Source organism: Plecotus auritus (genome assembly GCF_963455305.1).
Source record: "Plecotus auritus genome assembly, chromosome: 8".
Taxonomy (NCBI): Eukaryota; Metazoa; Chordata; class Mammalia; order Chiroptera; family Vespertilionidae; genus Plecotus; species Plecotus auritus.
This window is the reverse complement of record NC_137782.1, coordinates 51204359-51276447: the sequence shown is the minus strand read 5'-3', so window position 1 is coordinate 51276447 and position 72089 is coordinate 51204359.

Below are 72089 nucleotides of genomic sequence, written 5' to 3'. Positions count from 1 at the left end.
TTTTGATAGTAAAATAAATTTGGTTTCACTTAAATTTATTAAACCAGTACTTTGCAAATTTGATGTTTTATGGGATGTTGCAACTGATACTATGGATTTAAAAACAAATGATATATTTATTTTAGCAAATTTTACTTTTATATTTGTACTAGAACAGGCTCTTTACTATTCTAATTAACCACAGTTTAAATTTCTAATTTTAGTTTGGGTAGGCATTCTTATTAGTGCATCTTAAAATACACTAATTACTGTCTGAAATAAAATTGAAAAGTAATACTGTAAGTAAATAATTGCATTAATTACACGAATTTCAATGCACAGATAGAATATGTTCTAATGGAGAGAACTAGTTGATATAATGCTGTTAATTTGGTGGGGGAGGGGTGCTATGAAATAAGTAGAAATTGACAAATAAGTTGGTCTAAATTCAAACTTTAATTACTGTACCAGGAAGCCCAGGCAGCCACTCCAAAAATTATTTTGCCCCTTAAATAAAATCATTGCAGTCAATGGCATTTTTTGCCTTTGAGCATTCAAAACTTTGTAATAGGAACGTTATTTGAATTTTTAAATTCATTGCTATTTCTTTTTCTAATTTAATTTTTCAATTACAGTTTATATTCAATATTTTGTATTCGTTTCAGGGATACAGCATAATGGTTAGATAGTCATATACTGTACAAAGTGATCGCCCCAATATTACTATTTTCTATCCCTCTATACCTACCTCATAAAGGCTTTAGATTAGCTTCTGGAAATGAAGTCCATTAGGATTCTGAAAATGTACTAAACTTAGAGGCCTCATCTTTTCTTTCATTAGCAGCTCTGGGTCTGTTGGCATAGCACCATGATATGATAATTACCACTATGTTCAGGTCAGGAGTGAAATTCTAAGTTCGTTTCTCTCTCTCTCTCTCTCTCTCTCTCTCTCTCTCTCTCTCTCTCTGCCTCCCCATCCATCCATCCATTTTTTCTATATCATCTACCTACTTATCTATCTACTATCTAATTTTAATATTGAATAAATAATAATAATAGCCATGTTTCAGAACACCAAGTACACAGGAGGAAAAAATGTTTTGGACTCTGTCCCTACTGGCAAAATTGAATAAATCACTGTGCATGCCTTAGTTTTCCACATTCATCTGAAGGAAGCTGATGTTTGCTCGGTGCCAATCTCGTAGGAAGATCAGGCAGTTCTTCTGATAGCATCTGCAAAATGTTCTGAACACCTCAGCACAGGATGTTCCACAAATACAATGTATTATTATAATCATCATCTCTATCACTTCTGCACCAAGTAGAGCATACTATTTGTCATCCATCTCACACTGATGCTGTATGGATTAATGAGATAATATCTGTAAGGTACTTAGAGTTTCCTGGAATCAGGAGATTATGTAAGTACAAGGGATTCTGATGATTATTAGTCCAATACATTAGGTTGCCCCTCACTGTCTCTTTTCATCAAGAGTCGATGTAAATGATTTATCAAGTCCACACTGAGAGAAACAGCACTATAACATTAAGTTGCTTTGGAAATTGGAATGTATGTGCATGTGTATATGCATGTCCATGTGTATATGCATGTCCATGATAGTATGGTGTGTGTGTGTGTGTGTGTGTGTGTGTGTGAGAGAGAGAGAGAGAGAGAGAGAGAGAGAGAGAGAGAGAGAGAGAGAGAGAGACATCTTATTTGAATCCAGTCTCTTAAGCAAACACGTTTCCTTTCTGAACTAATATGGTAACATCTAACATAAAGAGATCTTGGTTTATGAAACTGAATGTTTTGAACCACATACTCCATTAGAAAGAAAAGAATAATGAAGTGAAATATAAAGTCATTTTAGTAGGCTACTAAAGACTTACCTGCTTTCAGTCATTGTTTTACTAAACCTACAGACATATGAGTAATAAAACCTGAATCAATGTTTCATAAACCTTATGAATATTTCCCTTTCCCCTTAAATAACATTTTCTCCTTTTAAGGAATTTAATATTCCTCAAGTTAAAAACTGAATTTTGAATCAGAAATCAGGTTTGGGAGGTATGAGAATCTATCAGAAAAAAATAAATTATGCATAATGAAAAATTAGAATTCAGTGCCATTAGGGCTGTGTTTTGAGAGATAAATGGAAGGTTCTATGTAACAGACAAGAGGGATCCATCACAACTTTTTGTACCAGTGCACTGTGCTATCAACCTTTCTTTCTGTCTTTCTGTATTTTAATCCTTTGGCTCTCTCCATCCATCCATCGCTCCATATTTCAATCTATCCATCCACCCCTCTATTTTTCCCTCTATCATTCATTCATCGATCATATCCCATAGAAGTTAATAATTTAAACTAAGTATCTGCTGTCAGGGTCTATCTTCTGAGTGTTTGATCTGCTGACTTTCCACCTCCCCTGGATGTTTTAAGGGCATTACAAACTGAACAAGTCTGAAAATTCACATATGCTCTTTCCACACCACATAGTTCAGTATGCCTTGGCCCGAATCTGCTCTCCTCTGGGGTTCTATTTGTCAATAAATGCACTTGAGTTCCCAACAGAAACCCAAGACACCCCTCCTCTCTATCATCTCCCAGTTACAATTATTAATCACGTCCTATTGTATATATTTCATTTCTTTCCATTAATCTTAACAATTGCTCTTACTTAAAGAATAATATAACTTCTCTTACATCTTTTTGTTTTCTCTCTCTCCAGAGAGTCATCTAATTATTCCAAACAGGTGATCATTCCCCCAACAGACCTACAGGGTGTTTGAAATGAATTTGGAATACTATATTTAATGGTTATAATCATCTCACTGGTCCACCAAAAGCAAGTAATTAAATGTACATGTGAATTATTTTTTCCTGATAATTTTTAAAGGCGAACAAAATACAAGGCTCATTTTATTTATTTCAATTTCATTTTTAAGCAAAAGGAAAGGCCTCATGAAGTTCACATAAGCTAACAATTTCATATTAGTCGTTCCCTGTATGTCATTAGGTCTAAAGAGAAATGTCTTAATCCACAATGTATTTGTATCAATGGAATAATGATCTATAAGGAATCACTTTACCAATCATCTTCTGCTGCTGAGAAAGCCCATTTTATGTAGATGGAAATGCATTTCAATGCTGACACTCCTCCATCCTTGGCCCCCTTTCCCATGCTATCTACCATATTTGTCATGGAGAAATGGTTGGATTTGAAAGAGCCCCATTCAAACAGGACTGCCATCCATTTTGATTTGAATGAAATAGGGAAAGCAAACACTTATTTTGATGAGAAACAGGATACTTTCTGGGAATTACAGCTTCTCAGCCCATCATTTCCCTGAATTTCTCTGAAGAAAAATCCATCAGTGTCCATCTGGGATGTCTTGATGTCACCAGTGAGAATCTAAACTAATGTAACTTCCCTAATGTATTTCCTCATCAGCTCCATGTGGGTGAGGGTATGGTGGCACTGGGCTTGGTCCCACCCCAAGTTTTCTAAGAGTGTGTTTCCTCAAGGGTACACTAACTCTGCATGTATCAGTGGGGATGCTGCTGCATGCAAGATCATATTTTGGGGATATGAACAACCCTAGAGAAAGGGTGGCAGGTTCTCTAGGAAGATATTAGCTTGGGGATCAGTATAGATTCTGCTTGCTCACAATCCGTTGGTCATCTAGATGTTCCATCTAAGAAACTAACACAGAAAAACTGACACAGATAAGACTGCCAGAGCCACCAGCCAGCACACTATATTCCACACCAGCATTAAGGGCAGGTTTTGATGGACTAAAAACAAAATACAAAGCTCATTTTATTGAGCTCTTTTCACTCCTGCCATTATTTCTCTTCTTCCTACCCCAGTCAAACCCATTTCATCTTCTTAGTTTTCATTTTTAAAATATGGTTATGACATGAGTTGTTTCAAGCAGAAATAACAGGGATTTGAACAAGGAAAACTGACAAAAAGTACCCTGGGACAAGTTGGCCTGAAATATAAATTGTTTTTATGGGCATACACCAGTTTTCTTTCCAGTCTTGAGCTGTCATGTTGTATTATTTTCACCGTAGTTGCTGAGGAGGTCTGCTGAAAAGCAAGCAACTAAGAATGAATGAAGCAGAGAACGAGAGTGGCAGGTAAGTCCCTGGACAGCTCAGAGCCAGCCACATACAGGAAAGAACTTCCCAGTTCCCCTCCAAACCCACATACCACACCCACACAGACACAGACACACAGATAGACACACAAACACACACACACTATACTTGCTCAAAATTCTCATTTCCTTTCCTTGAATATCCAAAATGATTGAAAAAAATTCAGGAAGTTTCCTCAAGTTCTCAGCTGTGAGCAAAGAGAGAAATCAAAATCTTTTCTCTACAGTTTTAGCGTCTGAGTTAAAAGAGATGGATGCTTTTCAGCTCTCTGCCTAAGTATCACCAACTCGCCTCTTCCCCATTTTTACTCTCAACCTATCGGTCATCATTAATGCGCTTTACCTTTGACTGCTGGGCAGAGTGGTGGCAAACCTACCCCATTAATCAAGCAACATATGGAGAATTAAGGCTCATGAAACTGGAAAACTGGGATCTTTTCTTTCTATCCCCTGAGATCTGTGTGCATTACCCAGAGGCTAAGCTCATTGAGAGATGATCATGTACTAATCTGCTTTACAAATGGTGGCTCTTCTGATGTGCACACACGTCTGTGTGTGTGTGTGTGTGTGTGTGTGTGTGTGTGTGTACTTTGGTGTGTTTAAACAGCTGAGCTGAGTATTGACTTTGTACTTTCCAAAGTACTTTTCCAAACATACCTTAAATATAAGCTTTGTTAAATATACCTGTGTCTTCGAATGCCAGTGGTTAGTGAACACTCTTCATCCACTCATGTGTTTTTGAAGTTAAGTGCCTCAACTGCAATAGCCTTTTCATATTTATGGAGACACACAATGTGATAAATGCTGAATGGGGCTGATGGGAGTAAATGTGCAAGGATGGCTTAATTTTGTTTAATTGTGAGGAAGCAGGAGTGGGAAGTGTGCCTCTTTAGCTGGGAGCAGCCTTCATGCAGGTATCTATATATATAAAAGCCTAAGCAACTGTTCAACTGTTCAACTGGTAGCTATGACATGCACTGACCACCAGGGGGCAGGCGCTCAACACACAGGCATGGAAACATGGAACAGACTGATGACTCTCAGAGGGACAGGGGGAAGGGGGAGGGCAGGAAGAGATTAACCAAAAATCTTATATGCATGTGCACTGGTGGGGTCCCTTGGCCTGGCCTGTGGGAATCTGGCTGAAACCAGCAGTCTGACATCCCCCGAGGGGTTCCGGATTGCCAGAGGGTGCAGGCCAGGCTGAGGGACCCCACCAGTGCATGAATCCGTGCACCAGGCCTCTAGTTAGTCTATAAAGACAGTTGACCTACTTCTTCAGAGAAACTGAACCAATAGGATGTGTGTATATTTAGAGAAAGAGACCTATTTTAAGAAATTGGCTTACATGATTACAGACTCTGGCAAGTCCGAAATCTATAGGGTAGGCTGGTGGGCTGAAGATCCAGAAAAAAGCCAATGTCACAATTTAGGTTCAAAGTCCTTCGGCTACAGAATTCCCTCCTGCTTGGGGGAATCAGTCTTTTGTTCTAGTCAGACATTCAACTGATTGGGTACTATCCATTCACATTAGGGAGGACAGTCTGCTTTAAACAAGGTCCACTGGTTTAAATATTAATCTCATTCCAACAGCTTGCCAGAAAAATCCATGTTTGACCATATATCTGGGCACTAGGATGGAGCCAAGGTGACTCATACAATTAACCATCAGATTTAGTCTGAGCAGACTGATTGAGAGGGGCAGTGGGATCCACCAAAGTCAGGTGTCCCTCTTTCTTTTTAAATGCACACCTGTATGGTTTTTATGTGCATATATCCACCTGTGTAACCACACCTACGTCAGGACATTCTGAGTATTCATTTCCTCCTAAAGCTCTTATGCCCCTTTCCAGTTGAGCCTTCCCACCCCAAACCTTCTAAATCCCAACTCTAAGCATTAGTTTTGTCTATTCATGAATTTTATAGAAATAAAATTGTTCAGCCTTTACTTATTTATCTCCACTTTCTTTCATATAACATGTTTTGGATTTATCCACAGGGTTTTCATAACTTAGATCTTTTAATATCACAAAACATCAGAATATGAGAATTGCTTCATCCTGGTTCCTATGAGTTCCTCTTTCATTGCTTATTTTGTTTCTGATGATCCACTAATTCTCTTCCCTTCCTGTGCTTTCTTTTTGGTCCCACACTTTTGCATTCTATATCTTATTTCCTTATTGCTAATTGCAGAAAAATCTTACATTTTATGGTCTGCAATTGCTTGAGTCATGCTGTAAGTGTGGAGTCCTCATTGGCTGTTGCATGTAGTTGAAAAACTGAAGTACCTCCCCCCACCCTCACCCAGCTTTTAATCACCAGCTCTCAGTACCTAGGAATGTCCTCTTTTTTGGTGCCCCCTTGTCCTGAGGTCTCTCTGTTGTACAGAACAAGAGTGGGTGGAATTATATAGGTTGCCACTGTGTTTGCCTAGGGGAAATGACTTCCAGGTTGATCGCTACCTAAAAAGCATCTCCACTCTGTGCAGAAGTCATTTTAAAAAACATCATCTTCTCTGAGTGCACTAAAATCCAACATTCTTTCCATCAGTTTTTGCCTCTGACTTTGCTGTCTGGCCCATTCGGGGGGTAACACATGCTTGGCTGATTTGGTTATCCTTTGGCTAAGCTACAACTGTGCTGGAGAAGTAGCATTGTAACTAGGTCACTGGGTCGTGAGCTGATACTTTGCTGTTCATACCAAGGTTGGTCAGTTTCTGAGCTCACACCAGCACACCTCTGTGCAGAACGCAATTGTGCGCTGACTCTGTTCCCTGGGGAACTCCCTCATGGGCTTTGTGAGTATTCTGAAAAGTGCTCTGGCCTTTGGAATCATCCTGAATTCTAGAACTGTGTTTTATCCACAGGGCTTGACAAGAATGCCTCAAGGCTCATGAACTCATATCTCATTGTGTATCACTGCTTTGGTAACTAGACAAGGAGCAAAATAAAAATAAAAATCCTGCAGAAGTCTCAGAATGATAATCAAAACTCATGTTTATTCAGATGCTGAAAGCCTGCATGGGCCATTTTATCCAGTATTTCCTTGACTTTCTATTTCTATACACAGGCTCTCCTTTATGTTATTGGAATTTACCCTGGGCTGAACTGTCAAGATCAATTCAGCAGAAAGACCAGCATTATATCTTTAGAATCAGGAAGGAACACTTTTTAAGCTTTAAAGATAAAGAATTTAATGTGCTAACAGAAAGCAAAGGTGATGACATTTGTGATACAAACATGGTGTAAACACAACTTCCCATCCCCACCTCCTGAAATAAAGTGGCTTGGATTCCAGAGAAACTGATAGCATATTTGTGGTGTAAACATCATAACTGTTCAAAAGCCTTTCAAGAAGTGCAGAGTGTGATCCCCAACTGTGGGAAATTCTGCTCTCTAAACATAATCTCTGCTTCTTTTTGTTCTCCCTTCCCTCCCTCTTTCCCCACTTCACTCTGCCTCTTACATTCTCTCTCTCTTCAATACGTACTTGGGTAGACCTACTGTGCACCAAGTATCCTTCTAGCCTTTGACAAGAATCATAGTAGATAAGATAAGGACCCAGCCTCACAGAACCTTTTATCCTCCTCTTCCTTCTCCTCTTCCTTCTCCTCCTCCTTCTGATTGATTTCATGCCACAACATTGGGCTAAAACTAGAATAATTTCATCACAAGAAAGCAACGCCACTCACTTTCAGCTGGCAGCCCCAGGAAAGCCTTGTGAGAGGAAGCACGCTGCTCCACAGGCCTCCCTGAGCCTGGGCTGGGAGCTATGGACAAAGGGTTATGGGAGGCCCCTTGTATACAACTAACTGTGTTTGTTAGTGACAGAGAACAAAGTCACTGGTTCTGCACCTCTGCCAGGTCCCCATCTGTCATCAAGACCCTTGTTAGCTGTTGATTAGGCTTCCTGGATGTCAGCGATTGTGTTGCTAAAGTGCTAGCCTTGTCTCATCCCAGGGTGGCCATTGTTGCTACAGAGCATATCAACATAAAAGAGTAGTTGAGCAACAGTTATGAGAAAGCAAAGCTGCTTGGCTCACTCATGGACCTCTTTTGTGGTTTTTAATTATTTGATATTCTCATTTGCTTCCTGGAGATTTGGAAACACCAAGTCAATCTCACCTCATTTTAGTGAATCTGAACTGCAATCCTCCCTGCTCCTTGAGGACTTGGCTGAGCTGAGTTTCCATGATGCTCCCAGCATAACAGTCTGAGACTTGAAACTAGTGGAATATTACATTCACTGTGAACATTTCAATTTGTAAAATGATAAAAATAAACACTTGACTTGGACTTATATATTATTTACACCAAATCTCACTTCTGTTGTCTTGCTAATATGTGGCCCAGGTGTTGTACATGTGCTTGCCCAGTAATTGTCACATTAATTAAAATTGGAATATTATCACACACTCCAAGTTGGATCCTTCTGTCATTCTTGCTTCCTCATTCAGTTTAACATTAAAAAGTTCACAAATGAGTGAAATCTTTCTCACTGGAAAAAAAGAAAAGGAATCTGGTGAAGCCATATATATATATATATATATATATATATATATATATATATATATTTACTAAGTAAGGTTCTATAGACTTAGGGCCTGCCACGTTTAGGACACACAAAGTTCCCTATGCGGTTTCTGTCAGATACTATTAATATATTTGGAAAGATCTTACTTTCTTAGCACTTCCAGGAATATTTAAGATACAGAACACTTTTACTAGTAATATTAATAAGTGTGAGTCATTAAATACAGCTATGTTAGTGGTTTATGTAGGAGTTGTTAAAACTCCATGCCTCTTCTCCTCTGCCTCTAGATTTCTGATTCTGGGGGTGTCACTGCCTCATTCACAAGAGGTGAAGATACGGTGAAATTTTCCACTTGGGAATCCTCATTGCTGAAGAACATTTGTGTGATGTTTACCCTCTAACCATTATGGAGAAAGCAACTGGAGCTTGATGTCCTGCCATTCCAGGACCCTAGGACAGCCCAGTACCTGCTGATCATCTCTAGATTGTGTCTATGAACTATCCAAGAAAAAATATACCAGAGTTAAACAGACAAGGAAGACTTTATTCAAAACTCTTGCAATAGGGGAAGATTGAACTTAACTCACTCTCTGTAACCAGACAAATGGGAGGACTTTTAAGTGCTGCAGTGAACTGATGCAAAAGTCCAGGAGGACATTAGTGGGGAGGCTGGTCAATGTGACCAGACTCTCCCTGTTGGCTAATTCACATGTACTGCAGTTAGGCTTCCCCCTTCCATGGAGAATGGAGCATAGGGGCTCTATCTTTCCTAAAACCTACCTTTCAAAGGTATCTCACCCAGGTCCTTGAGGAAGATATTCCTGCGTTTCAAAACTGGCAAGCAGGCTGGAGAAGATTTATCTGCCATTTCAAAGGAACAGAGACATGATTGCAATTACAAGTTTTCTAAAACAAATGCTCTGAGATAGGGAGGGCAGGGTCTTAGAGTGAGGAAGAAACCCATCTGAAGTTTAGTGAAGCCAGTGGGAAAGGTAAGCTGATCTTGGTAAAGGCTCATCCACTTTCTTGGAGCTCTTGGTCTCCTTCATGAAATACTTGTTGGTTGTGTGAGGAAGGAATATAACTCCAGTTTCTCCTTTCACATTCTCCTCTCTGCTCACAACTTCCTGCTTTCTTACTCAGTGCACCTTCAATTTTCCTGGGACCTTCTTCACACCCCTCTCTAAAGATATATTTATTTATGAGCTCATAACCCACTTCCCTTCTAAAAGAGTGGAAAGAAGATCAATCTCATTACCTCTAGACTTTATAGTCTGAAGTTAGCTTCTGGGTTCCTAGAGGACAAAGACCATGTCGGGGATTGAGTTCTAAATTAAACACATCAATGAATCAGTAAGCATTGCTTTGCCCCCAGCAAAGAAGAGCTCATTCTGTGATTCAACAATTAAGGCAATAGACAATGAAAACCAAAGAAAACATGGATCTTTGTGCCAGTTAAGACTATAGCCCAGCGGTTCTCAACCTGTGGGTCGCAACCCCTTTGGGGGTCGAATGACCCTTTCACAGGGGTCGGCTAAGACACCCTGCATATCAGATATTTACATTATGATTCATAACAGTAGCAAAATTACAGTTATGAAGTAGCAATGAAAATAATTTTATGGTTGGGGGTCACCACAACATGAGGAACTGTATTAAAGGGTCATGGCATTAGGAAGGTTGAGAACCACTGCTATAGACAATGGAGTCTGATTCTCTATTCACTGTGTGCATATGTTAAATGGCAAGTATAATTTATTCAACATTTCAGACCTCCCCCCAAAAAAAAGCAAGGAAGCAAGTATGGTATCTACAGGAAACAATGAGAGAGGCAGCCTGCAAAAGTGAGAAAACACTGGGTGATTTCAAGTCTGAGCAAACCAAGAGTGTCAATTGTGTTAATAAAGACAAGCCAAGTTCAAATATACATAAACCAAACTGAGAAGAATGTGTAAATAACCTGATAGCAAAGGACTCTGAAATGGCTAGAATTGAAGACTGCAGAAATAAAGTTCTGTTTGACTCTCCAGAGCAAGCATGTCAAACTCAAAGGCTAACATGGGCCAAAAAAACAAAGTTTAAGTTTATGTGATCCGCAAAAAAAAATAAAAGCTTCAATTTTCATAGAAACGTAAGTTTATTTATTTTTATTTTTTAAAATATATTTTATTGATTTTTTTACAGAGAGGAAGTGAGAGGAATAGAGAGTTAGAAACATTGATGAGAGAGAAACATCCATCAGCTGCCTCCTGCACACCCTCTATTGGGGATGTGCACACAACCAAGGTACATGCCCTTGACTGGAATCAAACCTGGGACCCTTCAGTCTGCAGGCCAACACTCTATCCACTGAGCTAAACTGGTTAGGGCGCAAGTTTATTTATATAGAGACATGTTGAATACAAGGCTGAAATAAATGAGTAATCATTAACATAAAATAATAGAACATTTTAATAAAAATTAATATTTTTCTTGAACATTAACTTACCAGACACTGAATAACTGCACAAATTAATAAGTGTAATGCAAATAAACCTATCTTTCTTGTTCTCTGAAAGTGAAATATTTCCTGTTGCACACACCGAACAAGTCAGTCCAAGACTAATGATGTGGCAATCAGCTGCTAAAATATTCTCTGCTAGTATTAGTGGAGAGAAATGGTGTGCCCGTGCGTAAGGAGCATAAGAGAAATGAATGCAACACAAGTATTGTAATCAGTCATTAGCAAGCATTGTAGTTCGTTATTAATAATTATGTATAACAGGATGTTGTAAAAATTAAGTTATGAAATTTTTGTTAAAACATTTTTTACATACCATTATATTGGCTGGGCCACAAATATATTCGTTGTGGGCCACATGTGGCCCATGGGCTACGAGTTTGATATGCTTGCTTTAGACCTGTGACTTTCATCACAGAGGAAGACAGAAGTCAGCATCATGTTGCTGCTCTAAGGAGCAGTCACTTGTTTAATTGTGAGGTGAATAAAAGGAAAAACAATTGATTGAAGCTCATGAAGAAAGTAGTAATAGAAGATTTGGATAGTACTCAAGAGAGAAAGAGAGCAGAAAAGAATTGCTTGCAGCACACAGCTCTGTTGACCTTATTTAGTAGGAGTCCTGAGTTCCCAGGTAGGAGTTCAATGGCTGGGTTAATGGGGCGGGGGGGGGGGGGGGGGGGGGGGGGGGAGGTGCCCGAAGCCAATTCCAGCATCTCAGCAGGGCTGAATCATCTAGGAATGGCTAAAGGCATTTCCCCAAATGTGAAAAGGATACATAAATTGCTTGCTTGCTGCCAGACAGTTGAGAGCATCTCAATCTATATGCTATTGCCACCTGTTGGCCAAACACCTGAACAGCCAAGGGCAATTCCCCAATCTGACAATGGATTCTGTATCTAACCCTACCCTTTGATGTGTATATCTCCACCTTGCCTTAGGACACATTGTGTTAATAAATAGCAAGGGGTCCTGAGACAAGGAGAACTTAGTTCCTTTAGCTAAGTCTTCTCTGACTCCCTAAAATGCCTTTCAAAATTATGTTTCATCTCTGGACTCTTGATTAATTTATGCACAGCATCTTTTCCAGATTGCTGAACCCTTCTAGATGCCGGATCAAGACCACTGGCATTAGGGGGGAACACATTGATTTATAGTGTAGGTGTTTTGCAAAAATAGAGTAACTGTTGACCACTTGTCTTAGTCAGTTGTGGCTGATTTAACAAAATACCATAGACTGGGTGGTTTAATTTATTTTTATTTTACTAATATAATGTTCTGGAAGCTGGGAAGTGTGAAATCAGGGTTCCAGTATGGTTTATTGGTGAGGGCCCTCTTCCAGATTTGTAGGTGGCTACCATCTTGATGTGTCCTCATATGGTGCTGAGAGAGATCATTTCTTTAGTGTTTCTTCTTCCTAGGATGCTTATCCCATTCATGAGGGCTCAACCCTCATGACCTAATCACCTTCCAAAGATTCAGCCTCCAAATACTATCATATTATGGATTAGGGCTTTAACATATGAATTTGGGGGTTGGAACAAACATTCAGCCCATAGCACCTCTAATAAACACAATGGGCTAATCTATTGAATTGAGTATATATTTCAACATCAAGGCCCAGAGATTTCTACTTTTAGATATCTTACTCTCAGTAATAATAGAAATAGTTACTATTTAATGCATGCTTTCTTCTTGCCCATTATGAATGGGAAAAGGGTTTGGGTAGCTCAGTTCAGCTCATCACACCTGTTCAGACATGAATAACTAAGGAACTAAAAGATTCACACCTTTGAGGGCATCATATGATTAGATACCCAACTGATCTTCTCATATTATCAATAATGGAATGGGGACCAAGAAAGGTTAAGAGATTCTTGTAAAGTCAATTAGCAAGTGCTTCTGGGTTAGAACCCAGGATTTCATTTCATTTATATATTTTTATTGATTTCAGAGAGAAAGGGAATGGGAAAGGGAAAGAGAGAAACATCAATGATGAGAATCATCAATTGGCTGCGTCCTGCATGCCCCCTACTGGGGACCAAGCCCATAACCTGGGCATGTGTCCTGAATGGGAATTAAACCATGACCTCCTGGTTCATAGGCCAATACTCAACCACTCAGCGTCACCAGTCAAGCAGAACCCAGAACTTTGATGCTGATTTCCAATGTAGGTTTGTTTGTTTTTGTTTATTCCATAGCTAGCTAGCTAGCTAGATATCCCCACCTATATTAATTTGCTATATTCAGGAAGTTTAGATTTTTCTATTTTGATGACAATCTATGTTTACATGATTATAACTGTGGTATGTGTAAGGGCTAGACTATAAGAATTTTATACTGGTGGAAACATTATTGCTATAAACACATACTTTACTTTAAATCTTGCTGGTTTAAAACATTACTTCCTGAATACTCTATGATTTCGTCTGACAACCTGGATGAATTTCAAACTGGACTTGGAGGTGTATAGATATGAACATTTCTTATTTTTCTGCAAGAGATTGATTGATGGCTCCTAAAAATAAAATACTAGGAGAGAAAATGTCAGAAGCCATCTAGAGTAGTCCCCTGCTTTCAAGCACTTACATTTAGACCAATTGCAATCCAAAGTTGTTTTCTTTTTTAATCCCTGTATAATGGAGACCCCACACTTTCTTCTGTGTTGGTTCTCCCAAGCATGTCCTCTGACACCTCATGTAAATCTCCCCTTCTGGATGTAAACTCATTTTTGTGGCTGTATCTTACCGTTTCTATTGCTGCAGCTTTTTACTTTCCCTCTATATTTGATTTCAGTGGTGGATAAAAGTAATCATCTGAATTCCCCTTAGACCTTATACTGTGTCCAGAGGCCTCAGGCAAACTGTATCTTTTGCAGACAGCTTCTAAACCCTACAGAAATGAAGGGAGAGTGACAGAGGGCTGATAGAGGCTGACTCTCCCTACTTCCTCCAGACCCAGAGCAGGAAAAGGAAAAGCCTCTTTAGCAGGGAAAGGAGAGAGAACAAAAAGGCAGAAAGGGCAAAAAAAGAAGAAACTGAGGGGGTCAAGACCCAGAGAAGCTGGCCCTCCCACAGTAAGACCAACATTTTTTCCCCAGCCACATAGTGAAACTTCATCAGCCCCTCACTGCCTACCCGCTTCATACCTGAATAAGTGATGTTACCACTGAACATCCTTTCCCAAAAGTGGGAAGAGGAGGAGATATGCAATTGTAGGCAGCCATCCACTGCCTCTTTTCACTGTCAGTATGTCTGGGCAATGCATATTTCATGTGTGATTGAAGAGGATAAAGGAAAGCGCAGAGAGTATGAGAACTGTGTCCCATGCATCATGTGCAGCGACAACAAGCTGAGTACGTGAGGAGAGCTATCCTATCTAATAAAAGAGAAACATGCAAATTGACCATACCTCTGCTATGCTCACCAGCCACGCCCACCAGCCAATCAGGAGCGAGTATGCAAATTACCCCAACCAAGATGGTGGTTAATTTGCATATCCAGGCACAGAGCGAAGACTGAAGACAGCGTAGAAGGAAGCCAAGCGCTGCAGAAGGGAGCAAAGCTGTGGAGAAGCAAGTGGGTGGCGGAGAAGGGAGGGAAGCAGGCGGGGTGGCGGAGAAGGCCGCAGGAAGCTCTATTCTTGCAGGAATAAGCCCGAGGAAGCCCTATTCTTGCAGGAATCTTCCTGCAACGGGCCTCTAGTAGGGATATAATTTATAAAATAGGGGTCCAAATGAGAAGAGCTTTGATATGGGATTATGATTGAGGTGCATTTATAAATGTAGAGATTTAATTTTTTTTGGTAGCCTTACCTAGTTTTGATCATTTAAAAAGGGGTCATTAATGCTCTTACATTGAATTGATAGAAAATTTTCATGTATTTTGAGTATCTTAATACAATGATCTACACTGTTTTTGACAAGCTAAGAAATATTCATGTCAGCCCCACATGGAAGTGTGATTATAGTATTTGCTTTTCAAATATTCACATGTTCTTTTCTTTCTTTCCTTTTTCCTTCTGCCCATGTTATTGCCTTGATAGAAGGGAAGCTGAGGGTTAAGAATGAATGACCATTTTTTTCAGCATTTAATAGTTTAAAATCATGTATAACTAATGAAATATTTAATCCAGAATACTCTCCCCAAAGTTGTAATTTTATACCCCAAAACGTGTGTTTTTTTGTAATAAAGGTAAAAGAGGCTGAAGTAAGGAACCCCTAGTGTGTTAAATTTTTATTAATTGCAGACAAGTCAAAATTACAACTCCTATGTCTCTTGCACTTGGGAGAATTTAAGACCTCTATACCTACATTTTTAAAAGGTTAGGGAGAACTGTACACAGCTGACATTTCAGTGTATGATCAAAGTGTTCCTCAATCTTAACTATATGCTTTAAATGTGTCAGACACACCATCACCTGCTCACCATAGCATATAAACGTCCCCACATGCCACATGACATTACCTGACCAAGTGAGTTCATTGTTCAGTGTGTCCTACATTCTGCCCATTGAGCCATTCTACTTGGCATTATGTCTGCTGAGGAGGATGTACCTCACACTGGTAACAGATTGTGTCGACACTTATCTTTCAAATGCCCCCATCATTTTTAGATATTTTCAGTGAATGTTATTTCTCTCTTGTTGGTAGCTGAAAAAGAGAGCAAAAATTCAAATTTTTGTGACATTTTGTGTCATATTGTACCTGATCTGATTCTGTATTTTGAAATTCTGAGAATTCACTGTAATGTTCAAATTACTAACATTGTGTTTTCATTCCAAAATCAAGATGTCAAAATCAACAAGGGGTTTCTGAAAGACAGAAAAGAATGCTATTGGGAAAGATCACAAAGTCATGTGTGTTTTTAAAACTCTACTTAGCCTGCCCATTGTTGATAAATGCACTAGTATTTCCCTTTGAATTTAACATCTCAAAACAATCTGATGAGCTGAGACGGCTTGAGATTAGATACTCAGTGAGCCAACAGATGTACTGAGTGTTTTTAAATATATTGATTTCTTTCCTTTGCTGAAATGATGATTTTTCAAAGAAAATACATTTTCATGAGAAAATTTAGGCTCACCTGTCTTGAGTATTTCTTGCTTTTCAGGATGGGGTCATTTTGCTTACATTGTGTATGAATTGTTGAACACTATTTCAATAGTTTCTCTTTTATTTGATTGTAAATCAAATGATACCTTTCTTCCATGTGACAGACAGCAGCACAATGAAGGCACCATGAAGGAAAACTCACTGTTTGCTGGAAAGAATTGCTAAAGGATTGAGTGGAAATCAAGAGCCCAGAGAAGCACCTCAAAGCTGGTCAGTGTGCATGTGTCATGGGCAGGCACTACAAGGCTGTAAAAGGCCTTGCTTCTGTTTTTCTTCTTCCTCCATCCTCATGTGGAAACCTAATGTTCAATTAGAAAGATGTTCAATTGAAGAAAATGGAAATTTAATTCAACACATATTTAAGAGGCTGCCTTGTGAAAGCACAGTTACAATCACTATGAGGCAAAAGAAAGTTTACTGAGCTGTAGTCATTATCTACAGAACTTAAACAGAAACTGAGAGGCAGACAGGGGTGTTTGCAAGGTGCTGCTGCTGCCTTGAGCATGGGGGCACCCAGGATGCTGGGCCTCATCTCTTTAAGGAAGATGCTACTGAGCCAGTGCTGCTGTCTGAGACAAGTACTGAGAACATAACTTAGGGAAAATCTAGAAATGAGCTGACTGTGGCTCTAGGACAGAGAAGCATTGCTAGAAACCAGCTGGCAGGACAGTGAGCTATCTTAAAGATGTGTGTCCCCCCCCCCCCTTCTTTCTCCAGCCTTCCAGTCCCCCTCGGGCCACCTTTTGGGACTCACCCTCAGAGAACAAATAGGTTTTGCAGAGTCTCAACCCCAGAATCAAAAAGCAAAATTCAGAAGGTAACGTTCTGAGCTGAGAGATGATAGTTTAATAACAAACATGGCTGACAAAATAGTGAATAAGGATAAAACCACACAAATCCCAGTCTGCCCACTTCTCAGAAATCCAGATTCCAACTCCTGGAGTGCTATATAAACGGGATTTATATAAGGGCTTTCCTGGCTCTGGAATAGGTGAGTGCCCTCATTCATTCATTTACTCTTTCATTAACTTGTTCCTTCTTTCTAAATAGTTATTGCACCCTTGCTGCATGTTATACACCATAGCTAGTTGCCTTGTCCTCAAGACTTCATGACACAAATATTCCATTTAGTTAACCTAGAACAGCCAAAAAGTTAGAAGAAGAGGGCAAAGAAAATAACAAGGTAGGCCAAGGATATGAGTTTCAATGAGGAAAAGCTTTTTTAATAGTTTCAAATGCTAAAGAGAGCTATAAATAGATGAGTTAAATGAGTACAATGGTGATTGCTCAAATTAAATGTTTGTTTCTAGTTAGAGAGAACACTACTGTTATCAAGGTTATAAACTTTGGAAGCATTATTAGTTGATAGTTTCTCACATAAGAAGGAAGTAACTTTTTAAGCAGATATAGTCTGCTTAAGAAATAAAGTTATTTGGAGAAGAAATCAGGAAATTCTAATGGGAAGTCTACATGAAACACACTGTACATTGGTGAAGAAATAAATGTTAAGTAGTATGTAAATACAGTTGAAAGATGAATGCCTCCCATTTGCTGCTAATTTAGTCCTGGGACTCCTACAAGGCATTACTTTGCTTACATGGTGCTTTGTTTCCTGTGTTTTGTTTGACTTATTGTTAATTTTTGATTGATTTTTTTTACAATTGTCTTAATTAAAACATCTTTTATTTACCCCTTAGGATAGAAGCAGAGTGTAATTTGTAAAAACAAATCATTAAGCATGTGCACCATTGTGGAGACTGGGATCATGGTGAGAAGCCGGATGGATTCTACTGATGTGGAAAGAATGGCCTGGAGGAGCCCTGAGGGTGATTCAGTCTGAGCATGGGCTCTGGGGAAAGCCTCTCATTGAAGGAGGCCCTGGAGGATAGCTTTTATTTTAGATGAAATAGACTCACACATTTGGCTTCTCCACAGTTGATGGGGAAAGTTCTATTCGAGGGGCCTTTGTGCAGTGACCACTCTATTAGCCATCTTGGGTGCAAATCCATCTTCATGAAGTGCATCCAAAAGAATGTGTCTTTACTTAGCAAAAAAGGCATCCAAATAAGCTCTTCTCAGACTGACCCAAATCAGGGTTACTGCTGATTTGGGTGAAATTGATCACCTGTATAGTGGACTTGATACCATTCACATCCTGAAATGTTACAGACTTTTCTGTATCTGATTTCCAATATAGAGGCGGCATAATAAAGCGAAGCAAGTCATAATGCTTTATCTTAAAGAGGAGTTTAAGATAAAGCTTTCTTATTTTCCTCTGTTGACCTGAAAGCTAGGCATTTTTTTTTTCAGTGAATTACTACATTATTATTATTTTATTTTGGTGGGGTTCTACATTTTTATTTTTTAAAAATATATTTTATTGATTTTTTACAGAGAGGAACGGAGAGGAATAGAGAGTTAGAAACATTGATGAGAAACATCGATCAGCTGCCTCCTGTACACTCCCTACTGGGGATGTGCCTGCAACCAAGGTACATACCCTTGACTGGAATCGAACCTGGGATCCTTCAGTCTGAAGGCTGATGCTCTATGCACTGAGCCAAACCAGTTAGGGCTACATTATTATTTTTTAATGTTGCTAAAAGAAATGTCAAGTTCAACATCACATAGTAGTGAATTCTTTGCTTATAGTGATAGCTTATAATAAGAACCATGTAGAAAAGGATAAACCTTTGATGTTGATATGCATTTTAATAGCAGTAGGTAATTATTCTAAAACCTTTAAAGAATGAATTATCAAGCAAAACCAATTTTCTTTGTAGAGTTTTAGAGATAGGCAGTTATAAAAGTAGATTTTATGAAAAAGGTAACTGGCTTCAATCATCTATATATATAAAAGGCTAATATGCTAAGTATCCGACCGTTCGACCATTTGATCTTTTAACTGGTAGCTATGATGCGCACTAACCACTGGGAGCAGACACTCAATACAGAGGCATGGAAACATGGAACAGACTGATGAATCTCAGAGGGAAGAGAAGAGAAGGAAGGGTGAGAAGAGATGAACCAAAGATCTTATATGCATACTAGAGGCCTGGTACACGGATTCGTGTACCAGTGAGATCCCTCGGCCTGGCCTGTGGGGATTGGGCTGAATCCATGCACCAGGCCTATGACATCCCCAGAGGGGTCCCAGATTGCAAAAGGGCGCAGGACAGGCTGAGGGACCCCACTGGTGCAGGAATCCGTGAACCAGGCTTCTAGTAACATATAAATGTAGAAAAACCTAAAGGACAAACCAAACCTTTCAGGGATCACTTACTCTGCTATTCAATGAACATACAATTGTACAACTTTAAGACTAGAATTTTAGACAACACTTTAAGGAGTGTTAAGCTCACCCCTTAATTTAAGCCATGCCATATTGTAACCTTCTCAGCTTTCCTAAGAAAACATCACTTCTCATAACCAGCCCCGCTTCAATAGCATTCAATGACTCTGAGGCTAGGGGGTCTCCCTATCCTTCAGAAATCCACATAAAGTTGGTTTAGATTCCAGGTCCAGGTTTGTGACAGCCTTAGTCCCCTCCACTATTTCTGCAGTTTCTCCAAGAGCTCCTTTCTTAAGATTATCTGTCACCACACCCTGAGCATGCATATGTTATCTGCTTTTCCATGTCCCCATGAGGTGACACTCAGTCTCATCACTGGTTTCCACACACATACCTTAAACACTCTCACACACCAAGTGTTTGTTAGATTTCACTCTTCCTTGAGGATAAGTGGTATCATGGAAATTCAGGCCACTTACTTTCTTTTCCTCTCTGTCTTCCTCTCTCATCTTCACCCCCCTTTTTATATATTCTTCTCTCTTTCCAAAGGATGAAAAAAATTACATTTTACCTGGGATCCACTGAGGCCTTCTCCAAAGACCTGGAGTCCGTAAAACTTCCATTTCAAGCACTTTTATCAAGACCTTCCCTCAGCAAAAGAGTTCTCCCTATAAGATGTATTCTACCTGCCACGCTTTTTGCATTTCATTACATCTCAAAAGTTTCTACAAATATCGTTTCTTTAGTCCTATACAATCATGTTAGTAGATGGCAAATGGGGAGATTTCATTTTTGAGGTGAGAAACACTGGCCCAGAGAGGGAATATAAGACTTCTTATCTCTACAAGAAGAGGAAAACCACTGAGACTAAATGACTATCCTTTTTCCCTCCAGTTATACCCTGGAATGCTTAATAACAAAATAACATCCTCAGTGCAGAAGCCTTTCATTTTATACCACAGACAGTGATGGATACATCCATTTCAGTCACCCCAGGTCCTTCCCAGCCTGAAGAAGATGCCATCATTTCAGCAGATACAGACTTGAGTGACTTCACAATGATGGTGACATATACCTAACGCTCCTCTTCTCTGAAGTTACTAGGTGGGGAGAGGGAGGATGCCTGCTGCTCTCAACCTGCTCCTTCATTAGTAACACATTTGGACTAGGCATTCCATGGAAGTATCTCAGGGGCTAGTGGGACTGTGGTTTAATTTTAAATTCCTGTTCCCTGGAGATAACTCTGGGTGGATTCCTTTTCTTCCCTTCCACTGAAACATGGAACCCCCTGCCATTCTCTCTGCTATATACAGACAAGACTGTTTTAATGTATATGTAGTATATGTATAAATGGATAGATATTTTTGTACTCGCTTTTTTAAATTCAAATTCTTTATTGTTTAAAGTATTACACATGTTTTCTTTTCCCCCTATTGACCTCTCCCCAGCCACTCCTACCCCACAGTACATGCCCTCATCTCCCTACTGTCTGTGTCCATTGGTTTTGCTTATATGCATGCATCAAGTCCTTTGGTTGATCTCTTATTCCCCCTTCCATCCTCCCCTGCCTTCCCTCTGAGTTTTGACAGTCTGTTCAATGCTTCTGTGTCTCTGGATCTATTTTTGTTCATTATATTCCACAAATGAGAGAGATCATGTGATATTTATCTTTCTCTGACTGGCTTATTTCGCTTAGCATAATGCTTTCCAGGTCCATCCATGCTGCTGCGAATGGTAAGAGGTTTTTTTGTTTCTTTTTTACAGCAGCGTAGTATTCCATTGTGTAGATGTACCACCGTTTTTTAATCCACTCATCCGCTGATGGGCACTTAGGCTGTTTCCAAATCTTAGCTATGGTGAATTGTGCTGCTATGAACAAAGGGGTGCATATATCCTTTCTGATTGGTGTTTCTAGCTTCTTGGGATATATTCCTAGAAGTGGGATTGCAGGGTCAAATGAGAGTTCCATTTTTAGTTTTTTGAGGAAACTCCATACTGTTTTCCACAGTGGCTGCACCAGTCTGCATTCCCACCAGCCATGCATGAGGGTTCCTTTTTCTCTACATCCTCTCCAGCACCTGTCGTTTGTGGATTTGTTGATGATAGCCATTCTGACAGGTGTGAGATGGTACCTCATTGTTGTTTTGATTTGCATCTCTCAAATGATTAGTGACTTTGAGGATGTTTTCATATGTCTCTTGGCCTTCTATATGTCCTCTTTTGAAAAGTGTCTATTTAGGTCCTTTGTTCAATTTTTTTTTTTTTTTTTTACTGGATGTTGTTTTATCTTCCTTTTGTTAAGCTGTATCTATCTTAACATGCAGGAAAACTTCCATATAACCAGGATTTCCAGTGCTTAAATGATCTATTGCTAAATTACCTAGAAAATCTCTAAATGAGGCATTTACATCTTCAGTCTATTATTGCAAAATAACGAATTGTTCACCAGCAAATGATATTGTGCATTCCTGACTTATCAGTTTGCTAGCTTGTAGATCTTAGTCAGACATTTCATTCATCTCATGAAAATGAGAAAACTCATAATATATATGTCCAAGGGTAATTTAGTTGACATCATTTCTTTAAAAATATTGTAAAGTATGGCCAATGTAATGCAACTGTAGAAAATGCTTGTGAAAAAAGGACATCATTTTACCTAACATAGTGCATAATTCAGAACCTTTGTTAACCCTCTTTGAATAGATATATTACTACTCTAACAAATGTATAAGGAGAACTTTGTTAATTCATGCCATTTTCCCAAGCCCTTGAGTTGTGAACATTTCTTAAATTTTTGGCAAAATTATCTGTGTGGTTGTTTTGTATATATAAAAAAACTCATATAAAGAGACTCATTGAACTAAATAATTTTAGATACTTAGTGCAAGAAATTTTAGAGTCACTGTATTACAATTCACCAAAGATTTGTAGAAAGCTTATTTTGTGACAAACACTGGAGAATCTATAATAATAAAAGTGTAATATACAATATGCAAATTGACCGAACGACTGTCCAGATGTTTTTTTGGACAACCTTTGGACGACCTTCCTGATGAAGCTGAGGCTGCAGCCACGGGATTGAGGCAGCCATGGAGGCTGCGACGGCCTACTTTTGCACAAATTTCATGCATGGGGCCTCTAGTGTTATCATAAGAGCTATTGTTTTGTGAACACTTAAAATGCCCTGGAAATTGTTTCTTTATCCTTCATCTATATTTTTCATATTTAATTTGAACCTCTGAAGGACCTAATGTCCCTCTTTTGTAGATAAAGAAACCAAGGGACCAAAATTAGCCAAAATCATATTGCTAGTAAGTGGCAGAAATAGTACTTGAACCTAAAGAGTCATAAATTGCATTCTGATCCATAGCAAGATCTGGAAATGATTGATTCTGACTAGGAGCCTAGGTCGTGGAGTGTGATACTACTCAGTAAGAATATTTGACCTATGTTTTGAAGAATGAGAACTATCTTATCCAGTGATAAAGGGAGAAGGACATTCTGAAGTCAGACTAGCAGGAGCAGAAGCACAGAAGTGTAGAAGTGCTTGAAATATTCAAGATACAGCAGATAATTCAAGAGTTGTGTGGTTGACATAGAAAAAAGGGGAAACAGCTTTTGTGATTTCAAGAGGTGTGTGTTTTTTTTCTTGACCAAAAATATGGTGTGATTTTCAAAGTCTACTGATCCTTTAAAGTCTAACACATTGACTTTTTAAAATATTCATCATAAATATTCATACTGAGTAGTATCACATCACATGCTACACCAATTCCCCAAATTTGCCATTCTGTACTATGAAATGAATGGATGCACGTGTGTAAATGGATACAGATTGTTCGTATACATGATCAGCTTTGCTAAATAAAGTATTATTTTTCTCTAGACGCATATGACTAAGTTGAAAATACTAGCTTAGTTAATGAGCAAACAGGCTAATGTACAATGAAATAATTTTCATCCTCAGTAAGCCCAGCTTCTTCACTTCATTAGTTTTTAATTAAACCTCTGTCTGATTAAGTTCTCCATCTCTTTTTCCACAACCTTTGCTTATAAAATTTCCTTCACTTGGCCCATAGCAGCCTCCAAGCAAGGTGAAAAGCAATATTGTTTGATTACTGTCCAGTATCTTCCTTGTGCACATTATCTATGGTTTTAGTTTAAAATGTAATGTAAAAAATATCAGAAAAGCAATTCAATAGGATAAGAATAGAACATATAGACTACATAGAATGTATGGAAATGGGCCCTCCCACAGCACCCTGGGTTCTTTAACACACATGTCCTGGCTGTGGAGGACAAAGAAGCATTCCTGGGCTTCTGAACCTGATTCTGCTATTTCTTAAGGACAACCAAAGGGAAGTCTTGGTTTTCTCAACTAACAATGCTAAAAAAATATGGAGAGCAATCCCACAACTGGAAACCCTGCTGGGCCCCTGCCCTGGGGAGGGGGGCATGTTGGGGATCACCTCTCTGGCTCTCTTCCTATTGCATGCTCTTGAGTGACAAGGGACAGAACCTGCTCCATTCTCCTCTTTTAGATCATGCTCCAAACCTCCAAATTCTGGCCCCAAAGTCCTCAAGGTGGCTTCCATAGCCTGCTCAAGCCTCTCCCCTGCCTACCACTAAGCCGGAGGACTCAGCTGCTATTTTCCCACCCCTTGACCAGGGGGTAGCCTGGGGATAGCTGTCAGTGGGGGTTGGGGAGAAAGGAACTTGGAATTTGCAGTTGGACACCCTATGGTCCTCTGGCCCACATGCCAGGCCTCTCTTGGTGCAGGGATGATCTGGCAATGAGAAGAGAAGACAGAAGATCTATGGGTCTAAGGCTTTTGTTTGCACCCTTGCCTCAGGTTCTGCAAATGGCAAGGGTGGGTATTAGTAACACAGAGCATGCAAAACTTAATGACAGAACGTTTGTGGAGAATAGACCGCGCCCCCACATTTCCTTCAGAAGATGAATTTAATCTTTCACTCACTCACTCTCTCCTTTATTTCTTATCTATGGAGCAAATATTTATTCAGAACCACTATGAGCTTCTGTGAGCTGGAATGGAGAGAGAATGCCCAGAACTAAAGGAGCAACATGGAGATGGTCAATAGGAAGTCTCAGTGTGAAGGCTGAGGGTGCTCAGAGGTTCCTGGGAGGAAGGTCAGGGGCCTTCCTGGGGAGCTTCCAGGGGAATGGCAGAGGCAGAAATGAGTTGGAGTGGACTGAAAAGTGAGTGGGGAACAAGGTCCTGGATGGTGGGTAAAGGTTATTCATGAGGAATTTGTTCTGTGGAGGGTTACAGAAAAACAATGACGTGGCTGGGGAGGGAGGTGGATTAAGGCGGAGAGGTCTTAAAATGAAGGAGATTACCTTTGTTCAAAAGGAGCCCAGCTCCCAGGGGCTTGGGGAGCCCTGTGGTACAACGCATTGATGTAACACTTGCCTTTGTGTGGGGCTTGTACAACAAGTTTTATTTCAGTAACGACATGTCTGGCTTCAGGTTTAGCAGGAGGGCAATTTCTAGACAGCTAATCAATACGACTGTTTCTTCCCCTCCCCTCCTAATTTTGTAATTATCCACAGAGCTATTCCCAGAACAAGCAGGCTGAGCTCTTTCCTTCCCGCATTTAGCTGGTAGAGTTCTATTCTCTGAATAGACTTCTCTTGCTCCCTAAATTTTAATTTATTAACTGTTTCACCTGAAAGCAATCACCTGGCAGTCAATTCCCTGAATAAAACATCTGCCTTTTCAATTCAGACAGCTATAAGTGAAGAAATTCACCAGGGGAACAGAATTATGTTCTTTTAGAGAGTAGAGATGTTCATAAAGACACTTCTTACACTAGCACCTGGTCTGCATCACAAATGAGCTGGGGTTCACCTGTGGCAGCCTGGGTTCCCCCAGCTCTCTTTCATCCTTTAGCCTCCTGTTAACGGACCTGTTACAGGGGCTACTTGAGATCTGCAAGCTCTGAGGTCATTACTTCTCACCACACTCTGCTCAGTTTTTCTCTGGCATCTATTTGCACGCCATTTGTGGTTTTAACATCTTTAAAATCATTTTTCTTCTGAGGCCTTAAGGTGCCATTTGCAAATCTTTTAAGATGCCTTCAGAAGAGAATGATGCGCTAAATTTTCCTCAAGCCTTGTTCTAAGTACCAAAGTCTAGGGGCAAAAGGTTCTGCAAGATAGTATTTTAATCCCTCATAAAATGGGTGGGTGAGGCAGACACTGAGGAAAATATACTATTAATATGCTGCTTTTCTTTCTCCCTCCCCACCACCCCCTGCCCAGAATATCTGAGTCATTTGCAGGTTTGGTTTTCAATCAGTGCTGGCAAATGAAGCTGGCCGAGACCCTGGGTATTTGAAAAAAAAAAAAAAAAAAGAGTTCCATAGCTCCTTCCTGGTTACAAATCTCTCCCACTTCAGGAGCTCAGCCCAGAGCACTGTGGACTATTTGCCGTTTTTTACCCCTGATGGGAGGGTGCACACAGAGGGCTTGTGGTCTCCTGGTCAGACCTCTCTCTATCTGCCAAGTGCATATCTATGCTTCTCTTGTCAGAGAAGTGAGCAGGGGGGACCAAAATAAGACTCTAAAAGGTTGTCTTCATTTTTGCAAGGGAACAAAAAGGATTCCTACGATGACTTACTACCCAAGCAGCCCACACAATCACGTGCAGGGCAAAGGAGAATGGAACAATTTGTGGAGTGGAGGTGTTTCAGGGAGCTCTGGGCAGAAGAGAGCAGGACAAAGAATCTGTGCTAAGATTTTTTTTCTAGATAAGGCTCAGTTACCCTTCACATTAAGTTATGTTGCTTTGGAAAGTCATCCCAGGACTTAGGAGGGTAGAATCCCACAGGATTGATTGCAGGATTCTTTGCAGGGAGTCAAGACATTCGTTAGTAAGTTATATAATGTCTAATCATGCAGGTGTACACCTAAAATGAATATAATATTGTATGTCAACTGTAATTGAAAAAATTTTAAAAATGATTAAAAAGCAAAAAAATATAAATAAAAGACATTCATTTTGGACAAAATTATTTAACCCACTGCAGAGCAAACCAAGAAAGCAGACTACAATCTCATATACTAGTGGCTACAAAGAAGTTGTACTAGTATGATAAGTGGAACAAAGGAGCTTGTTCCAGATGGGATAAGATAAAGGGGGCGGAAAACAAATGATTCTGCAGGTTGATTCACTCAATAACTGATGAACCACAGGAGCAGTTGAAAACCATCACCAACTCCCACCATAGGTATGTTTTGTGACTGTAATTATCAGAGGTTTCCCAATTTTTATGTAAACTTTAATAAAAATGTTAAAGTTTCATAACATTTTATGTCTATCTATAGATGGCATTTAAATAGTTGTTTTTTATACAGCAACAGAGAAGTGCTCTGAAACAAAGGCCCTCACCTCCTTCCACTGCATTCAGGAAACTCAACTGAGGTCTTGTAACTTGTGATAAATGCCAGAACACCCTCAGATGTAATCTTATTTGTTATCTTTCCTTCAAATTGATTAGTCAGGGAATGGGCAATTTGTTTAGTTCCTTGGGTTATAAATATTCTATCTTCCAGCTTTCTCATCAGCACAGAGAAGACAATTTATAAATCATTACCCAAATAAACCCAAGTATTTTAGACCCAAGAGATTACTCCTTTATAGCTTCTGCTATAGAATAATTATTTCCTCCCAACTTTCAAATGTGAAACCTAATCTCCAATGTGATGATTTTGGAGGAGGGGCCTTTGACAGGTGATTAGGTCATGAGAGTGGAGACCTTGTGAATAGGATTAATGAATGGCCTTAGAAAAGAGACCCAGAGTGATCCCTCTCCCTCCCTGTGAGGACAGCATGAGAAGTAGGCCATCTCATCTATGAATCAGGAAGTGGACCCCCCACCAAACACTGAGTCTCCCAGTGCCTTAATCTTGGATTTTTCAGCCTCCAGAAATGTAAGAAATACACTGAGTGGCCAGATTATTATGATCTTTGAACACATAATAATCTGGCCACTCAATGTATATCCTATATAATAAATGCTAATATGCAAATTGTTCCCTCGACCAGGAGTTTGACCAGCAGGCAGGCCAGCCAACTGCCCATATCCCCTCCTCTTGGCCAGGCTGGCCGGACCCCACCCATGCATGAATTCATGCACTGGGCCTCTAATATATATATATATATATATATATATTATTGGATTAATTTGCATATTTGCTCCTGATATATATAGACACTGAGTGGCCAGATTATTATGCATTCAGAGATCATAATAATCTGGCCACTCAGTGTATATTTCTGTTGTTGATAAGTCACCAGTCTGTGGTAATTTTTTATAGCAGCATGAACCAAGACAGTTTCCTTTTAATTAAATGCTAGAGGCCCGGTGCACGAAATTCATGCACCAGGGTGTATGTCCCTCAGCCCATCCTGCACCCTCTCCAATCTGGGACCCCTTAAGGGATGTCATCCCTCTCACAATCCAGGACTGCTGGCTCCCAACTGCTCACCTGCCTGCCTTCCTGATTGCCCCTAACTGCTCTGCCTGCCAGCCTGATCACCCCCTAACCACTCCCTTGCCAGCCTGATTGATGCCTAACTGCTCCCCTGACAGCCTGATTGCCCCTAACTGCCCTCCTCTACAGGCCTGGTCCCCCCCCCAACTGCCCTTCCCTGCAGGCCTGGTCACCCCCAACTTCCCTCCTCTGCCAGCCTGGTCACCCCTAACTGCCCTCCCCTGCAGGCCTGGTCCCTCCCAATTGCCCTCCCCTGCTGGCCTGATCACCCACAACTGCCCTCCCTTGCAGGCCTGGTCCCTCCCAACTGCCCTCCCCTGCTGGCCATCTTGTGGTGGCCATCTTGTGTCCACATGGGGGCAGCCATCTTTGACCACATGGGGGCAGCCATCTTATGTGTTGGAGTCATGTTCAATTTGCATATTACTCTATTATTAGATAGGATAGAGGCCTGGTGCACAGGTGGGGGCCAGCTGGTTTGCCCTGAAGGGTGTCCCGGATCAGGTTGGGGGCTCCCTTGGGGCATGGGGTGGCCTGGGCAAGGGGCCTGTGGTGGTTTGCAGGCTGGCCACGCCCCCTGGCGACTCAAGCAGAGGCCCTGGTATCTGGGATTTATTTATCTTCTATAATTAAAACTTTGTAGCCTTGAGCAGAGGCCAGGGCAGGCCAGGGTGGTAGGAAAGCTTGGCTTCCTCCATTGCTGGGGAAACCCAAGCCTCCTGTTTGCTCCGTGGCCACAGCCATTTTTGTTGGGATTTATTTATCTTCTATAATTGAAACTTTGTAGCCTTGAGTGGAGTTCAGGGCCAGCCAGGGTGTGCGGGAAGCTTGGCTTCCTCCATTGCCAGGGAAACCCAAGCTTCCTGCTAGCTCTGTGACTGCAGTCATCTTGGTTGGGTTAATTTGCATACTCCCTCTGATTGGCTGGTGAGCGTGGCTTGCGGGTATAGCGGAGGTATGGTCAATTTGCATATTACTCTTTTATTAGATAGGATGATTTTCATCTTAAGAGGAGACTTATGCTTCTGAGCTCTTATTTTCTGTCTCAAAGCGGTGGCTTGTAATATTCTATTTCCATACTAGCCAATGATTGCTTACATTGCACCCTCTTCAGAGTTTAAGGGCTGCTTCCTCAGGTGACAATCTTGGAATGCAGCCCTACCTTCAATTATCTTTCACTATCACCTCCACATTAAGAAACAGTACATGCAAATAGCTGTTTAGAGGATAAGGAATTGGTTGAGCTCTCTGAAGGAATTCTGGAGTACAAATTCAAGGCAAATTATAGGCATGGAATATAGACCTGAAATATAGAAATTTGTGGCTGGTTTCTAGAAAAATCTTAATTGCATATCCACTTCCATTTTCTTTTACCTTCAAGCAGGTCATAGTCCTTTGCCATATCACTCTATGCTAGCATTGGTAACACTCAGTGAAAACTGCATGTTTACTTTTGACCCCTTCTAGATTTCAAGTTACATTGAAGGCATGGGATGATTTTGTTCTTGTTTATTTTGTAATTCTCATTGCCTAATAATGTATCTAGCACCTTTCAAAGTGGTCAATAAATACTTTGCTGAATCCCATTGAAGTAAGGGCTCTTCTGAAATTTTATCTATTCTATTGCTTTTTCCTTAGAATAGTAGACCTGGAAGTCTTTAAAAATCTACTCATTGAGCTGTTTTAAAGCCTTTGCATGCTAATCCCAATATTTCTATCTTGTCTGGTTTATTTCTATTGTTGTTCCTCCCTCACCACCCACAAATTACATTGTTTTGCTTTTTTACTTCTTTGTAATTTTTTATTGTATGCTCCATTCTGTAGCCTCTTCTGGATTTTGTTTTCTTCTTCTAAAGAGTGTTCAGTTTTGTTCTTGTGGGCAGATCAGCTCAGTTTAAGGGGGGAGGTTGTTGTTGAACTTTGTTAAGATCAGTCTAGGATAGTCTTCCTCTATGACCACAGAAGCCCTGCTTCTTTAGTGTCTCAGTGAAATACCTGAAGTGTTCAGCAGTGTTTGCACTCGGGAACAATTCACTTAACTTCTCAGCATCAGCGCCCTCCTCCCCTCTGAAACTCCACCAGCATTGATATATTCCTCTTAAATGTTATTTTCAGAATAAAGGCTTCAAATGGATAGAAAGCTTTTAAAACACCCGGCTTCCATTTAAATGCACGTTTCAAACCAGGCTCCCAAATGTCCAGTGATTCAGAAACACCTTTAGGGAATATCCTCAAAGTAAATCTCAGCCATTGACGGACAGAAATGAACTCCTAGGGTGTTGAAATAATCATCTACCCTTTTTTGCCACATCCACTCAAGCACTTTGCTATGTGGAGTCAAATCTGTTAGAATAGCCCTTTGGACAATTTTGTCTTGTTGGATTCAGGATGTATTCATTTCTGGCTGCCACGGGTGCAGTTTGCTTCTCTTTAGGGTGCTCAGTTTGACATCTGTTACAGATACTGCCTGACTAACAAAGCCTCTTTATTTTCTTAAAACATGACATGACCCAGGGCAGCCCAGGCATGAAAAAAAGGAAAGAAAAACAAAACAAGAAAGACCAAGATTTCACACCACAATAAATTTTTTACGGAAAGCATGATGTGTTATTTCCATTGGAGTTTAGGAACGTGAAGCACAGACACTGTTCCATTTACCCTGCAATCTGGGTTTCTGCAGGGGCTGCCTCCTATGACCCCATCGGGAGCCTTGCCCCGGACTTGGGCACTTTGTCTCATCTAACAGGGAAGCTCAGGGGCATTTCATGAATTTCCCCTGAGGGAGAAAGTGGCTAGTTATGCAGAATAAATTAAATAGCCTGGGAAATAAGAATGGCTATCACTGATGTGATGATTTGATTTAGTGTGGCAAACTGGATTTCTGAAGCAGAAGAGATGTAAAAAGTCAAAGGTTAATCTCCCCTGAGTAAGGCTCCCTCAACACACCAAGGGAGTTAGTGATTGGCTGGGATGATAGGAACAACGCGGAAACAGGCAGTAGGTGATGCCTAACTCCTGAACTATAGTTTTTAGCTTCATTTCGAATACATAGGGCCCAGGTAGACCCATCATCTCAGATAGAAAATGCCAGTGAGTGAAAAAAAAATACTAGTGAATGTCTGGAGACTTAAAAGTTGATGACAGGAGTCCTCATTGGAAGTTGTACACAGTAGTCTATTCTTTAAATTGTGTCATATGTGTTCACATGTCATCCTCATGTATGGCTCTTGGAGGGGATGGAGTGGGCCCTGTTGTGAAGATTAGAAAACTGGGGACTGGGAACTTTCAGGAACTTGTTTGAGATCATTAAGGTAATAAGTGGAAGAGGCTTAAAATGTTGAACTCTGTATCTTTGCCCTACCTGCTACAAAATAATATTGTCACCATAAAACACTGAAAAAAAAAAGATGTCTTTTATGGCCTCCTGCAATACTTCTCTACTATATAGAAAAATACAACAAAATGTCAATTTTGTCTTTTTTACTCAATGCATTTTCCTTACTGACATATTGCAGGTCAAGTGGAACTGAAAAATATATTAAGATATAATGATATCACCCAGCCATTGACACAGAATTTATATATATATAAAGATTTCCAAGATGTCAATTTAAATCCCCAAAGGCAGGGACTAGGCCTTGTTTACATTGTATTTCTGACTTAATAATAAACCAATGGGAAAAATCACAGGTCTTTCCAAACCGTAGGGGGCACAACAATTCATTGGACCATCTACAAATGCTTAAAATACAATATTAAATTTTCCAAGGAAATGCCACCTTGGAATAAATGCTAATGTGAGGGGGAACTCTCACAGAATATATATTTGCAAACGAACATTATTTGTACCTCGAATCCAAACATTCTGTCTCAGAAACTTGGGCTCACAGATGTGTCCCAGTAAAAAGAAAAGACTCAACTGGTCACCCAACAAGTCTTTGCTTAATTTAAACCCAAATGAAGCCACAGGATGGGGTAACCCATTTTGGATAAGGGTACAGATTCCCCAAGAGGAAAAGGAACTAGAAAGTGAAGCTCAGTCACATGCAAAGAATCATCTGCACACTTGATCTTTTATTATCTGTCCATACTGAGAATGACGGCTCTCAGTACCTGCACTCTAAATGCATGGAATCCAAAACAAGGTCATGAGGTGTTAGAGAGATAGTGAGGATAAAATACTGCCTCTGGCCTCCCTTTGACCAATATGCAAAATGATCAGCAACAATGTGACTTTATCGTTATTAATAGAGGTAGAAATAGTGCTGTTTATATCCCAAAGAACAATGAACTCTAGATGGTTGGGTTAAAATGGTTTTATTAAGAAGGTAATCTGTGACTTGGAGTGTGAGGAGGAATATTATTTTGGCATAAGAAAAAAATGGAGAAAATAAAATAAAGGTCATTCCAGAGAGAAAGTAGAGAGTGTGAAAATATTAGAGAGATGACAGGAAACAGCACAGGTGTCCCCTTTGAGAATCTCTTTAAAAAATAGGAACCTCTCCCCAGAAAAATGCACAAATATTTGCACCCAAACCAAAGTTTATTGTATGATTTCAGGGGCATTGTCATCTTCTCAAAATTAGATTTACCACTTTGATCAGGATCACATCTGCATGTTGAATTCAGCCTTCTGACCCTAGCACTTACTATCCTGTCCTTAGAAGTGGACATAATTATTTTGCTTTTTAGGTCCTTATTTCACCATCAGGTGCATTTATGTTTAGTTTACTGCACAGTGGACCTAAATTGAGAGCCCACATCCTAGACCAAGATCATTTTTCAAATTCAGTGCAGGGTTTCTTTTAATGAGGTAATTTTATGGGCCTTTTTTATTCCTCTCTATTCACTTTGGGGATAATTGTTTGCATTTGTAATATGTGCAAGGACAACATCTGCCTCCAAGTGAGTTCCTGTGCTCACTATTCATTGAAGCAGTGAGGCATGGGGAATGCGGAAACATTTCTCCAAATGCTGCTGCTGGTTAATAACGCTTCATGCTCGGGATGTTGCATCTCTTGCACCCCAAGTCTATTAATCTTGAAAACAACACAAGTTGCAGGGTTCTCATTGAGTGTCTTTAAAGGACACCACAGAAAGGGGAGGGCGAGGACAAAAGGGATTTCAGGCAAGGGCTTCTCATTGGAATCTTTCAATACAATGTTTATGGAAGTGGATCTTATTTAAGTCAAGGAATAAATTATTTTCTTAAAGAAATATTTTATTTTTTGGATTAAAAACCTAGATTTCCAATCTCTGGAATAAGATAATATTATGAAAAAAAACAATAAGGTTATCAACCTAGTAGAAAAATGAAGTTGGCCCATATCCACATGAAAGATATCAACCTCACCAATAAATTGAAAATAATAAAACATATAAAAAAGAAAATGCCATTTTTTTCCCACTTTGAATCCAAACACAAGAAATGAAGGATAATTCCTAGTACTTGTTAGGGAGGATAAACAAAGAGTATAAATTGGTATAAGTTTTCTGGAGGACGATTTGGCAAATTATGCCAAAATTTTAAGGAAAAAACATATAATTGGCTTAGCAATTCCTCTTTCTATAATTTATACCAAGAAGTATTATACATTTATAAGTAAGTTTGAACAAATTGTCCCTTGTAAAAATGTTTAACACATTAAAAATTGGAAACTAACTAAATTTCCTAAAATAATGGAATGATCTACTTACTAAATATGCTACATGGGCACATACATAAAAGATCCTTTAATCTGTAAATATGAAATGTGTATGTATATTTACTATAATGGAAAGGAGTTTACAATAGTAAGTGGGAGGAAATAAATTGTCAATTGAAAAATATTTGCTACACAAATTATAAATGTAATCATTTTAAAAAATTATGTTTATATATATTTTACAGGAAAATATTTGGAAGCATATACAGCAGAATGTCAGGAGTTGTTTCTCTGGGTAATGGGATTTTGTTTTTATTTCATTATCTGTAGTTTTCTCAGCTTTTTCAATTAACATGTTATTTCTGATGAAGAATATGGGAAGTATATATCATGCCAACAAAAGAAAAACATAGTTCATTTACTATTTTATTATATAACTTGGATATAGATACAATTTAACTGTGAATATTTTAAAATTCTTTTTTCTTCTCTTCCTGCAACATTCATTTCCCCCACTGTGTGTAAGGGAAACCCTATACTAGGTTAAGAAAACCAAGTGAGCAGATGTGGATGGAAAGTCTATCATAAATTCCATGTGCGGAAGCTATGCAGCAAATCTATAATGGCATATTGGCCAATTCAAGATGCAATTAACAGAAAATGTGCAATCTGGTCAAAATAAATGTTCAAATAAGATGGTCATATGCCTTAAACTGCCTCATAACTAAAAATTAAATTTCCTAAAAGAGATGAGTAGAATGAATATTTTTAAATTTCAACTTTTCTTTCAAGTCTCAGTGGGGCCAGAGAATAGTTTTAATGATGGCACACAGCTGATATTTCACATAGAAAATGAATCATGCCCCCCAACTCTATCAGGAAACAAAACAGTGCCCACTGTGGCCCTGAGTCCAGTGAGCTGATGGAAATCCACTCACTTGTTAGTCATTCACCAAGCATTGAATGTCTCTGATGGGCACTGAATGTCTCTGATGGGCACAGTACTGTTTTAGACCCTCGAAGAGGATAAATGTCATTATCCTGGTCATTGTCATCAAGGAGTTTAGAAATAATTTGTAACTAAGACTCACACAAAACAGTTAAACTAGCAATTAAGAGGTGTATGTTCTCACACATAAACCACCGGGCCAGGCACTTATCAAATGGCTAAGAAGGGAGAAGAAGCTCTATTGAGTTAGCACTCAAATGACAAAGTGGATTTTGAGATAGAGAATGGAGAGGAAAAGGCCTGTCCAAAAAGAGGAAGGAATATAGTCATGTGAGGAGTGTAATTTTCTTTTTAAATTATTTCTTAGTGTAGTTTTGTGGGAATGCATGTGTGGGAGCTCCAAATTTAATGTAGACGAAGTTGAATCTTCATTTGGGCCATTGAATCGAGAGGTAGGAAAAAGGTATGCAGGGATAAAAAGGAATATAAGTAGTTGGCTCTGATATACAATATCTACTGTTATATTTTATTTATTCATTAAGCATACTTATTGAATGCCTGCCATGTCCCAGGAATTGCTCTATGCACTGGCCCTACCAGTAGTTCTCAATTTCTATTAAACTATTAAGAATGTGGTTATAATAAAACTTTTATGATCACATTAATTTTTCACTTTGTATACGGATAAAATGCAGCTTATTATTAGCACATGGGTCCACTAAAATCAAATCAAAGTAAAAGTATTATTTATATTGTAATGGCTTTCAAATGAGTTCATTATAGAAACAATAAATACTGCTGTGGATTCTTCACATGAGTCTTTCTTTTCAGCCACATACTGTGGTATGATGGCTTTCAACTTCTTAATAGTAAGAAATATATTTTATATCAAATCTCAGCATACATATGCAAACACAAAACTAACTAAAGTTTCTTGAAAATAAAAGATAAAGAAGTAGAATTTAAAAGTTTGGGGATAAAATGGACTATGTAACAAATGGTATTGGGACAACTTGTGCATACAAAAAAGAATACATGTGTCCTTACTTCACACTATTCATAGAAATAAAATGTAATAAAATCAAATAATATTCATAGACCACTGGAGAAAGAAACGCATACTACTTTTAATCATTTAGTTCCTCTTTTAAATTATTGAATTGTATTGCTGGTAAGAGGAGTATATATCTGGGATACTATCCAAGGAAGCCCTAGTTACCTTTTAACTTATTACCTTTTAAGGGGTTTGCCAAAAATGATGTTGTTTTTTTGACAAAATAGCCTTCTTCCTTTTTTAAAAAAAATGAATTTATTAAGGTGACATTGGTTACTAAAATTATGTTTTTTACATGTACAATTGTATAATACATTATCTGCACATTGCAGTGTGTGCTCACCACCCTAAGTCAAGTCTCCTTCCATCATCATTTACCCCCTCTTTACCCTCTTCTGTATACATGCCACCACCCCTTCTCTCTGGTAATCACTATGCTGCTGTCTGTGTCTATGACTTTTTTTGTGGGTTTTTTTATTGTTGTTTTGTTTTTGCTTAACACCTTCACCTTTTTCATCCAGTTTATTTCTTAAACTCAATCTCTACAAAAATGCATTGCCTCTATTTTTGGCTTGTTTTTCTTTCACTTTATACATTTTTACCTGCTTTTATCCTTCAATTTGGGGTTTGACTTCTCTGGCCACAAAAAATGGTCCTTTCTTACATTAAATCTTGGTGATAGGAATCCAATTCAACAAATCCATTTCCAAAGCAGATCAGGAGAGGCACATGAATCGAAATAAGCATTTAAGCCTGAACCACTGACTCTTATATTGCTTTAGATTCAGCATTGGTACAGAAAATAAAAGCCCAAGCCCTGGGTGTCAAAATTGGTATGAGAAGGAATTCACTGCAATAAAAGTGCCCTTGTGAGTAGGTACATGGGGTTTGCCCATTACTGTGCCAAAAGGAAACCTTACTTTGCATTCTAGCAAACACACAGAAGTTTCACAAAAAAGCAGACATCATCCTCTATCAGCCCACCCTCAAAAGAAGAAAGAAAGCAAGTTGAAAGTTGGAAGAAGAGTTGATTTCGATACATGTTTATGTTAATCGGGTATTTGACTTTTGAATGCCTCATAAACCTTGTTATGCTCTGTGCTATTTGAGGAAGTAAAACAGCTGGAACACTGCCAGGAGCCTTAATTGGAATCAGCTTAGCAGGGCCTGACAAGGTTTTCTAGTGTTTAGTTTCAAACTTATTATAAAAATGCAAAATTATGTGCCATTTCTTTTCTGCTCCTCTTCGGTTTATGCCTGTAAAGGTAAGACTTAGCTGCATTAGGAAATACACTCATTTTTCTCTTGTCTGCCCCAGGCTAGTGTTCTGAATCCAGCAGCCTGGGTATTGTCTCTTCTAATGAGCCGTGGCCTCACTTCTGATGCAACAGAGAATGTCAGGGAGATCCATCCCTCATGCGTTTTGATTATTGGCTAAATGATCACATGAATGGCCAACCCATGGTCCAGTTACTGAGCTGTGTGGTCAATCTATCAGGAATGTGGTGAGCAAGGCCACCAAAATATGCTAAAAAATAACCCTGGAGGACTTTCAGATTTCTCCTCTAAAAGGTCACAGTTGCTATTGATCAAATATCACAAGCAGGCTCTGTTTTATTTCAAGCCATGAGAAGTAGATGAGTTTGATGCTTTCTGCCAAATTTTAGGAAATTAAGTGATTTACATTTTGTTTTTTTTAGTGGGCTTTCAGCTTCAATTGATTCTTGTGTCTCAGCCTATCTGTACAGCTTATTATAATGTTGCCTGCCATTGAAAAACATTCAGTTCCTTAAAAAACATTAAGTGCCCACTATGTGCTTGGCAATGTGTTGGGTGTTAATGACACCAACACATTCATTAAACATAATTTCTGTCTTGAGATTATTAGTCTGTTTGAGATGAACAAGAAATTTGAACAAATAATTCTAAATTAATGATGAGTAAATTCTGATTTAAAATATCTGGTTAGGGGAGAAACCAAGATGGCGGCATAGGTAAGCACCTATACTGCTGCCTCGCACAACAATTTCAAAACTACAACTAAAAGACAGAACGGACACCATCCAGAACCACAGGAAAGCTGGCTGAGTGAAAATTCTACAACTAGAAGGAAAGAGAAAAGCTCACAGAGAATTGGAAGTACGGCAAAGGGTCTTTGTGCGTGCAGAGAGGAAGGGTGGCTGAGAGCCTGGCTGACTTTCTCTGGCGGAAGGGGGAAGGAAGCCCCCGACTGCACTGAACCCCAGTTCTGACTGCACTGAACCCCAGTCCCGGGCGAAACCCCGTGGACCCAGGCTCATAAAGGGGGAGTCTGGACTGTCAGGTAGAGAGAAAGGCACCCTGAGACTCGGAGACCCGGGGGAGACCCGGGGGAGCCCCGGAAGGCAGGGTTCTGGAGGCGCGCGCGCCAGTGTGCACAAAGGTTGCGGAGGTTGCCACAGGCTTTCCCTACCAGAAGGGAGTCCAAAGCTCCTGACTGCACTGAACCCCAGTTCCAGGCGAGCCCCTGGGGACCCGCGCTCTTACGGGGTGGGGAGGGGGGAATCTGGACTCTCGGGCAGAGACTCGGGAGCCGGGGAAGGCAGAGGTCTGCAGGCGCGTGCATGCCAGTGCGCACAAAGACTGCGGAGGTTGCCACAGGCTTTCCCTAGTGGAAGGGAGTCAGAAGCTCCTGACTGCACTGAGCCCCAGTTCTGACTGCACTGAACCCCAGTTCCAGGCGAGCCCCTGGGGATCCACGCTCTTGTGGGGGGAATCTGGACTCTCGGGCGGAGACTCAGGAGCCGGGGAAGGCAGAGGTCTGCAGGAGCGCACGCGCACAAGGGCAAGGCTGACTGGAAGCCAAGACTGTCTGCTCCGCCCTGAGACTCCACCCCATCCAAGCTGAGCACAGAGGCTATTGCAATTTGGCAAGTCTAATCCTATAAGGCTGTCTCCAGCACCGAACTTCTCCCAGCGTAGACACAGCTGATCCTTACAGCCAACTGGCCTGGAGGTCAATTCTTCCCAGTGATACCAACAACAATCAAGACTTAACTACAACAAGGCTGTACACACAGTCCACAAAGGGGTGCACCAAGAGTGTCCACCTCAGGTTAACTGGGGAGGCCGACCCACTGGGCCATATAGGAAACCTAGCACACAAAGCTACCCTACCAGCTCAGGGAAGCAGTGAAAAATTGGGAGATGAAGAAACAGATCACAAACTAAAGAAATGGAGGAAAACAAACGACTGGATATAGAATTCAAAACCACGGTTATAAGGCTTTTCAAGAATATCCTAGAAAAGGCCGATAAATATAACGAGACCCTCGAAGATATGAAAAAGGACCAACTAGAAATTAAACATACACTGACTGAAATAAAAAATATTATACAGAGACCCAACAACAGACTAGAGGAACACAAGAATCAAGTCAAAGAATTGAAATACAACGAAGCAAAAAACACTCAACCGAAAAAGCAAAAAGCAAAAAAAAATCCAAAAAGTTGAAGATAGTGTAAGAAGACTCTGGGACAACTTCAAGCGTACCAACATCAGAATTATGGGGGTGCCAGAAGAAGAGAGAGAGCATGATACTGAAAACCTATTTGAAGAAATAATGACCGAAAACTTCCCCCACCTGGTGAAAGAAATAGACTTACAAGTCCAGGAAGTGCACAGAACCCCAAACAAAAGGAATCCAAAGAGGACCACACCAAGACACATCATAATTAAAATGCCAAGAGCAAAAGACAAAGAGAGAATATTAAAAGCAGCAAGAGAAAAACAGTTAGTTACCTACAAGGGAGCACCCATACGATTGTCAGCTGATTTCTCAACAGAAACTATGCAGGCCAGACGCGAGTGGCAAGAAATATTCAAAGTGATGAATAGCAAGAACCTACAACCAAGATTACTCTACCCAGCAAAGCTATCATTCAGAATTGAAGGGCAGATAAAGAGCTTCACAGATAAGAAAAAGCTAAAGGAGTTCATCACCACCAAACCAGTATTATATGAAATGCTGAAAGGTATTGTTAAAGAAGAGGAAGAAGAAAAAAGTAAAGATAAAAATTATGAACAACAAATACATATCTCTCAACAAGTGAACCTAAAAATCAAGTGAATTAAAAACCTGAGGAACAGAATAATCTGGTGAATATTATAGAATCAGGGGCATAGAAAGGGAGTGGACTGATAATTCTCAGGGGGAAAGGGGTATGGGGGGTTCAGGAAGAGACTGGACAAAAATCATACACCCATGAATGAGGACAGTGCGGGGGGAGGTAAGGGAAGAAGGTGGGGTGGGAACCGGGTGGAGGGGAGCTATGGGGGGGGGGAAGGAGAAACAATTGTAATAATCTGAATAAAGATTTATTTAAAAAAATAAAATAAAAAAAATAAAATATCTGGTTAGTTGGCGCAAAGGCAGCCTATACCAGCTTTTTACTAAAACATCTGTGAGGACACAGAAAAAGGTAAAAACTCAAACTAGTTGTTTTCTGGTTCCAGAGGTAAGGATGTTGGAAGTTACAGCTCCATCCTACAACAAGGAAAAAGAGGGAAAGACTGAAAAATAATACCTTCTTTTATATCTGTAGATGAGACAATAGGATGCAGGGGAAGTTGGAGAGATAGACAGGTAAGCACAGGGAGTCATGGCTCAAGGGAGCAGACTTAACAGCAGATACTTCCATGGAAACCAGTGCCTGGGTAGGAAACCCTGAGCTGTAACTGATGAATTGTTAGAGACGCAGTGTGGACAACTCTGAGAGTTAAAAGTCTAAGGGGACCCAGTCATTGGGGGGACCTTCACAATATTGTGAGATTTTTCTCTTGGAACTCAACCAAATTCCCACATTAAGTGTTGGAGAAAATCCTCTCTTGCTTCCAGCAGGGGGAGGGGAAAAGAAAATTTTGAAATATCCCATAGCACTCTGCTCATCTCAACAAAACCCACCCTCAGGGAAAATGAGTTAACCAGAGGCCAACCTGCTAGAGCATTATATAGCCTGACTGACCTGAGGAAGGGGAATACCCAACTCCAGCAGATTCTAGCTGCCCTGTCCCACCTAAAGGGGGAGAAGAAACCTCTAAGAAGGTCTTGTGAGGGTCACAGTCCAGAGGCAAGGCTCATTAAAAGACTGAGACCTAGTCATACCATTATAGAACTCCCCTCCCCAAAACCTCACCACCACATTACTAAAGGACTAGTAGTAGCAGTACATCATATCCGGCTATTGAGTACACATCGCAAGGCTGCTAAAGGGAAAAGCAAAATTTGAAGACAAAGAGCAAACATCAGAGTAATGCATGACAGGGATCTTGGAATAATGTGATAGGAAATTTAAAACAACTACTATTAATATGATAAGGGCTTAAATGGCTAAAGTATACAGTGTGCCAGAACAGATGGACAATGTAAGGAAAGAGATAGAAATCCTAAGAAAGGATAAAAAAGAAACGAAAAATATAAAAAGCACTATTTAACAGAAATGAAAAGGCTTTTGATAGGCTTATTAGTAGACTAGGCATAGCTTGGCCTTACTCTAATCTGGCTTTTGCTCAACAATGTACAGCACACTGCTCTCATTGGGGAACACATGACTTTGCATTGCTAAATCCAATGGCCTATTCTTGGTTTTCATCTTGCCTGGTGCATCAGCAACACTTCACAGCTATGTTCATTTCTTCTTTCCTGACACACATTCCTCATTTGCTTTTCAGGACACTGGGTTCTCTTCCTATCCCACCATTACCTTCTCATTCTTCTTTTCTGGTTCCTACAACTTTTTCCTGTCTCCCAATGTTGGTATGCCCCAGAATCCTTGGTCCTCATTCTCCACTATCTACATTTATTATCCCTAAGTTTATCCAGTTTTGTGGCATAAGCTGCCATTTATATTGTGACAAGTCTCCAAAGTTGACATCCCAATCTAACATCTTATTGACCTCCAGCCTCATCTATCTAACTTAGGTCAGTGGTGAAAGGAATAGAATGGATCAGCTATGTTTCATATAGTTATTCAAAGACCCTGGCTGATGGAAGCTTTACCATCCTCAAATGTGGAAGCCAGAGGGTCAGGGACCATATCTTATGATTCAGTCTGGAAGTCACTTGCAACACGAACAATCATGTGGCCCCACATAACTGCAAGGAGGTGGGGAAATATGGGAGAACCCATGGATATTTAGTGATCACCTGACAATTTGCCACATTAGAGTTGAGGTGGTACTCTGTTCCTAAGAAAGATAGTATGCCTGTATATCAGGGTCTGTATTTATAGACATCGTACATGGCAACAGAACTATGTTTTAATTTATGCTTTGTCTTTTCCTGAATTTTCTATTTTTCACAGTGAACATTTAATAATAAAAGTTAATTATAATAATAAAAACATATTAATTTGATTTTATAGCTAAAAGCAAATGTTGTTGGGGCCAGAGCATGGCAGTCCTCTGTACAACATATGGGCTTAATGCAAAGGTCAAGGAAGAGGATGGTGTGGAAGAGATTGAAATACAATGGACTTAGGATGGAGGAGATTTACCAGAGAGGGAAATGTGAAAGACATTTGTGAAGAAAAGTTTGAGAGAAAGGAACTATTTTGCAGAAGAATTCCTAAGTACTATGGAGGGAAATTGGGAGGCAGATTTGGGGTCTGTTGTACCAGGTCAGCCAGCTATGGCTAAACTCCTGGGAGAAGTCAACAATGGCAAATGAAAAGAAGTGGTTCATAGGAATGAAGAAGCAGAGATAAAAAGCAAATGGTGGCCATAAAAATGAGGCTGCAGAGATGAACAGAAAATGTATTATGTAGTCGATAAAATATACTGAGCTGTTGTCCTTAAGAAATAAGCTTGTAAGTTAAGCTAAACTTGAATATAATCAGCATTGTGAAGGAACATACTGGTTGGGGCAGAAGTAAGTTTACAGTTGTTCATATGGAAAATAATACAATAACTAAAAAATACTAATATAAGAATAAACTCTGCATTTCACATACTCTCAACTGTAAACCTACTTTTTCCCCACCCTGTATATATGTATCGTGCATGTCCTGCTCTTAAGAGATAAGTTGTACAATCCTATAAAGTGCTATATATTTTAAGAGAAAAGTACATAAGCAGTGTGGAAGATCCAGCTGTGGGCAAACTAAGGCCCGCGGGCCGGATCCGGCTGTTCTATCCGGTTCTCTTGCTCTCCCCTCCGCTCCTTTACTTTGAATTTATATTAGTTCACATAAACACTCTATCCATGCTTTTGTTCCGGCCCTCCGGTCCAGTTTAAGAACCCATTGTGGCCCTCGAGTCAAAAAGTTTGCCCACCCCTGGATTAGCCTTAGGATGGTGATATCTGCATATGAAATAGGGAAATGTAAATGTCATTTGAATTTACAATGCCAGATTTGAAATTGATTCTTTTCTTAGTGGCAGGAAGAGGGGCGCTTTCTGACATATCCAAGGTAGGAGCTGTGTACTGATATTGACAGCGTGAAGTTGAGGTGAATTCCATGCCTTGAGGCAAAGTAGATGGACTACATTGTCCAATTCAGGGTCACGTCTGTTTGCTCTAAAATGGGCACCAGTGGATTCTTGAATAAACCTATTCACATTGTTTGCATTTTTGACTATCTGCATATTCTTAAATAACCCAATAAAACTTGACAATTATGACAGGAAAATGTCCTTTGCATATGGCAATTTAGAGACAATTGGTCACTGTTGCTAGAGGAGTTTCAAAAGATTAATGGGATGAAAGCCACTGAGATGGGTTGGCTGAGGAGTAAATAGGAGGGGATGATATAACAGATAGTATACACAGCTCTTTTAAGAGGCTTGACTTCAAAGGGAATATGGGAGGTCTGCTCATTAATGGAATGTGCAAGTGTGTGTTTTTTATAAACACAGAGATAGCCAAAAGACTTTCACGTAGTCTGGCTGGTGTGGCTCAGTGGTTGAGCATTGACCCATGAACCAGGAGGTCATGGTTCGATTCCCAGTCAGGGCACAGGCCCAGGTTGTGGGCTCGATCCCCAGGGGAGATATGCAAGTGGCAGGTAATCAATGATTCTCTCTCATCATCTATGTTTCTCTCTCTCTCTCTCTCCTTCTTTTCAGAAATCAATAAAAATATATTTTAAAAAATGTTTCCATGTAAGGCACATATTTCTTACTTTTTCTTTAAATATTCTTTTTAAATGAAACAGTTGTTCCTATTGGCCTTGTAGATTTTTGTAGACATAGAAAATACTGTATAGATTTTTCTTAATCAGTGGAAGCTAACCTAAGGCTACAAATGTTTTGAAAACTAAGATCAGACCAAGAGAGCTGCTGTGGGACAATGTTTTGGTTCTCTTTAAGCTTATAGTCATTCCTTAAGTATTTTTTCAAAATGTATGTTATGAAGAAATCTAAATCAGTTAGGAGGAAGCCAGGAAAAGGGGATTTTCTGGTGACAGCATTTTCTTCTATTTTGTCAGCTAGTCTCTGGTCCAAAATGTTGCTCTTGGGCCAAAAGGGGCAGAACAGCAGCTCACACTTCAGACCTTCCTTAGAAGAGAGCTTACTGACTTTCAATTGTTGTAACTTGAGCATGGGTTTTTAGGATTTTGCCTTCACCCCAAGTGCCTACCTGGGCAAAAACAGAGTCATGGTCCTTAGAGAGACCCTGTTAAATACATTTTCCCCATCTCATTACACTTCCTGTGATTTTAGCTCCCTTATAGATTAGCTTTCTGAATATCTGAAAAAGTCCTGCCCAAAAAAAGCAGTTTTGTTTATGATACCCAGCCTTTTGTTTATGATACCTAGCCGATGAGTAGATTTGGTGATTCACTCTTCGTTATGCACACACTCCTTTATTCATCTTGCCCTGTTATCATGTCCTCTATTTTCATATTTTGCAGGAAGTTCTGAGATCAGATGATAAGCTGACTGAGGGTGATACATGGCTAGGCAATAATAAAATGCAAGATCTACTGATTTCAGCCACTATGCTTATAGTCCATACAACCAGACTATAGATGAAGGATCAAGCTACATCAACAGCCCATGAAAAAACTCTATGGCAAACATGTGAAATAATTCAACTGTCAAGAACTGATAGTAACGGGGTGGGGGTAGGGGAAGATGGGGAGAACCCGTCACAATTATTCTGACCTTAGGAATCAGAAAAAGGTAGCAAAACCCAGAATCTAAAAAGGGTAGAAATGAGGTTATTTTTTCTCCCTCTGAAAAAAAAACTATTTTGTTGTTTTGCCCTTTTAAAGAGCATAAACTAAAGGCCTCCTTGCTAAGATCTTTGCCTGACATTGCCATTAAAGAAATGGATTATAAAAGCTCAGGAAACGCTAGCCCTGAAGGTTCTGGGAAAATACTGGTCATGGGGAATAGGAATTGGAAAAGGCAGAGACTGTTCGTGCTGAATTTATCTTCTCTAGTGCAAAGGCTTTTTGCCTCCCCTCCCCTTCAAGCCCATGGGTGGAAGCAATGAACTTCGCTGACATAACTGGGCCAGTTGCTTTTTATTTCAAGTACGCTGTGAGAAATACTTGAAAGCAATCATCTGTGCTCAGTAATTGGCTGATAAAGCTCAATATCCTCAGCAATTACAGTCACTGTTCATTCAGGAAATCCTCCATACATCATTTGAAAGCAGGGCAAAATTGTAAATTATTATAATACTAACCTGTGTAACACTAGTCTAACATACTGTTCTATGGCAAGGAACAATGATTTAGACACCACATGAAAATTCTATTCAGAGAAAACACGGGTCCCTGCAGTGTCAAGGGGAATTGAGAAGGACAGAGGCCTGAGGAGGAGGGACAGACATGGGATGACCTTGGGTTATCCCCAAAACATATTTGCTTGCAGGAGAAGTCACCCAAGAATGAGATTTCAGAGTTGGGTAATGAGATTTATGAAAAGAACAAACTACAGGTCTGAGAGTAAGGCAGTAGAAAAGTATCACCTGAATGTGCCCATTGGGTTCAGGACTAGAGAAGGAGAGAAGATAGCTAGTGATTGGCAAACAAGCACACCATTAAATGATTCAGTGCCTTCTAAGAAGGGGTAACTGAATGTGTGTGTGTGTGTGTGTATAAGGCCTTAGAATGAGAACACAATTTCTACATACAAAGCAGAATATTTAGAGCTGTGTAGCATCTAGTCAAACTCTCATGTTTCAGTTTATAAGTTAAATGTCTAAGGCATTGTTCAAGGTAATATCTCCAGTTGGTGGCAGAGCTGAAATTAAAACTTTGGTTTCTTGACCTGAAATTCAGTTATCTTTTCATTAAAACATTTGGCCATTGGTCTCATTGCTTTCCTTATGTACTAGTACAGATTATTATTCAGCAAATATTTACTCATTCAGATTTATGATCACTAGACCTGTTTTATAAGTCAATAATTTAGTGGTTTTCTCATCTTCATTTTTTAGGTCTCTCTGATGAGTTAGTTACCATCAAATAACCCTACATATTAAGATAAGAGTATTATTTGTGTCCCTGGTGCACTCAAAATGGGTGCAATCTTTGAATAAGCGCTGCCATTTGGTCTTGCTATTCTGGGCTTACATCTCACTAGTGGAATTACTCTTAGCCTAACTCCCACCATTGTAGAGAGTGCCTGGGAAGGCACATGGGCATTTCTTTAATTATTGTCAGCTGAATCCAGTGGCCTTGGCAAAGCCACGTCCTGGAAACATGCTTTGCCAAAAGGCTGGAGTGTTGTCAGCTTGACCTTCAGCTCAGGTGCCAGGGGGTGGGTTTTGTTATTTAAATTCAGCCAAGCACCAGAAATGAATATGATCGGACCCACCCAAGAATGCAAATAATCTCTTTTGTCTTGACTTTTAGTAAAACTTCCTGTTTTTTTGCTGTATAAAATAAACACGCTGTATTGGCTCGGAGTCACTGTCCCAGTCCCTTTCCCTGTCAGAGGACAGTGGTCCCACCTGGCCCCAGCTTTTTTCTTCTGTCTCTGTGTCTGTCTCTTTCTTTCATTTTCTCAATCCCCAGCCACCCCTATTTGGGAAATGGACCACTCTCTAGCCAGGCTGGAAGCGGAGAAGAGAGAAATATTTACACACCTTCATATGTGGCCTTCAGAGGACATATGCACTGAGCTTTGCAGATATATTTATATTCCCTTACTAATATATTTTTTAATGCCTTAATAGAGGAAGTGTACTTTGGGTCCTTTAGGAAGTGTGTGTGTGTGTGTGTGTGTGTGTGTGTGTGTGTGTGTAGGGGTGATTTAGCATGATATCTACATCCTCTCATACATTCCTTAAACCTTTGGGTTTCCTTCTGTATGCATATTTTGCCAGGGATTAACTAGCATCTCAACTTCATAAAATTAAGTCACTGATAAAATCAAGTTTTAGTCAGTCAACCAAGAAATCTGTCACAACCAGCTCCATACGCCAACACCTTAAATCCAAAACCCCTAATAAGTGTTCACATGTCAAAAAATTTAATAAATAAATATTCTGTCCTCCTAAGTCTAATTCTCTTAGAATCCATTCCCACACATATTTCCAGGTTTATGCCAGGATTAATTAATACAACTAATTTATAATATAAATTAATAAAATCTTGCATTTCCCTTTGTGTATAAGCTATTGCTTTCCAGATTGATCTTGAACTTCTCACCCTGAAGCATACAAATATCTGACCCTACTTATGGGTGTGTTGGTAAGATGAGGTGATTTGGTGAGACTTAAGAAAAGTAAGCATCCAATTAAGACAACTGCCCCAAAGTGGAGACCAGTGTGCTCCAAGAATAGAAGGGCAGCCTTCGCCCACTGCCAAAGGAAGCCCAGAGTTTCCATATTCTCTGCTTTCTTCAAGCCACCCATATCACTTTTTTTTCCATTTTTAGAGTCAAAGGTCTTTGTGAGGTTTGAATAGTGTATTTTTTTTATGTACTCATTTATCTCCCCTACCAAATTAAGCATTTGAAGCTGGGATTGCATATAATTCAATTGTGAATCAGTGTCAGGCAGATAGAAGGCACTAAATAAATGTTGATTGAATTATGAAATTGAAGAGGTCTATTGGCTCCTAAGTGATTTGGCAAGTAGCTGCTGTTTATTATTCTGAAAATGTATACATGTCTTCCTTTCTACAGCCTGTTGTAGCTCTCACTAATCTCTCTCTCTCTCTCTTTCATGGGTCACTGATCTTTGGTGTGGTGCACAGATATACTCCAACTATGATGGGAAAGAAATGACTCCCAGAATGAGTTTCAATTTGCAGAAAAAAAGATGTTCCCAAATGGGAAGAAGTTATTGACTATCATTTTCTATTTTTCAATGTCAGGCCATATGCTGATTTCAGCACCATGAGTTGTGCCTGTGGGCACTCCCATGAGGCCAATGCTGTAGTGACCTAGTTCATGGTCAGCTAGAATGGACATGACTCTCTTTGAATTTCAAGATGGAACTCAAGGGCCTGCTTTTCACAATTCCACCAGGGACTTCCATAAGGAGTAAATATTGAATGCTATAGGAATTCAGTTTTGATGAGCACCTCTAAGCCTTCTATGAAGTGTCCCTGAGGAAAACCTGCCCAGGAACCTGTTGTCCTCAAATGGTCTCACTGATAGGTAGTCCTGGAGTCTACCAAAAAGGGAATTATTTTAGCAAATTACACTGAGACACTGTGCAGATGATGTCTTGGAAGGAAATCACTCAGGTCAAATATAAGGGGTGAGACAGAAATAAGAAAAAGAGGAAATGAATGGCAAACTCCGACACCATTTTTAGCCATGATCTACCTTGCCCATCTGACAATATGAAACTGGGGACAAAATAAAAAAGATATTTTCATATCCCTTGTATAAGGTAGTTGTCATAAGATGATTTTCTGACCAAAGAGATGTAAGAAGAGGATGTTTTGGGGGAATTTTTTAGGAAATACTTATTTTCTCTCTGACCAAAAGAAAAAAGCTATGATCTTGAGCTCTCCAGCCAGCCTCCTTTCCCAATTCTTTCTCTATTTCCTGCCTTCAGGTGTAGTCATGGTGCTGGGAACTGCAGCAGCCACTTTCAGATCTGAGGTAACAAGTTTAAGAAAGAGAGGAAATATGACAATGACAGAAAAGGAGGATGTGAAGAACCTAGATTATTAACATCAGAAACTACTATTTCTGATGGTAATTATTTATCTATACCTATATAAAGTCTGTCTTCATAAAAAAATAAAAAGGAAAAAATCCATAACTATGGTATGCTATATACTCTACCTTCAGGATCTTGACAAAACATTTAACTTCCTTAGACCTTGGTTTCTCTAACTACAAAATGGAAATAACACATTCTTTGCAAATACATATCAACTAAGATGTGCAGGTAAAAATGCTAGATGAATATGAACTATCTTTCCAAGAGAATTAAATGTCTTTTGCATGAATATGCCAATTTTGGAACATGAGCTTTCCTTATTAATTATGAGAGAATGGCATTCACATTTAGAAAGCAGGGGATCGTGAGACAATAGTTATTATACCAATTCTCTCAAAGGTAAACTTTGTAATCTTCAGCAAATTATTTAACCTCCTTGACCTCTGTCTCCTCACCAGTAAAATTAGAGATGTAATGCATTTCTTACCTGTGTAATGGCGTTGTTCTGAATATTGAAGAGGGTAAAATATTCAAAATCTTTAAAAAAAATATACTGTGATATGTAAATGTATAATATTAAAACATCATTAGAGACATTTATATATGAGACTAGAATGTCCCCACTTATGTCTAGTATGGTGTTAAAATACTGAACAATTAATTATCAACATCCTGTCCCTTTAAAAGAAACTCTTGTTTATTAGGGATTTGTTTTTATTTGTGTATTTTCAAATATTTTTTCTCAAGCATATGAGGGAATCAGATTATTTTAAATTTCAAGATATTCTAGCATTTTTACTCTTAAAATGTATTTATTATTATGTTTTTAATAAGTGTAATTATTGTTTTAAAATTACCACCCAGTGATAGAATGGTACAGTCAGGACTTAAGAAAATTTGAGAGAATATATAAATATAAAATCTAGGAAGATACTTAACAGAATAAAACATAACAGCAATTTTTAAAAAGACGCTAGATTTATTTTTCCTGGAAGAAAATAATGTTTTAATTACTGTATTAAGAAACTGCCTAAAGTGTTATTTTATGTGGGAAAGTTAACAGTCATCCCTGTTTTCCTGAGGGTAGAGCAAAAAGATTATACATGTAAAATAGAGATGATTATTAACTTTTCCACATAAAGTAACACTGTGATGAAGTTGATTACATCACTTGATTTCCAAATGTTTGGTTGGTTTAGAAGTTAAAGTGACCTTCTCAAGTAATGTGTGACCATTTCATAGAGCACTATAGTATAGCATGAATCCTGAGTCACATTACATTGAGGTGCTTGGGGCTTGCAGTCCTTTAATATAATTAGTGTTATTCTCAGTATGGGCTGACAATGCTTCACAAAGAACTGAAGCTCCCTTTTCTGTCTCATCTTCCCCCAAGCACTGGCCTTTCCACACAGAAATGTCTTTCCAGATTGAGCTGCCCTTTCTTCCAACAGAGCTGACAGGCCCTGCTCTGACCATAAGTGTTATTTTTAAACCTCCCCTTGCTTACTGTTACAAGTTTTGATAAGGTCCTGACCACTGGTACAATTACTGGATGCTGCTGCCTGACTATATTCTTATCAGAATGTTTCAAATAAAGTTTATACTTTTCTCATTACCTTCCCATCTACCTGACTATTGGGCAGCTTTGTCATTGTTAGGGACAAGAAGTTAGACTAGAGAGAAAACACTTATCCTCTCCAAAAATGAATCAAATTCAATTCATAAAATATGATTATTGCCATTGTTAGAAGGACAGCCAGAAAATGACTGAAAAATAAAATTTAGAATTCAGACTTTCCACTTTACACCATTTAGCTCCTGGTATTAGACTCTTGTCTTCCTAGTGAGGAAAACATATCAGGGAGGAGAGTCTGGCCACTTTCCTGTGTGATCTGGGTCATTAGGTCAAGACACCATCATTCACTCTTCTTTACCAGTCTCATTGATTTTGATGCCTATACTCAGCTCCCTGGCTTTCCATTCCAATTCGATTCCAACCTCTAAATAGATCAATTCATAACTTCAACACAAGTGCAATTAGCAGTCATCAAGCACCCTCACAACTCAAGCAGAAGGCATCCTTTCTTAATCCTAACTTTGGAACCTTCCCCCAGAAGTAGATATAGAGGTCAAGTAGTGTGCTAACTGTATGGAATAATTTGCTGCTCTGTTTTAAGCCCTACATTTTTTAAATGGGGAAATGTTGCTTGGAAACTCCATTCTTGTACATTTTCCAACCCTTCTTCCCTTTATTTATCATGCCCATCTACTTCAGTCACAAGATGTCTTGACTGAAAATAGTCTGGAGGACCTGATGAACTAGGATGAGTATTGCAGATTAGAGGCTGATGTTCTAAAGCCTGTTCCTCTCTCGGCCAGTGTGATTATCCTGGACGACTCGCACAAGTGCTACAGGGAATTATGCCTGTACAGCCCATCAGTGTTAATGGCTGAATAAACCTTATAGTTTGTTAAGTAATGTAGAATCTATTAGAGAAGGGTGAATTAGCTAATGTCTGTGTTAGGTTCTAAATTTGCCTGAATCAAACCTCTTAGTGGACTACTTATTTTATGCTTTGTGCCAATGAATAATTAAGTCTCACAGGATTCACGATTAAGCAAAGCAAATTACTTATGGCGGTGTTTGGGAAGTGACATAAAATACTCTGCCCAACCTCAGAAGTGTCTCCATTGTCATCTTCAGAAAAATTCCAAGTAAGAGTGGTAGAATTCCAACTAAGAGTGTTAGAATTCTCTTTATTAATAGAACCTGAGATGTCAACCTGGAAAAAAGCCAAATTGATATGTGCTATATTAATTTTACAACAGAGGGCAGTTTGTATCAGAAGCAACAATGAGGCCACATATTAGTGATTATTACTTCTAATTTTGTGTTTTATGGAGCTTAGTTTCAAAGTTTACATTCTATCCAATGAAGCATATTAAATATTTATAAAAGTTACTTCACATGAGACTTATTATCATTCCTTAGGGAATAAGCTACTTGTATCCCCCAAAAATTTATGGTCAAAATTTATAAATACTAAGAAAAAAATATTTTTCTTTTCTCCATCTGTGGCACCAGGAGGTAATTTTCTGTAATGCATATGCAACTAAATTTCCCACTTCAGTGCTATGTGCCGTGATTGTACTATTCTTATTTGGGAATGTTGGCCATTTTTACCATGTCCATTTGTAAAATAATATAACATGATTGAGACAACTTTCATTTGAGGAAATTAACTTTTGGCTAAAATCTGCTGCTACCATTTGTAATACAAGCTTTCTTAAGAGCTTTGGACATTAAAGCTAAGATTAAAACTGAATAAAAGGAAGTTGTTTCAGAGTGGTTATCATTTTCTCAGTGGATATCATCTCTCAATATCTCAAGTAAGGTGGGCAGAAAACAAATACAGCATTTCTTTTTTTAAAATATATTTTATTGATTTTTACAGAGAGGAAGAGGGAGGGACAGAGAGTCAGAAACATTGATGAGAGAGAAACATCGATCAGCCGCCTCCTGCACACCTACTGGGCATGTGCCCGCAACCAAGGTACATGCCCTTGACTGGAATCGAACCTGGGACCTTTTAGTCCACAGGCCAACGCTCTATCAACTGAGCCAAACCAGTTAGGGCAGCATTTCTTTTTATTTGCTAAATGGATCTTGGTTTAAGCATTGTTTCTATTAGCCAAAAGGGTCCCTAAGGTAAGAGGAATGAAATTCCTTGCTTCTTCCTTCTGCTCTTGAAACTCACCTAGGAAAAATTAAGAGGATAAAAATAAAATAAAATAAAAAAAAAACTTCATATTCTTTGAAACTTGAAGACATCTGTAACTCCAATTCACATTATGTGGAAAGAGAGAATTGAAATAGTAAATGATTTAATGGGAAGTAGGAAGGTCAAATGGAAATGTTTATAGAGGGAGAGAACAATGGGCAGCAAGTCAATTTACCCTGCAGAATGTTGAAAAGCTCAGGAATTCGATATATATATATATACCTTTTACTTTGAGGAAGAAATATGAATTGGATTTGGGAGTGGGAGATAAAGTGGCATGGCATCTGTTAGCTGGCACTGCACTTGGCTGGGGTTGAGTTTGAGGGAGATAGGATTGGAGGACCACAGTAACACCTGTTAATAAACCAAGTAGCTCATGCCCTCATGAGCGATTCCAATCCGCTGTCCTACCAGGATTATGTCTCCAGCTGGGAATCCCTATATCTTCTTTGTAGCTAACAGTTGAGGAATTTTCCCCTAGCTTTACTCTTCAACCCTCTCTTCTCTCCTCCCTTTTCAATCTCATCTAGTCTCACAGCTTTAGGTTTAACCTCTCCTCTGCTAACTCTCAAGTTCTACCTCTGTCCCTTCCTTTCCCCTCAGGCTCTAACGCATATGCCCCACACCCATGGACAGCTCCTAAGTGACTTAAGGAAGCCACTTCCTGTATCACTCCAATTGTTGCTTGTTCTCCTTATTTCTCTGCCAATACCCTCTTTTCCTCTAGTGTTTGACCCTGGTTCTCTTTCAAATTGCGGATTCTGCTTGATTTATATTCTTATTGGTTTCTTTTCTCAGCCTTCTCAGCACTACCCTGTTTCTCCTTACTAAACTCTTGCCCCAGGACTTAACAGATTCTTAATTTTTGTCACACCCCAACTAGAATTTGACCTTCAAAACCCATTTGAAATTGCTCTAGCTCCCACCAATATCTCTGATGTCTAAAATACTGCCATATTTTCTGTGTGTACTGTCTTTGTAGGACTTGAAAAGTGTGTGTTTTTTCCCATCTTGTTATTCAGCTTTTGTGTATAGGAGCATCTCATCTTTAATAACTGCAGGGCTGTCATTTATTTGTTGGTATCTCTGGGATCTAACACTTAAAAGATGCCTACTAAGAGCTGAAGGCCTTGCATGCTGGTGAGAAGCTTCAGACACAGTACACTGTAGCAAGAGGGGTTGGCCAGCAAAGCTATTCTCTTTATTTTTCTTTCTCAGCTTGGACAGACTATCCTACACATTATATTTCTTGTGTGTCTTCAGTGTCCCAGCGTGCTGCCTGAAATATAGCAAGTGCTCAATAATACTCATTGAATTTAACTCAATTGAGGACACTTTTGCGGAGAAGGTGAATTTCCAGAGCGGTCTGAATAATACAAAAGAAGACTTGACAGGCTGTTAGAAAAAGGATGAGACTGTGAGCACATTACTCTTTTCTAGTCCATTTTGAAAAGGGGAACCAAGGTGGAAGGAAAGTGTCTGCATGAAAAACAAAATAACAAATTTCAAGTTGCCATATAGAGAATTATAAGAACTCTCCATTTCTGGAATAATTTAGTCACATTATTTTGATTTTGCCTTTAAGACAATCTTGCCGGATGCCACAATTTATGTTTTCATTTCAAGGAAGTTCAAATGGAAACGTTGTATCCTATGAGCTCAGAGATAAAATTCAAGAATACATCTTAAAGAAAATGCATTATTTTATTCACATAAGTAGAAATCACAGTTTTTTAAAGATAGCATCTATCCTGTAATATAAGAATGCGGTAAAAACCAAATAAGGTTTCTAGTGTTATACATATTTTTTACCAAAAGCAGTCTTATAATTGTTCTGCCAGGTTTTATGTAGTAAAAGAGAAAAGCAATTATTTTCAAAGGGCATTTGTTTTTCAGAGAAGTTATCAGGAAACAAACAGTAGTGGAGGCATAATTTTACTGAGATTGAAAATATAGTCAGAATATAATTGCTCAAATGCAGTTTGAGGAAGTTTTGAATTGAATAGGACACATAAGCAAAACAAGATGAGGAAAAACATTAAACAGAGTTGGGGCTGGAACCAAAAAAAAGGAGCTCAGAACTTTTCTATTTGGAGTTCAAAACCATAAAGTTAAGTTTTTATGCCTGATAATGAATGCAAAGAGGTAATAATTTACTTTTTGTCTATGTAAACTACATGTATACAATTCAACTTTCTGCATATTATCTCTTTCTACATCTCCACCCCTTAAACGTAAGTTCAAAGGCATATCAATTACAGTTGGATTTAGTAGTCATTGATTCATTATCATGCTAATTGCCTGAATTACAAGGTATACACTGAGTGGCCAGATTATTATGATCTCTGAATGCATAATTATCTGGCCACTCAGTATATATATATATAGATAGATATAGATAGATATAGATATAGATATAGATATAGATATAGATATAGATATAGATATAGATATAGATATAGATATATACTGAAATTCGTGCAGGGGGGTGTGTGTCCCTCAGCCCAGCCTGCACCCTCTCCAATCTGGGACCCCTCAAGGGATGTCCGACTGCCCGTTTAGGCCCGATCCCGGTAGGATCGGGCCTAAATGGGCAGTCGGACATCCCTCTCACAACCCAGGACTGCTGGGTTGCCCCTAACCGCTTCTGCCTGCCAGCCTGATCACCCCCTAACCACTCCCCTGCCAGCCTGATTGATGCCTAACTGCTCCCCTGCCAGCCCGATTGCCCCTAACTGCCCTCCCCTGCCGGCCTAGTCACCCGTAACTGCCCTCCCCTGCCAGCCTCATTGCCCCTTACTGCTCTCCCCTGCTGGTCCGCCCCCCCCACCCCCAATTGCCCTCCCCTGCAGGCCTGGTCCCCCCAAACTTCTCTCCCCTGCATGCCTGGGTCCCCCCCAACTGCCCTTCCCTGAAGGCCCAGTCACCCCAACTTCCCTCCTCTGCTGGCCTGGTCATCCCTAACTGCCCTCCCCTGCAGGCCTGATCCCTCCCAACTGCCCTCCCCTGCTGGCCATCTTTTGGTGGTCATCTTGTATTCACATGGGGGAAGCCATCTTGTGTGTTGGAGTGATGGTCAATTTGCATATTACTCTTTTATTAGATAGAATATATATATATATTAGAGGCCTGGTGCTTGAATTCGTGCATGGGTGGGGTTTGGCCAGCCTGGCCAGTGGGAGGGGACATGGGCGGTTGGCCAGCCTGCCTGCTGGTCGAACTCCTGGTCGAGGGGACAATTTGCATATTAGCCTTTTATTATATAGGATATACACTGAGTGGCCAGATTATTATGCGTTCAGAGATCATAATAAATCTGGCCACTCAGTGTATATATTAATAAACTGTTACAGGTTGAATTGCATCTCCCCCAAATATTTGGAAATAGAATTGCTGTAGCTGCAATTAGTTAAGATGAGGTCATGTGAAGATAGATAGGTGGAGGGAACACCTTGTGAAAATGGAGGCAAAGACTGGGGCAATGTGTCCACACACCAGAGAGCGTCTTGAAGTTGGAAGAGGCAGGGAGGATCCTACTCTGGAGGCTTTGGAGGAAGCAGGGTGCTGCCATTCCCTTGATTTAGACTTTCAGCCTCCAGAACTCTGACAGAATAAACTTCTATTGTGTTACGCCATCTAGTTTGTAGCACTTTGTTGCAGCAGCCACCGGAAACTAGCACACAGACTTAACCTCACTACAGCCCACGTGGTTCCGGGCACTCTCAGTTACCTACATAACTGAAAGGGAAACTGAGTCCCCAACGCTAAGCGACCTATTCAGAGTCCGAGTGGCAGAGCCAGGAATCAAAGGCAGGTTCCTAACACTATGCTACACAGGATATTACAAAATGTTTGCTGGTTAGATGAATTAGCACTGGACATATAGGATTGCTCTATAGTGCATGGGTGCATACAAAATCATTTCTTCTCAATACATTGTGCTAAACCATATATTTTAAATAAAAACAAAACAAAACTGTTTGCAATGGGTATTATGACCACTGCCCACGCACCCAAATTCCTACTAATGATTCACTAATCAGCTGATCAGCTTTCATACAATGGTAATGGGATGCCTTTGTATCTAATTACTTTTTAAATCTTTATGTTTAGAAACAACAAAAAAAGTAATTTTAGTGTTTTGAGTAGCCGTGTACATCTGCAAAAGGTTATTTCCTTTTCTCTTAAAAACCCACTGAAGTAATCTAACAAGACAAAGACAGCTGTTTGCAACTGAGTGGCTAAGTTTCCTTTTTGGACATAATAAATACGTGAATGGGCTTTAGCAGAGTTCTCTGTCTTTGGGCAAATTGTCTGTTCCTGAGCATCCCAGTTTGGGAAACTGGTTCAACCACTTTGCTAGGAATCCTTACCTCCCACTCCACGTTCTAAATTCAAAATGTGCCAGTGATTTAGAAATGATAGAACATCTTCTGTCTAATCACTCCCTCTAGACCCAGGGAAACGGTCTGCATTGCCAGAGAATGAGTTTCTGAGTGGAGATCCTTAGGTCAGGGCTGACCAGATTGGAGGAAAGCAGCACTACAAAGATTCCTACTGATACAATGGTCCCCTGTCATTACCCAGCTGAGTGGAGAGATGCTCTGATGCGCTGGACTCCTGCTGTGTGAGCAGCTTGGAGCATGACCAGAACAACTTTTGTGGTCCTTTCAAAACATCAATGAGTAGCTATCGCAGGAACCTGTAGTCCCTATTGCCCATATTTAAACATTTCAAAAACCTAACTACTCTGAGGCCTTAGGAGTCTTAAGCCTTCAAATGAAAATTTCTTCCCAGTGCAGAGGAAAGGCTGAAATAGCAAGTTAAGCTCCACTTTACAAAGGTCAAGGCACTTAAAGCTTTGTCGGGTGCACAGGGACCCTGTCCTCCCTTTCCCAAGGCCTTGCAGGAGTGAAGTCAGGCCCATGTGTTTTATACAAGCCGGGGCCTGATTGTTTCACTTCCTCCCGGGAGCAGGAAGACTGCTGACAAAGTCTTATGTGTAAACACAGAGAGTGAGGTCAGCAGGTGGGGCTTAATCATTAGAGAAACTATAAGCTGACGCAGAGACCAGAACCAGGCTGCAGGTGTTAAATGCCAGAGCAATTATTCCATAGGGAGTGGAAGCCTCATTTTGGGATTTTAATGGCTGGCTGGAGATCTTCGGCAACTCTACTGACTTCTCTGGGGCTTATTTTTCTCATCATGTAAAATGAGGAAGTGGTACCTTTAGGTTCCTGACAGTCTGTGAAACTGATACAAAATTGAAGGCCACACAGCAGAGAGGGAGGGACCAGTCATTGGGCAACTGTCCTGTCAGCCAATCTCAGTGCGCTGGTTAACCCAGTGACATTGGACAAGTCACTGAAACTCCAGCCCCCCATTTTCTCATTTGTAAAACAAAGATTTTCATACTGACCTGCAGATCTGTTACGACAATTAACAGAAATAATTAACATAGCACATTCAACATGCCTATTTATAAATAGTAACTTTTATCTCTTTCTCTGTCTCATCACTCTGTTTAGACCCAGAGAGATGATTCCTGTGGGAGAAGAACCAGTTTCTGAGTGGTAATCCTCAGGTCACAAGAAAATCTTAGATTCTTTACCTGCAGTTTTGAGTACCATCTAACATAATGTTTCACTAACTTCTGGTTTCCACAAAACAAGTGGCTGTTGAATGAATACTTGAGTAAGGGAATGAATGAACAATAACTATACACATGGCCTTCAAGCACCTCACTCTGTCTGAGGCTGATCATTCCCCCCAAACCTTCCCAGCAGTCACCATACTCTAAGATGAATGCAATGTAATCATTCATTAAAATCTTTTAAAATTAAGTTATTCTTCAACCAGATACATTTTACATTTAGATATTCTATTAGCTCACTCTATCTAATGCATTCCTCATAAGAAGCCTATAATATAGAAATTCTTATCCCATTATACAGTTAAGCAAAGTCAGACAGTGTAAGGTACTCATAAACTAGTAGGAGAATGAAGACATTTACACATGTAACTGTATATAAGAGTAAAAAAAACCTAAGTACTGTGAGATTACAGAGGACAGGAGGCTCCTACCGGGCACCAGGTAGACAAGATGGCCTTTACGTATTTGCTGATCTTTGGGATTGCCTTTGAGCAACAGGTAACTTTTTGACAGGGGAGAAAGAGAAGGGAAGGGGATTTTAGGCAAATAAAATGTAAGAATTGGCATGAATAATTATGTATGTTAATGTAATACCCAGTAATTGGTTTTGGTTGGAGCACAGAGGATAATGTGGGGGATAGCTGTTGAGAAGGCTGGAAAGGAAAATTATGGAGTCTTAAAATTCAGATCAAAGAGTTTTGATTTAATTCGAAGTAAAGAGAAGTGCTGTTTGTGAGATTTGATCCAGTGAATGATATAGCCAGAGCTGGCTAGGGTGTAAAGGGTACAAGGGGGAGAGGAGACACTGGTTTTGAAGAGCCAAGTTAAGAAGGAGTTGTAGCCCTAGCTGGTTTGGCTCAGTGGATAGAGTGTCGGCCTGCCGACTGAAGGGTCCCAGGTTGGATTCCAGCCAAGGGCACATGCCTGGGTTGCAGGCTCGATCCCCCTGGTAGGGGAAATGCAAAAGGCAGCCAATCAATGATTCTCTCTCATTGATGTTTCTATCTATCCCTCTCCCTTCCTCTCTGAAATCAATTAAAATTAAATTAAATTAAAAAAGACTTAAAAAAAGGAGTTGTAGTAATTCTGATGAAGGGAAAGAGAAACATTTGTTAAGCACCTGTTAGGGAAATATACTAGACATTTTACTCACATCACATTTTTAGTCTTAATAATAATCTAATGAGAACATATTGACCCAGTGTTACAGATGAGAGACTGAGCCTTAGGGATGGAATGGTCAAATGGTCAGGAACAAAAATAGTACTAGCATCTCTAACTCCAAAGATCACTAGGTTAAGTAAGACTTGGTTGCCAGTAACCTTGTGGCAGAACAAATCCTCAGGAAGAACCAGGCTTCAGTGGAGTTAGGGACCTCTGGAACCAGTGGCTTGAAGACTACCAAGTGGTTTGTTCTCCTTTCTATACACTGGAGCCATTCCGTCCCTTTAAAGATCCACTTTTTCAGATACCTGCTAATCATAGCCACCAGTAACACCCAAATTTTACACCTTACTAGAGAAAATACTTAGCAGATCTCATAACTCCAAATATTTTGAGAGAAAGAATAGTAGTCACCTAGCTGAGGTGGAGTATTCATCTCTAGACCAATGAACTCTAGGCAAGGTCTGATATGAGTGGAACACACTGGTCAGATTCATTTCTGTGGTTGGAGGGCATGGTCACACTTAATTAATATGGAATCTCCCTCAATAAATATGTAAATAGAGAGAAGGCCAGTTTCTATTTTAAAAAATAGGGGGTAAAGGAGGCAAAGTATCCTATTGGTAACCACAATATGCATTACTTTTCTGATAAAATCTTTTAGAGCTGAACTTTCATGGCTTGTATCATAGGAGCACCAGTCAAACTGGAATGGAGAGGGCATATACAGTAACAGCAATCTGAGTCACACACATCACATAAACATTTCTTAATGGTCTCTTTATAAAAGGGTTGCCCAAATGAGCTCTACTCATATTAAAATGGGCTTTGGAACTGCACTGAAATCCTTGCTATTATCTTAATACTAGAGGCCCAGGATCAGATTCATGCACTGGTGGGGTCCCTTCACCTGGCCTGCGGGGATCGGGCTGAAACCGACTCTCCACCATTCCCCAAAGGGTCCCCAATTGCAAAAGGGCGCAGGCCAGACCGAGGGACCCTACCGGTGCACAACTGGGGGCGGGGAGGGACCGCGGGAGGACTCCAGCACGTGTCCAGCCCATCTCACCCAGTCCCGATCAGCCAAACCCCAGCAGCAAGCTAACCTACCAGTTGGAGCATCTGCCCCCTTGTGGTCAGTGTATGTCATAGCAACTTATTGAACAGTCTAATGGTCAGACACTTAGCATATTAGGCTTTTATTATATAGAATTATTATATAGGATAAGCAATAAGCATAAAACTAGTGAATTTTTATATGATGGTGATTGACTATCCATGTGTCACTATCCCATAAGAAAATAATGGCAAACATTGTATCCTTTCTTTTAGAAATGGGGATTTTCCCAGAGGTTTTTACAAAAGCAACATACTTTTCCCCTTTGTTCTTAAGTAATGAGGATAAGTTTATAAGGAGTGATACAATCAAAATACTAAAATCAATCTATGGGGATAAAATGTGTTACCCAGGCAACCTAAGAATACATTCAAGATGTGTTTTGCAAAGAAGTTAAAACATTTAATTTTTAGGCTACATAAGAACCTTTCCATCCTGTTTAGTGGGTTTTTAAAATAATTATCGAATATGTTTACCTACTTTTACAGTGTGTTGTATTTTCCCAATCCCTTTTGAGATTCATAGCAACTTTTGGACATGGTTAAGGAGGGCACTATTCTGATCTTACAGGTGATGAAACTGAGGTTCCAATGAACTAATTATCCAATTTTCATAGTATATTAATCTTGATTCTTGAAAAAAATAAGAACTCTTTCTTGCTATTAGGAAGGAAAGGAATATATTAAAGGACATTTAGTAATTCATAGAATACTTGAGGTGGCTAAAGACTAAGGTTTGATGGGTAGAAAGCCAAAACACTGCCAAAGTTATACTGCAGAACCACTCAGTGAAAATGAAGGCATGATTATTACTCTGGGCACAGACATCACTTTTCATGCTTGTAACACTGGGCAGGGGGACAATACTCCTGGAGGTCTGATCAAGGTTGCCTTGGGGAATCTGAATGTTTTCAACATCATCCCCACCAGATTCTGTGCCTGCATGAATATTCAGTTCCACCCTCTCCAAATTCATATGCTGAAATCCTATTTCAAGGTAATGGTGTTAGGAAGTGGAACCTTCAGAAGGTGATTAGGTCTTGAGGGTGAAGCCCTCAAGAATGAGATTAATGCCCTCATAAAAGAGACCTCAGAGAGTTTCCTTTCCCCTTCCACCATGTGAAACATAGCAAGAAGACAACATCTATGAATCAGGACAGATGCCAAACCTGTTGGCACTATGATCTTGGACTTCCCAGCCTCCAGAACTGAGAGCAATACATTTTTCTTATCTATAAGCCACCAGTTTATTATCCTGTTATACCAGACAGCCTAAAACAGTGACTCACCAGCTGCCATAAATCAGTCCCCACTGAATCAGGGTCCCATGAGTCTGTTTAGTGATAGAAGCTAGTACAGAGATTTTTAATATCCTCCTCCAGAGTGGCATATTTGTCACATTAGAGGAACCTGCATTCATGCATCATATCACCAGAGTCTATCGTTTACATTAGGGCTCACTCTTGGTGATGTGTGTTCTATGGGTTTTGACAAATATATTCACCATTATAGTAGCACACAGAATATTTTCACTGCCCTATAAATCTTGTGCTCCCTCTAGTCATCCTTCCTTCCTCTTCCTTCCCAATTCCCAGTGACCATTGTTCTTTTTACTGTATCCATACTTTTGCCTTTTCCAGTGTATCATATAATTGAAATAATATAATATGTAGCCTTTTCAAATTGGCTTCTTTCACCTAGTGATATGCATTAAAGTTTCCTTCATGGCATGATAGGTCATTTCTTTGTAGTGCTGAGTAATATTCCATTGTCTAGATATACCACAGCTATTTACCCATTCACCTACTTAGGGACATCTCAGTTGCTTCCAAGTTTGGGTAATTATGCATAAAGCTGCTATCAACACCCATGTGCAGAATTTTTGGGAGGAGATAGTTTTAATTCCTTTGGGTAATTGACAAGGAGTGTGCTTACTGAATGGTAATGTTACGAATCCATTTAGTTTTGTAAGAAACCACCAGGCTGTTTCCCAAAGTGGCTGGACTTATTTGCATTCCCACCAGCAAAGAGTGATTTATATTTTGTATACCTTTAATTTGTTCATTCCACTGGGTCTTTCTTCAGTAAAAAAACTTCAAGATGCCTTATCCTGCTTCCATCCAATATCAAGGGAAAATCAAACCTGCATTTCATTTCTTTCTCTCACTGCCAAACTGCTTTAAAGAAATACCTGCATATGCTTTCTCCCTTGCTGCTCATTACCTCAAAAATCATACCTTTATCTGGGAATTTCTCTCTCTCTCTCTCTCTCTCTCTCTCTCTCCCCTCTCTCTCTCAGAAGAAAAATAAATAAAGCAATGATTATAATGAATTATTATCTCTCACTCTTTTTAAGGAAATCCCTTCTACCTTGGACATTATTGAGCACTTTTTCATGGAGACTCCCCTTTTCTTCCCTGAGGGCACTCTGTTTTTTCTGACTCTCCTCTTATAACTGTTTATTTTTCCCTTCTTCCAGCCTTCAAAGTCTGATTCTCTAGAGATATTTTTTCTTTGTTTTCACTCTTTTCTTTATTGTTCACATTGTTTATCTTGGTTATAATGTTTCAATTATTTCAAATCTGTGAACTAAACCCAAAAATTTATATCAAGACCTAGCCATCCACCAAATTCCAGGCTAACTTCCCCAATTAAATATACAGATTGGCCCCTAAATATAAGGTTTGGTGCCCAAAAGTGAATTGACACTTTCTTCTCCAAAATCTCTTCTGCTCTGTGCCTTGTTACTTCATTGGTACTGTCACCACCATCTCCACCACCCCAGCCCTCCAAGCACCAGGCAGGAAACATCAACAATTTTTCAAATACTTTTTTTTCCCTTTTGATCCCACACATTGAATCAGTTGACAAGTTTAGTTAGATATGGCCCTCTCCCTTCCCACACTAAAGAGGCTCACCTGTTTGTTACCTGGCTCAGGTAACAGGGAGCTCCTCTATGGGCTGAGGGCGAGTGTGGGGGTGAACAGTGGTGCCCCCACTTATTTCTTTTTAGCGACATAGTGCCTTGTGCCCTGATAATGGATTTACAGCTTATTTATCTAGCTTTAAGTAAACCAGCCTTCACAAAATAAAATGCCAGTGAAAATCAGAAGATGCTATGAGTAATTAAGCATAAGCAAAGAAAAGAAAATGGCAGAGCTCATATTCTCAGTATACACTGCCATTCACACTGCCAAACAGCATAATGATACTCTAACCAGTTAGGACAAGAAATAGGCCTCAAACACTCTGAGTTAACAAGACTACTTGAATTTGGCTATACTTCCACTTTAGTTAAGGTTAAAACTTGCCTTAAAGCATGTATTGTGCTTCGAAATATTAACTAAAGATAAGATGCAACTGTCATTAGTAAGATACAAAAACTAAGCCTAAATAATTATATAAATACTACAGGCCCAGTGCACGAATTCGTGCATGGGTGAGGTCTGGCCGGCCGGGAGGAAGAGACATAGGAGGTTGGCCAGCCAGCCCCACCCCAGATTGGTGGCCAGGCGGGGAGGGGTGGGGGGAGAGCTGATCAGGGGCAGGGCTGGCTGGGGGAAAGGGCCATGGCTGGTTGGCCGGCCGCAGTGCGTGTCATAGTGACCAGTCGTTCTGATCATTCTGGTCGTTCTGGTCGCTTGCTTTTTATATATTTAATAGAGGCCCGGTGCACAAAATTTGTGCACTGGGTGTGGGGGGTCCCCTCAGCCCAGCCTGCACCCTCTCCAATCCGGGACCCCTTGGAGATGTCCAACTGCTGGGATCGGGCCTAAACCGGCAGTCGAACATCACTTTCACAATCCGGGACCGCTGGCTTCTAACCTCTCACCTGCCTGCCTGCCTGATCATCCCTAATGGCCTCTGCCTGCCTGCCTGATTGCCAGTAACTGCCTCCCCTGCCAGCCTGGTTGCCCCCAACTGTCCCCCCTGCCGACCTGATCACCCCTAACTGCTCCCCCTGCCAGCCTGATCACCCCTAACCACCTCTGCCTGCCGGCCTGATGGCTGGTAACTGCCCTCCCCTGCCGTCCTAGTCCCCCCTAACTGTTCTGCCTGCTGGCCTGATCACCCCTAACTGCCCCCCCCCCAGCTGGCTTGGTTGTCCCCAACTGCCCCCTGCTGCCATCCTGGTCGCCCCTCACTGCCCACCACACCCCCCCCCCCCCGCCGCTGGCCTGGTCACCCCTCACTTCCCCCCGTGCTGGCCTGGTTGCCCCATGCAGCCTGTTGTTCGGTCATTGCGTGAGGGCGTCCTGACCAAGTTGCATATTCTTCTGTTATTACTATAGCTAGTCTAGGGGCCCAGTGCATGAATTCATGCACCTTGAAAGGAATTGTGGGCCATGAGGCTGCGGTGGGCACAGGGGCAGGTCTCGGCCCATCTTCTGTGCCCCCACCCAGCCCCTCCTGACATGGCCTCCCAGTCCTCTGTCTGCCAGTCGTTGCTCCCACGCACTGATGGTGCCAGCCCTACTCCAGGCGCCAGCAGCGGGTGTGAGTGGGGCTGGCGTGGACAGCAGGTGTGAGTGGGGCCAGCGCTGGCAGCAGGTGCGAGTGCCAGGTGGGACTGTGGCACGCGGGAGCAAAGCATTTTCAGTAACAACCAGAGGCTTGCTCCGATAACAGCAACCAGCACGCCCCCTTGGTCTGGTGCCCCCGCTTACCTGCTCCACCACCTTGTCATGGCCGATGCCTGCAATGTTCCATGCTCTGCCACCTGCTGCCATCATCTGCCATATTCTGTATGTGCCCCCTGGTGGTCAGCGCACATCATAGCAACCAGTTGTTCGGTTGTTCAGTTGTTTAGCCTTTCGGTCTATTTGCATATTAACCTTTTATTATATAGGATATGTGTGTGGATATTCAGAGCAAAAAGGTTTGTTGTACTCTCAAAAATGCAATGAATACATATATGAAATATTGTTTATTTTATCTTTTGGATTTGTGTTTGAGTAAATAATACAACATAAATTAAATAAATATATTAAAAGTATGCTTTAAACTTTCTACTTACAGTAACATGAAGACAATGGCTGGACATAAATATCCTTTACCACATGATACAAGAAAACTTGCCCCAAATAAGAAAATCCATCACTTAGATTAGAGCACATGATTAAAATTTACATTGTGTTACATTTAGAATGAAGTGATTTTTTTCTTAAACAACATCCTTTGTTTGTTTGGGGGGGATTTATTTTAGAAATTCTAATATAATAATCAGAAAATATTATCCTTCTCCAATGAGGCATGATAACCTGTATGAGAAACATTTAAGGAATGGTTTTCTCAGTGGTTTTTGGTCTGTAATCTTTCTCCTCTATTCACTTTGCTGTGTATTTGTGTGTGATTGTATTTTGTAAAGTTTCAAACATATATTAGTAATAAAAAATTTTAGAGAAATTGCAAAAAAAAAATTAAAGAATATAGGTATAAACCCTGGTTTCTAAATTTGTATTAGAAATGTAAGTATTAACTCCTAATACATGTTTTTCTTTTAAAAGTATTTCCTAGCTCACTCACTGGAAAGGCCTGGAAACAATGACCAGTCCAGCAGCAATGAGAATTCCATTGTCTAGATTGTGATCTAAATTCTCTGGAAATTGGACTATTTTTAGATATTCTAAAAGAAAAGGACCAGATGAACCTATACCATCTTATTGTGCCCCCAAATTGAGAAAGTTATTAAAAACAAAATCTAAAATAGTCCAGAGCCAATGGATTGAAACACACCAACAAGGTTATTATTCTATGGTCACATGGGATTGATAATGCTTCCAAATAAATCTTTGGTGGCCTGTAGAGGATCCCAGAAAACCAACTTATTATTTTGAAAACTCATAAATAAAGGGGCATAAAGAAGAAATAACTTGATCTTACTGTATATACTGTATCTCAGAGTGATGAAAAATTTTTGATGAAAATAATCTTTTTTTTTATAGAAAGACCAGCTTTTAAAATATTAATGGAAAAATTAATTGTTGATCCAAGCAATGATCAACAAGCTAAAAAGCCATGGGGATTTTTATAATGCATAAATCAAGCTGACAATTCCTAAACCAACTGACTAAACTTAGCAAAAGACAGTCAGGCACTATATACCTCTTGATGTGATTCAATGGAAAGTACACACCACCACCTATGGAATATTCTTTCTAAAACACGCAAGCTAACCTGAAATAACATCAATCAAATGCAATCAGGAAAATCTAGACTGTTAGAATGCTCAAGGACAAATATCCCACTTTTTTCAACAAACAAATTTTGAGAAATAGAAGAATGGAAGAAACCATAGATTAAAACCTTGAGAGACGTATCAATCAAATGCATTTTGGCGCAGTCCAACCAACTCTGAGCAAAAACAAAACCAAACAAAATTATGAGATAGTTGGGAAACTCTGGCAATTGATTTGATAATATTAAGAAATAATGGCTAATTTTTTTATTGTGTTTTATGATGCCAATGTGGACATTTTTAAAGTCTTAACCTTCTAGAGATACATACTGAAGCATTTATGGAATACAATTAAAGAGTATCTGAAATTTGCCTCAAAATAAACTGGAGTTAGAGAAAGTGAGTGGAGTTTTGGAAGAAGCAAGATTTATTATGCGTTGATTATTGTTGAAACTTGGTAATGGCTTTATGGGGGTTCAATTATACTATTCTCTCTACTTTTGATATGTTTGTAAGTTTCTGCAATTATGAAACTCAGGAATACAAGCAGGTACAAATAATCATTTAATGATCTACCCTGTACATATTAGATAGTTTAACAATGAGCAAATAGAAGCACAAATCTCCTGGTGTGCAATGCAATGTAGTTAAAAGAGGTTTTATGTAGGTATGGCTGTGCTTTCTGGATCCTCAGTTCTAGTGTATGGTCTCCCTTTGCTGGTGCATGGATTTTCTTTGTCACTCTGCTCTTCCCTGAAATATTAGCTTTCAATTCTTCAGGCTTTTTAATACACGTGTGTAAGTCACCAACTTGCAAGGTTGCAAGGTTTTACCCTGGCCCCTGCATGACCTTGTGAACATGCTTCCTTGAGGGGTAAACGGGAGCTGATTCAGCCTTACTTATTTTTGGCCCCTGTGGATCACCCTCAATTTATTGCAAGCTTGGCATTTCAGAGAAAGTTTGTTATACTTTATTCAACATGTTTAGGCATTTTGGGGAAGAAAAGCTTGCAGAAGATCTAATGTGCAATATTTCTAGAAAGAGGAGACTGTTTCATATTTTATACAGCTTCCAGACTAATCTTCTTGGAACACAGGCCTGTATAAAATTATGTATTATTAAACCATCACTTGTTTTTTATTTGCTAGCAAATAAAAAATATAAAAACTAATCTAGCCTAGCTTTCAAATACAATATGTATAATTCCCCCATCTGTCTGTGACTTTATTTTCTACCCATTTCTTGCATTAGGCTGATTTTGTCTGTTTCTCACATGTGTCCATTTCCTTTGTTCCAACCCATCCATCTGTTTGGGATGTCCAGCCCTTCACTCTCTCTGTGCCCCAATATTACTGTCTTCAAACTCATCACCTCTATCCCCAAATCTCCCAAATGACAATAATTTTTTTCTCTTCAGAACTCTCTCTTCTCATCTTTTTTTTTTATGGCTTTCAATTTTTACTGGTATTTTATCTAATTTTATATTTCTTACCAGAGGCCCAGTGCATGAATTCATGCATGAGTGGGGGGCTGACCAGGGGTGGGCCAGCTGGGGGGAGGGGCCACGGGACGTTGGCCAGTGGGCCCCGCCCCCAATCCAGATAGGTGGGGTCAATCGGGGGTGGGCCAGCCAGGGGGAGGAGATGCAGGAGGTTAGGGGGTGCCAATTGGGGACCCAGTTGGGCCGGTTGGCTGCCACAGTGCACGTCATAGTGACTGGTCATTCTGGTCGTTTCGTCATTCCAGTCGCTTGGCTTTTATATATGTGTGTGTATATATATATATATATATTTATATATATATATATATTGCTTAACCTCTTCAATATTAAGACATTTTATTTATCTGAGCAGTCTCTAAATTATTGACCACAATGATATTTACATAGTGGGACATAATGATAATTTTTTAAGGCGTGAATAAATATGTTAACAAAAAATGTCTATTTCTTTAACAACTGTACATTTGAAAGCCAAAAGACACCCATAACTTAAAACACCTGTGTTACTATAAAGTACATGAGGCTGTAGAACAGCTAGAGGAATATGACTTTATTGTTTATTCCAGGAAACTTCTGCCAGGGAAAGAGAAGGCTACAAAGCAGCAAATCTCTTCAGTGTTTGATCTATTTATTGGAGGCAAAACTCTTCAACTGGACAAATGACATGTTTATCAAATGGTTTCCCTATCAGCACTTGCTTCCTCAGTCTTGTATCAGTCTTGAAATAATATTTCATTCTTATATCAGAAATTTTGCCCACTTTCTATCATTTCCTTGCTTTGTAAGAGCTGCCATAAAATGACTGAAGCCAGGTATGAAAGTCCAGAAACTATCCCATTTCTAAATTTTCTTATTTGAGACACTCCTAGAATGGCCAATGGTGTGCTTTTCACTCCTCACTTAAGGCTGCCTGGTGGTATTTGGGGGAGTTTAACATACCCTATAAATGTTTCAATCAACCTACATTGTATGTTATTGCAAAATCAAATAACAATATACACTAAGTTTTTCAAAATCTAAGATAATGCCATTTTAAAGTTGATATTCATGGCACTGACCTCAGTGCTAAGAAAACAGAAACAAATTTTTTTTTTCTTGAAAAACTACGTTCAATATAAGATCTTACATAGGATTGGCATTTATAAAAGAGTCTTTCACATAAAATTCAGCTATTTTGAACTGATGGAGAGCACCAATCTCTTTTCTCCCTCACTTCACCTATTGGAGAACTATCGATTTGATGGTTGTTCCTGGTTCATAGAGTCACTGTTAAGAGGGAATGTTTATTTTTGTTCATTTCAGGTCTACTTGCATAGAAAATTTGTTTGAAGCACTCTTGTTATTTTAAACTTCCTTATGAAATACAGAACAATGATCACTGTACTACAGTTAGAAAAGAAACAAAGCAAGGACATGATTTCTATTAGCTGTGACTCTTGGAATTCTGAACTGAACTGTGAAAGGGTTTTTACAAATTTTTAAAGCACTCTACAAATGTCATTTTTGGATTTCAGAATGGAGCACAGTGAGTGACACTTAGGATGAATGTAATGATGTTTATTGAGGGCATGACAGCTTTTAGTCTATAATTAGAGGGCTTTTAAAATGTCTCTGAATAACATAACATCAGCTTATATTTTCACAGTAGTACAATTGCTAATATTAGATCCTTCTTCAAGAACAGGAGTCATGGAAAGCTAGGGAAAGAGAGCAGCTAAGGGTGTGGGATATGAGACATCCTATGTGGAGCCAAAGGATGGGAAGGGGAGGCTGGGCTGGTGGGGCTCCCATGGACTGTGGTGTACTTGCCTGTCTATGTGAAAGGTGTCCCAGGGTCATGCAGTGACTGATGTCACAGAAACCAACACTTCTGCATTTCGGGAGTGAGCTGGTCAGTATCGAATAAATAGCTACAAAATTATATTCAAACTTGGGTTTGCTCAGACTTGTGGGGTTCTGGGATAGCAGGGTGGGCAAGCCTGCTCACTGAGCTCCTTCTGCCCACCTGGCAGGTCCTTGGAGTGTGCAGAGGCCTGAGTGGCTGATGCTGTGGACTGGAGTCAACATGCTGAGGAATCTTAAAAGAGCCCATCCACACAGATTCCAGTCAGCAATGCAAAGCAACAGAGACAATTGTTTGTCTGCAAGGGAGGAATAGCCAGAGAAGATTAACTGTGAAAGAGAAAAAGATCTGTCTTTCACATCAATGACTTCAATTATGAAGAACAAAAGAAGAGAAATAGAAAGTGTTGTTTATTGTAAGATTTTCCCCCCAAATGGAACATTTTTCTGGTATCTTTTGTCCTTGTTTCTTAAGCTCTTTGTTAAGCGATAATTGCATATGAAATCTTGGTCATGTGTGAGTGTGCAAGGAGATCACACACACACACACACATACACACACACACACACACACAGCCTGGACACCAACCTGCAGCACAATGTCCCGTCTCACTTAAGGAAAGACATTACACCATGGAGAAGATGGGGAAATAACTTCAGTTCTTTGGCATAACAAAATATTTCCCTCTTTTGGTTTGAAGAGGGAAAGACAGATTGCCAAAGACATGTTTTAATATTAGCAGATGAATCTGTAGAAAGGTGTGGACGGTACAGATGGTGGTGAAAGTCTCAACAAAGCAGCCGGTCCCCTTGGGGTCTCTGGAAAAAGTTGCTGAATTTCCTACCACTTACGTGTAGAAGCAGGAGGGGGTGTCCTCTGCCAGCACAAGTATTCGTCTTCTTTAAAACAGAGGCTGGCATGTTGTTATAACTTGGGGACAGACCCTTCATGATACAGGTGACAAGTGATAGCAGGACACTATGAAACCATGTATGGAATCACTTGAGATATTCTCTGCTCAGAATATCTCCTCCAGAATGTTTCCTCCTGCCTTCCATGCCCACTGAAGTCAGCACAACTCTCCATAGATTGTACTTAATTTGGAGAGACCTTCCTGAGACCATGGTATTATGCAAACATTTCCATGCTCTGGAGTGCATAGGACTTTATGTGAATGAAGTCTAAAGCAGTTAGCATTAATTATCCAAACATTCTAAGCTGTATCTTGTAGTTTAAATGGAACTTAAAGTCTAATTAATTTACTGGTCCTTTTTATGTCTTCAATCTCTCAGAAGAGCACCACATGTTAAATCAACAGCACACGGCTGAGAAAAAAAAAAGTGTGCAGCTCCTGAGACAAGTAATGATCTGAAGAAGCGGGGTGATTATGGAGGTGTGGTGTGGGAGGCTGAGGTGGCAGGAAGCATGCGAAATATAACAGTTTCATCTTGGTCCTTTGGGACACTCATTTTGTCACACTCCATGGAAAGAACCAGAATGTCTGTGCTTTGGACTTTGTAGGTCCTCATAACAGTAATTAACACTTAAGTGTTGGGCAAAGTTCTTATAATAACACCTTCAATCCTATGAGGAAGAGAAGTGCTATTATTATACCCATTTTAAAGATGAAGAAACTGAGGCCTAGAGAGTCTAAATATCTTGTCCAACATCACAGACCTACTAATTAGCAGAATCAGGGTTTGGATCCTGGAGTCCAGCTGCAAGGTATGGGCTCCCACCCACACACAGTGCTGCTGAAACTGGGGCCACATGGCTCAAAATTGAAGGTTCCTGATCCCTGTTCTAGTTGGGTGAACTCTAGCCTTTAAGAGAATCTGGAGCTTGGATGATGCCAAATGCTAAGCTCAAATTAGTACCTAGAGCTTTTGTGGAGCTGAATAAACTCCCATCTGCTGACAACCCAGGCATCCACTGTTACTGTCAATGCCCTGTTCTCAAATGAATACCCATAAAAGCTGCCCT